Below are 72089 nucleotides of genomic sequence, written 5' to 3' on the forward strand. Positions count from 1 at the left end.
CCCCCCATCCAAAACGGACCAGACATGGCCGAGATACGCCCGGGGACCCCTTCGCGGACCCCTTCGCGGACCCCCGCGGACCCCCACCCGGGCACGAGACCCACGGGGGCGGCCCCGGTCGCAACGAGATTCCCCCCATCCAAAACGGACCAGACATGGCCGAGATACGCCCGGGGACCCCTTCGCGGACCCCTTCGCGGACCCCCGCGGACCCCCACCCGGGCACGAGACCCACGGGGGCGGCCCCGGTCGCAACGAGATTCCCCCCATCCAAAACGGACCAGACATGGCCAAGATACGCCCGGGGACCCCTTCGCGGACCCCCGCGGACCCCCACCCGGGCACGAGACCCACGGGGCCGAGTCCCCGAGGGCGGCCCGGTCGCAACGAGATTCCCCCTGTCTAAAACGGACCAGAGACAGCCGAGATACGCCCGGGGACCCCTTCGCGGACCCGTTCGCGGACCCCCGCGGACCCCCGCGGACCCCCGGACCCACCCACTAAGCAAGCATATGGTACACACATCACTCATAATATTTTACATTTGACATGAAATGCATTCAGATGTATTTTTACAATGGTTTCTAACAGTATTCTTTTTAACATGTGATTGTATAGTGGTCACGCATCACACGCACATCATCAAGACACAGGTATATAGCTACAGAGGCAGTACCATCCGGGGACCACAGGGTGGGGCCGTAGCCTAGCTATAGAGCACCCTGTAACATGCCTTGATCCCGCATCTAGCTGCTGCCAGCTTAGAGTCTGAGAGTTAGTTGGGAGGAGGAGGGGGATCCCCCCCCCCAAAAGGTAAATAGAGGCGAGAAGAGACTGTCTTCTTTGTAAAAGGTAAACAATGGATGATGGAATGGATTTTATTTAGGTTTTGCTGTCTTTTTCAAAAGGTTAATTTATTGTGCTCCTCGCTCCTCGTCCGCAGTCTCGGATCTTGACCTGTGGCCGCGAACACGGGCCATTCAAACTCAAGTCGGCTGCGTTATCCAACAGACCAACGAGGATACGAAATGCCATGGATTTTGGGTACGTTTGGTTTCGTCCCCTCCCAACGTCACATTGGTCCCCCCCAAATGAGTTGGGGGGGGGGTCCCCCATGGCTGGGGGGTCCCTCCCCTTTATCCCCCCTGGCTTCAAAGTTATCTTAGGAGTAATACTTTTGAAATCCTGCGTTCATAAACGCGATATATATATTTTGAAGCATATATTTCCACCCCTGTGAAAATCCCAAAATGGTTTGGCCCGTTCTACAGTTGGAAGTTTGGGAGTTGTTACACCGCCATCAGTGACCCAATGAGCTTTGCACTCTGTAATGATTCAGGAACAGGATTCAATAGGTCGCCACTTTTGGTGTCACGCACCACTTTTGGTAAGACGTGTATCAGTAGATATGAATGGATAAGCTTTATCCTTTTCGTGTCAAGGACCCCCGAATGGACACGTATTAGCCCGCGGACCCCCCCTTCCCATTTGAAGAGAAGAGAAGGACCCCCATAAGAGGAGATTTATACAGCTCTAGCAGTGATTCTCAACTGGTTTAATTTCAAGGACCCGCAGTTTGACATGCTTAATCAGGCTTTCATTTCGTCTGCGCGAAAAATGACAGACGGACCCTATTTTAATGCCATTTTTAGCTGTGGGACTGGGACTCCAATTGATACCTCCTGGAACTCGCTCAAGGACCTCTGGGGGTCCCCGGACCCCACTTTGTGAATTATATTATTATTATATTACTGTTTATTACACCATTTTGGGATTTATGGGGAAAGGAGGAGATCGACACCGCTAATGAAAGCACAACACCAGGTAAGCTGCAGCCAGGTTTTCTTTCCTCTCGAGTTGCATGGGTTTAACACTACAACCTCCTCCTGAAAACGTCCCTGGTGTTGTACATTTTATATACTGTAGGATAGGCTAACTTACAGATCAGATGGTCAGTGAGTTTTGACCTGTTCGAGGCACTGCTGATAATGTGGTTAAACTTTTTCCTAAGGAGGAGGAATCACAGCCAGGTAATTCATAATAATAATAATAACTGTGCCAAAACGCAGTTTTGTATGTACATTGAGTCACTGGAACAACCTCTGTGTCAGTCAGCGCAGTATTTTTATGTAATTTATTTAGGTAGGAACCAAAGTTCGCTAAGGCGGAACCTTTGTTTTTAGATCGCTCGTTTCTTACAAGACTTACATTCGTGTAACATTGGTGTGCGACCCGCATATGGGTCCCTGTTTTGGGAAACTAAGGAATAGGGTTTGGGAAGCTCGCTGACTTTAATGGAACATTCTCCAAAGACCCCACCTATTTGATTTGTGAATTCTCTTTTCTTCTCGTCACCACGTCAGACGTTCACTCATGCTCGGAGAACATTTGTCTGAATGGAGGAACTTGTTTCAAGACGGGCAGCATCCAGTCAAGCGGCTGTGCGCGGAGACCGCTGTGAAACAGGTACAGTACGCACTGAGAGTAGCTCCCACAGAGCACGTTCTCTCCATGATTCACACACGCATCATTCCAGCTCTTATATCTGTCTTGACTATTGCAAATGCCTTGTTCAACTGCAATGCCTCAGCTTTAGTAGTCTGTTCTGCTCTGGCCTGGAATGCTGCATGTGAGCTTTCTAACCTCACATACAGCAGAAACCTAAAAAAACCTTGTATGTCCATGCAATCATCCATCCATCTTCAACCGTTTATCTGGAGTTGTGTCGCGGGGGCAACCTTTCCAGAAGAGAGCTCTAGACATGGGGTCTTGGCAATTTCCCACCAATGCCTAAAATAGGGAGGTCTGGTTGAGAACCGGTCTTTCCAATGAACAAGTCAATATTAACACAAGCTTGTGACAACATTTCCTGAAAAGTAACAATTTTGGACATTACCACTGTCGCAAAATTGCTTGCTCAGGGTCGGATCTATGTCAGTCTCTGCTCTGCATGTAAAGTTTAATAGAATCTACGGTGACCGTGATAGGTATGTCACGCGAGCATGGATTATATATTTATTCATTCAACAAACTTGACCTACATGGAAGCTAAATAGCCTACAAGTTGTTAGTTTACATTAATGAAATCAATAGTGTTGTATATACACAAATATAAATGTAATGTTTATATTTACAGTATACTTTTTGACGCTGTATTCATTTGGTTTGACACAACTTTTACACACAAAAATTCAAGTTCTCTCCTGAGCAGCTCAGGTAAACATTTCAGCACTCATCACAGGAGACCCGGATTCAAAAGTGCAGCTTTAAGAATTCACGCACGCACGCACGCACGCACGCACGCACGCACGCACGCACGCACACACACACACACACACACACACACACACACACACACACACTTTCCACTTTCCTTTCCTTTGTTTAAATAACTTAAGTCCATGCAGGATAACACATCGAAGAAGGTAAACTCATGAGCCACATGTCCTCCTCTCTCCCTCTCACCAGACACGGAGACATGTGACTACGGATGGCACAAGTTCCAGGGTCACTGCTACGCTACTTCCCCACCAGGAAGAGCTGGGACGCGGCCAAGAGGGAGTGTCGTGTCCACGGGGCCCACCTGACTAGCCTGCTGTCCCACGAGGAGCAACACTACGTCAACCGTACGTCCCACAAACGCTAATATGGTATCCGTTTCGCATTCGACTGTAGACTGTTTCGCTAGACTGTATATTCGCTAGACTGTATATAGACGCCGCTAGACTGTATATAGACGGTGCTAGACTGTATATAGACGCCGCTAGACTGTATATAGACGCCGCTAGACTGTATATAGACGCCGCTAGACTATATAGACGCCACTAGACTGTATATAGACGCCGCTAGACTGTATATAGACGCTGCTAGACAGTATATAGACGGTGCTAGACTGTATATAGACGCCGCTAGACTGTATATAGACGCCGCTAGACTGTATATAGACGCCGCTAGACTGTATATAGACGCCGCTAGACTGTATATAGACGGTGCTAGACTGTATATAGACGCCGCTAGACTGTATATAGACGCTGCTAGACAGTATATAGACGGTGCTAGACTGTATATAGACGCCGCTAGACTGTATATAGACGCCGCTAGACTGTATATAGACGCCGCTAGACTGTATATAGACCGTGCTAGACTGTATATAGACGGTGCTAGACTGTATATAGACGGTGCTAGACTGTATATAGACGCCGCTAGACTGTATATAGACGCCGCTAGACTGTATATAGACCCGCTAGACTGTATATAGACGCCGCTAGACTGTATATAGACGCCGCTAGACTGTATATAGACGGTGCTAGACTGTATATAGACGCCGCTAGACTGTATATAGACGCCGCTAGACTGTATATAGACGCCGCTAGACTGTATATAGACGCCGCTAGACTGTATATAGACGCCGCTAGACTGTATATAGACGCCGCTAGACTGTATATAGACGCCGCTAGACTGTATATAGACGCCGCTAGACTGTATATAGACGCCGCTAGACTGTATATAGACGCCGCTAGACTGTATATAGACGCCGCTAGACTGTATATAGACGGTGCTAGACTGTATATAGACGCCGCTAGACTGTATATAGACGGCGCTAGACTGTATATAGACGCTGCTAGACTGTATATAGACGGTGCTAGACTGTATATAGACGCCGCTAGACTGTATATAGACGCCGCTAGACTGTATATAGACGCCGCTAGACTGTATATAGACGCCGCTAGGGTCTATATACCTAACCTGGATGCTTTTAGCAAGTGATCCAGAGGTCAATGCTCTTTGGCCACTCAGAATAGCCAAATGGCATTGATCACGCCTCCAGGTCTTTAGTTTACTCAAGTTAGGGAATAAGACCTGGTACTTAAGACACGCAAAATACAGCCCGAAGTATGATATTAGGATGTCAATAAAAACCGTGCGCGTTGCTCCGTCTAGCAGGCTATAGCGTCCTCCATGCTAGTCCCATGCTAGATCGACCCCGCTGTATAACAACGGCTATTACTTTCCCGGTTCAACAGCCGCGTCTCACGGGGTCCTGAATTTGTTTTTAGCATGGCAAGGTTTACAGAGGTGCCCAAGAACATGCATGCAGGGAATGTGTTTAAACTATATTCGAAAATGTTTTTCAAAATGGTAAAAGAAGTTTAGGGATAAGGGTAAAGCATGGACGAAAACACACTGAACTCCTCAATGAGACTAAAATGAACTAAAATGATCACTGAGGATTTTCACTCCCTTTGTCTCTCTCTCTCTGTGACAGACGGAGGGAGGCCATATTTAAAACACGCACATAAGCGTGAGCGCGCACACACACACACACACACACACACACACACACACACACACACACACACACACACACACACACAAACAGTGCATGTCAAGCTGTCAGTGACAGACAGTGGCTGAGCTTGCTGATTGCAAGCAGTGAAGTATACTATAAGGTGCTGACAAGTGCTGCGTATGCGTGCGTGTGTGTGTGTGTGCGTGCGTGTGTGTGCGTGCGTGCGTGTGTGTGCGTGCGTGTGTGTGTGTGCGTGCGTGTGTGTGTGTGGCGTGGTGAGGACTGGCGTCCCTGTGAGGTTTCAGTGTGTGTGTGTGCGTGCGTGCACCGAGTGACGCGCTATATGAGCTTGTAGATCTGCTATTTTTCTATAGCTAAAGCATAACATAATGCTGACACCAAAAGGGTTTCCCGCCCCCAAAATATGTTATGACTTAAATAGGCAACCCTTGCCGTAAGAAAACAATGAATAAAATATAGGCAATTAACACATGGATCATGACAGTCAGCATCAGACTGTGTCATCACTTACTGTACCTTATAGGCTGATCCTCACCGTTCTCAAATAGACTGTACTAATAATAATAATGCGACGATACCGGCGGTTCATTAACATAATCAAAGCCATGCAATGACAACAAAAAGACAGTGAGTAAACTAAAAGATTGACTTCCTCGTTGTAATGAGCGGCCAACTGAACTGATTGTCTGAGTCACGTTTAACCCATTCTGACCTGAGATCAGATTCATACGAGGTTTCCACTGGACACACACACACTGGTCTGATGAACCCATTCTGACCTGAGATCAGATTCTATAAAAATGTCAGTCGTTCTTCGATTTTTCAAAAATAGCAGACCTACAAGCTCATAGCGCGCCACTCGGTGGCGCGCTATGAGCTTGTAGGTCTGCTATTTTTCAATAGCTAAAAGCATAACATGATGCTAACACCAAAATGGGTTCCCGTTCAGAATGGGTTAACGATCACCTTATCGATCGGGGGCTTATCGAGCCGGGTTCTTCTTATCGAGCCCACTATCGAGCATTTTCTATTGTTTTGTGGAAAGACGGGAGACAATAAATTCTGTACAAAACCCAGTATCTTTTAATAGGGCCGTCAAATACAGTATAGGTTTCTAACAGACGGAAGGCAATTGGCCTTTTTACCTATATATATGTACTGTATATATACACACATATATATACACACGTCGTGATATACACATTCACGACGTGCCAGAATGTAAAAAAGAACAAGCCGACAAAAGCTCGATAACGAAGTTACAGCAGGTGCCACCGTGCCTCCCCGCCATAAATATCTCTTGATGTGTTGAGGAGGCATATATTTATTTGTTAATTATGTGTTGAACATAATTTAAATTGTGCTGGAAGTGAGAGAGAGACAGGGTGGTGGTGCACGGATATAAATTGCACACACACACGCACGCACGCCGTGTAGGATGATGACACTCGTTTGCTCCAGGGTGGGGGAAGGGTGGGGGGGGACCGGACGTTGGGGGGGGAATAACGCCTGTACGCGTGTCCTCTTCTGGAGTCGCTGGGCATGGAGTCCCTCAGACATTCATGCATGTCCTCTGGAGTCCACCAGGGGGACATGCCCATGCCCAGTCGCTCCAGGGCATGTCCCTCAGAGCTTCTTTGCTGATTGTTGTCGTGTATTTGTCAAGATGGCCATGCATGCGTGGCATGCGGTGAGAGCTTCAAAGCTATATGTGTGGGTTTGATTCATCAGGTATTTTGGTGTGTAGTCCTTGTATAGCGTCTGCTGTTAGACACATAGGCACGTACGTACACGCGCATGCACGCACGCACGCACGCGCACAGGCGCACACTTTCACGTTGTGTGTGTGTGACAGACGACATAAAAACAAATGCGCCTGCTAATGCTATGCTCAACTTTAGACGTCTCACAAAGTAGCTGCTTAACATAAATTAGCATATTATAGGCCTATTGCTAAATAAAATGTTTCACACTGTGAGGGGAAAGTGATGCCGGTGCCACATTTAACCAACTGAAGTTGCTGCGTCCGCCCACTTACACCCCCCCCCCCCCCCCCCCCCTTCCCCTCCCTCTCTCTCTCTCTCTCTGTCTCGCTCTCTCTCTCTCGCTCTCTGAATTCAAGGATTCATGGGGGGTGTAATTGATATATATAATATAATATCAGTACGTTTTTGGGTGGACTACTCCCCTAAAGCACCACTTTTCAACCCTTCTTCATATAATTGGTCCTCTCTAATATATATATATATACTGTATATTATATAGGTGGATATTTTCAGAGAGAGAGAGAGTTCCTGAACTGAAGAAAGTGGTGCTATTTTATCATGAACATTGGTGAGGGCCAAGTATATGAAGGTAGGCTGAAAAGTGGTCCTTTAACACCCAGACAACATGGAGAAACATAATTATTCAGCTCTGAGAGAGAGAGAGAGAGAGAGAGAGAGAGAGAGACCCACAACATCGGAAGTGTCCCCTGATTAGAAGAGGAAGTAAATCAAAATAACAGCTGGAGAGAAGGTGATAATTATTCTTAACGGAAAAAGCAGAAGTGGAGATATATCAGGCACGCGCGCACGCACGCACGCACAATGGTGGAACGTAACAAAGTATATGTATTTAAGTATTGTATACTTAAGTTTAAAATTTTCCCGGGGTCTCCTCCCAGTGGGACGTGCGCCGAGGACCTCCCTATAGGGAGACGCCCGAGAGGCGTCCTAACCAGATGCCCCGAACCACCGCAGCTGGCTCCTTTCTATAGGCGAAGGAGCAGCGGTTCTACTCCGAGTCTCTCTCTCTCTCGTGTGACCAATTTGTGCTTTACAAAAAAAAAACAGAGATAGCTTTAATGTGAAGTGTTATTGTGTTTCCAGCGGAGCCGTTGGATGGCGAGGAGTACCTGGACATCACAGGGGTCATGAGGAACCAGGCGGGACGCTACGAGTGCAAGGCCAGCAACGATGTGGCCACGCCCGACGTCAAATATGTCAACGTGGTCGTTAACTGTAAGTCAGCGGTGGAGAGAGAGAGAGAGCCACTACAGTTCCACACTCACTCCAGAGAGCCACTATAGTTCCACACTCACTCCAGAGACCCACTATAGTTCCACACTCACTCCAGAGACCCACTATAGTTCCACACTCACTCCAGAGACCCACTACAGTTCCACACTCACTCCAGAGACCCACTATAGTTCCACACTCACTCCAGAGAGCCACTATAGTTCCACACTCACTCCAGAGAGCCACTATAGTTCCACACTCACTCCAGAGAGCCACTATAGTTCCACACTCACTCCAGAGAGCCACTATAGTTCCACACTCACTCCAGAGACCCACTATAGTTCCACACTCACTCCAGAGACCCACTATAGTTCCACACTCACTCCAGAGACCCACTATAGTTCCACACTCACTCCAGAGACCCACTATAGTTCCACACTCACTCCAGAGACCCACTATAGTTCAACACTCACTCCAGAGAGTTACACACCCATTATAGTTCCACACTCCCACACTCCCCAAAGGGCCACATTGCATACTGTCGTAGCAAACAAAGCCGATCTACACAGCTATTGTTGCTAATATTATGAATTGAAATCCAGATTTTATTTTTTGCTGTTTTTGAATTGGAATCCTGAAAAGTATTTTTTTCATTTATTTAAATAATCGGCCGATTAATCAATTATGAAAATAACCGTTAGTTGCAGTCCTAATAGATAGATATTGATTTTTGATTTAGTGCACCTGTTTCATTCCCATTGCTGCGTCGTGCTCAAAACACAGCTGCTTCTTGATTACAGAACTACTCTGTTTTTAATCTCATTCAAGATGACATCCAGACAGTGTAGGCCTATTACTCGTTTTTAAACTTAAAGACAATGGCAGAATCTTAGTTTCCGAACCAACCAGAGCGTCACATCCCTCCAGGCTTTGGGGCGTATGTCCGTCTCATGCCCGCAGGCCAGTGTTGTTTTGGCAGCATTTTAGTTTTAGTCATAGTCTCTTGAATAGTTTTCACTTAGTTTTAGTCACATTTTAGTCACCTGGAATGTTCTAGTGTTTAGTCTAGTTTTGGTCGACTAAATATCATACGATTTTAGTCGACTGAATCTACAGTTGATTTAGTCGACTAAAATGTGTTTTGACAGGCCTTGATGTCGTTGTAATGACATATTTTACACTTTGGTTGCATGATGAAAATAGCAGATATACAATCTCACAATGCGTCGCATAAAACTGGCATAAAACTGGATCTCTTGTCCACTAGTCCCTTCCTAACATTTTAGTCTAGTTTTTATTTGTCGACGAAATTGTCAGTATATTTAGTCTTATAGTTTTAATCATCATAGATTCGTTTTTATTTAGTTTTAGTCAGTGAAAAAAGGTAGTCGACGAACATTTTCCGTCGTAGTTTTAGTCGACGAAAAAAACACTGCCGCAGGCTAACGAGTGCTAGCGAGTGCTAACGAGCTCGCTAACGAGTGTGTCAGGAGGGAACCGTGCATTGAGCGCATGTCTCTATTGTTCCAGATCCTCCGACCATCCAGAGAACCCAGAGCACGGAGACCCAGGTGGGTCGCATGGGCATTCTGCAATGTGACGCCACCGCTGTGCCCACGCCAGAGTTCGAATGGTACAGAGATGACAAGAGGTACAAACCGCACGCACGCACATACACACACACACACACACACGCACGCACGCACGAACGCACGCACGCACGCACGCACGCATTTTTCTAAACTTACTCCCACAGGAAATGTATACGGTATAGAGCGAGACACACTGACAAGAGTTTGGGACTTTTCTATGTGTTTTTTTTTTTTTTTTTTTACACACAAAATGGCCAGAAAAACACAGTGACTCATAGCTCTGCCCATTTGGGCCCAATTTAACGGGACGTGTCATTTTTGGGCCACTGACACCATCCTGTCTAAGTTTCTCTGGGGATGTTTTTTCTTTGTTTGTTTGTTTGTTTGCGTCACCAAGATGTTTTGGACGTAGTTTATCGTATGGATAAGAACCTGGTCCAATAAGCCCAATAAGTTCATCACCAAAAGGATTGTAACGCTATACTGTAGGATATAGAGCGTCACAGTCCCTCCCCCTTTCAGAAAAACGAGACAGAAAAGCGGACAAAGCCAACTCGGATCGTGACAAATCATGACAATGAACACTATGTTTTGGGCCGATCAAATCATTTATAATACGAAAAACAAAACAAATAGTGTTGTCTCCTGCCTTTATTTTCTTCTGTCTAATGATTTGATCGGCCCAAAACATTGTGTTCATTGTCATGATTTGTCACGATCCGAGTTGGCTTTGTCCGTGGCGTAACCGTCTTTAAATAAATACTTTAGGAAAAGCCTATGAGGAAAATGCATTGAGTTTCATTTCCTGGGCCACTCGTTTTTTCTGAAAGGGGGAGGGACTGCGACGCTCTATAGTCTCTGGGGCCATTTCTAAAGGATTGTACTGTACTCTATACTGTAGGATATAGTCTCTGGGGCCATTTTTGAGTGGAGTAGTGACGAGGAATTTACCATCACCAAAAGCTCATTGGAATACATTTAAATGAGCCTATAGTACCATGGTAATTGAATACACTAAATTAGTCTAGACGGGCCTTGGAACACTGAACCATGCTGTAACCATGCTGTGCCCTCACAACCCCCGTCTCTTCCTGTCCATGTTGGGAGAGCAAGTCCCCCCCCCCTTCCCGTCTCACCTGTTCCGTCCCACCCCCCCCCCCTTCCTCTTCCTTTGTGTGTAAACAAATGGTCCTTTCCTTATTCACCTCCCCATCCTGTCTGCTCTCATTTTGGTCCACCTTGTGGGTGGGGCTAAGACTGTATATAAAGTATAGCTCTGTGATTGAATTGCTTATGCTTCTTGGGAGGACCGGCCTGCGAGCCAGTTGCATCCGTGTATACTGAGTGCACCTTAATAAAGAATGATCTACAAGGGAACTTGATGCCTCACGCGTTTAGTGTCAGATTTCCTGCCACATCAGTTTGGTGTCAGAAGTGGGATCCTGTTGTCGTCTAAAAACTCCGGAAGATCAAAACTGACTGATTTCAACAAACGGACAGATCTACAGAAGAGTCAAATGCTGAATCTACGGAGTTCAAAACGCCAGGATTTAAAAAAACCTGTGGCTACACTGAAACGGTGAGAACTTTCCAGATTAAGTGCTAATTCTCATATTTCAAAAAAAAAAAAAAAAAAAAAAAAAAAAAAAAAGAGAAAAGAGAGACCTTGTTTTGCATTAAGAGAAGTCGCAGCCAAAGAACCGTGCTTGCCAGAGACGCAGCCAAAGAACCGTGCTTGCCAGAGACGCAGCCAAAGAACCGTGCTTGCCAGAGACGTCGCAGCCAAAGAACCGTGCTTGCCAGAGACGCAGCCAAAGAACCGTGCTTGCCAGAGACGTCGCAGCCAAAGAACCGTGCTTGCCAGAGACGCAGCCAAAGAACCGTGCTTGCCAGAGACGCAGCCAAAGAACCGTGCTTGCCAGAGACGTCGCAGCCAAAGAACCGTGCTTGCCAGAGACAGTATTTCAATATGGGAAACAAAAAAAGTGCCCCGGCGGCCACAGAAAAGAAAGAGATGGTTGCAAAATATGAGAAGAAAATTAGTAAGAAAAAGTCAGTAAAGACAAATCTGACCGCCACAAAAAAGTATTTTCAGTGTGGATGGAGGAAGAGACAACTGGGAAATCATATAGAAGAACTTCCAAGGACACAGAGCAGACCACTGGCTCCTCAGAAATCTCCTTTGTCTTCACAGCAGGCACTGACTCTCGACCTGGGCTACATACAAGCCAGTCAATGCCCAGACGGAGAGGAGACGGTGCCTGCAGGAGCCCACGCGGACGGTCCACAGCCTTCAACCAAGAGGAAATCATCTGACATCGAGGTGGGGAGAACGGAACCAAAACCAGCAGGAGCAGAGCAGCCAGCGACAGACGTCAACGACAAGGGGACATCTCCTGTGCACAGCGCAGGAAGGCTCCTGACTACAAAGACGGAGGCTCCTGCTGAGCAGTTCGGGACCGGAGACAAGCCAGCGACAGACGTTGAGAACAAGGGGACATCTCCTTCGGAGGCCCTGGAGCCTACCTACACAACCCTAATCGTCAAAGCAGCGACGGACGTCGAGGGTGTCAAGAATCTGCTCGTTCGACAGGCGGTGGGAGAGGAGTGCACACTCATGCGCCCAGAGGGGGTTCCGGCGGGCCGGCCAGTGAAGGAGGAGATCACCAAAGTACCGGCAGTTGCGTTCCGTAAGTTTTTGCACGCACTGTCAGAGTTGGCAGGAAGGGAGAGGTTCACGCCTCCATTCCTTAAATCTAAGGCCAGAAAGATGCCTTTATTTTCCGATCCCGATGGGAAGAAAAACAAGGTGAAATGGAAATGGAAAGACACTTTTCGGAAGTCTGCTAAAAGTAGCAGCATGTGACTTGCCCACCGCCTCAACAACACACACACACACACACACACACCCCTATCAGAAGATGGCCGCCGATGCCAGGGGAAAAGGTGCCCCATTGCAGCTGTCAAGGAGGCAGTGGGATTGATCTGTGTTGTTAAAACAATTGTATTGTGTAAATTGTGAAAATTGTGTTATATAGAAAATAACATTACCAAGTACAAAATCTCCTAACCAAAATCACGCACACCAAAGATGACCTGACTCATAGGATGAAATGGAAAATAATGTCTATACCATGTTAACTTCTTTCCTTCAGTTAAGGGAGGTAGGTGTAAGGTGTGAAAATCGACACCTGCAGCATGCCAGTTTGTTGCTAAAAAAAGCTAATGCAATACCTGGAAAGAAAATATTGTTTGGAATATATGATGTCTTCTGGTTTATTTGTTATGTTATAGTTTGCCGTGCTAAATCAACAGGGTACTGTATTAGTATCATTTTTAGGGATTTCTTGGATCCTTTGTAAATTAGATAAGTTAATTTGGATTGTTAAACCTACAGGATTTTCTTATTAGTCAAATATATAGTCTCCATGTAAGTGAGTTGACCTTAGGGACGAAACGACTGGCACTGTTGCATAGATGTAAATGAGCTAGTGATTGAGTGCGCATACTGGTGTCAGGTCCCTAAGTCAGTTTAAAAAAAAAAAAAAAAAAAAATAGAGGAGTATGTGTAGTTTGTCTATATCTCATTTCTATTTTTCACTTTTCTGTGTGAATGGGTATGAGAAAGTAATGTAAATCTAATTTACAAGTAAATGTTTTCCTTGAGTGAGTTTGTTGACTCTACTCATTCTGTGGGGATGGTATGCAAATGAAATGCATGTCTGTGACTGTGTGAGGTGTGTCACCCAGAATGAGTGCTGACACTGAAAAGGACAGTTCAATACTCAAGCCCGCATGAAGAGAGACTTACAGCATTTGAGACGACTCTATGAGAAATGTGGGGCCAAAGACACTGCACAGAACTTTATGGAAAGTATTGCTACAATTGCTAGGGAAGAAGCACAAAGTTCAACAAATTGCTACAATTGCTAGGAAAGAAGCACAAAGTTCAACAAAAAAATCGCATTGTGTCATCCCTTTGCTTAAACCATGCTTACAATGTATTTTGTTCAAATGTATTATGATGTATTATTTTGATATTGATGGAAAATTCAAATTATTGTTTAATTAAGCTGTTGTTTTAATTAACAAGAGGAAGGATTTGACGAGGAATTTACCATCACCAAAAGCTCATTGGAATACATTTAAATGAGCCTATAGTACCATGGTAATTGAATACACTAAATTAGTCTAGACGGGCCTTGGAACACTGAACCATGCTGTAACCATGCTGTGCCCTCACAACCCCCGTCTCTTCCTGTCCATGTTGGGAGAGCAAGTCCCCCCCCCCTTCCCGTCTCACCTGTTCCGTCCCACCCCCCCCCCCTTCCTCTTCCTTTGTGTGTAAACAAATGGTCCTTTCCTTATTCACCTCCCCATCCTGTCTGCTCTCATTTTGGTCCACCTTGTGGGTGGGGCTAAGACTGTATATAAAGTATAGCTCTGTGATTGAATTGCTTATGCTTCTTGGGAGGACCGGCCTGCGAGCCAGTTGCATCCGTGTATACTGAGTGCACCTTAATAAAGAATGATCTACAAGGGAACTTGATGCCTCACGCGTTTAGTGTCAGATTTCCTGCCACATCAGTAGCACTTTGAATATTCATGTCCAGAGTGTTTTTTTTTTTTTGCTAAGCTGCAAGTAAAGCTATGCATACTTTGACGATTTTCATTTATATATAAAGACATATCTGAACGACTGTATAAAGGCCAATGTGGCACATGGGTCTGGCTCGCGAGATTATAGATCGTGATTTCGTGAATGGTCCGACTATGGCAGGCTCTGTTAAGCCCAAACCACTGCATGGGACAAAACAGTTTTTAAGGTAGACCACACCAACACAACTCATTGAGTTGCAATGAGTGTTGTGATCTATATACCTTAAAAACCGTTTTGTCCCAGCCTGACCCTTTTGGTGTGGTTTGAGCTTTATAGTTGCTCAAACGATTGATGGTCGGCTCTCCTCTCCAAAAGATGGATTATTTTCAGCTTGAAAGCGCCCAGGGCCCTCCGAGGAAATGTGTGTAGCTCTGCACTGGGAAGAGGAGAGCTAGCTACATGTTTAATCATCTATTTCAAATGTACATGTCGATTTCAGCTCTGACATTTATTGACCTGATTTAATTACTATACGTCTATATATGTAGTTTAATGACTAGGATTAAAATGTCATTGTCTTTTCAAAAAATAATTATGTCCAATGTATTTGTATTTAGTTCATAAAGTTAACTTATGTTACATTTATTTGAAATTAAATTAAAAAAGGTTACTTTTCAGGATTCCAATTCAAAAAAGCAGAAAAAAGAATTCAGGATATCAATTCAAATATAGCAATTCAAATAGCTGATCTACAAGTCCGAGCTTGTAGATCGGCTATTTTTTGCTATGACAGAAATATGCAACGTGGCCCTCTGGAGTGAGTGTGGAAATATAGTGGCCCTCTGGAGTGAGTGTGGAAATATAGTGGCCCTCTAGAGTGAGTGTGGAACTATAGTGGCCCTCTGGAGTGAGTGTGGAACTATAGTGGCCCTCTAGAGTGAGTGTGGAAATATAGTGGCCCTCTGGCGTGAGTGTGGAACTATAGTGGCCCTCTGGAGTGAGTGTGGAACTATAGTGGCCCTCTGGAGTGAGTGTGGAAATATAGTGGCCCTCTGGAGTGAGTGTGGAAATATAGTGGCCCTCTGGAGTGAGTGTGGAACTATAGTGGCCCTCTGGAGTGAGTGTGGAACTATAGTGGCCCTCTGGAGTGAGTGTGGAACTATAGTGGCCCTCTAGAGTGAGTGTGGAAATATAGTGGCCCTCTGGAGTGAGTGTGGAACTATAGTGGCCCTCTGGAGTGAGTGTGGAACTATAGTGGCCCTCTGGAGTGAGTGTGGAACTATAGTGGCCCTCTGGAGTGAGTGTGGAAATATAGTGGCCCTCTGGAGTGAGTGTGGAACTATAGTGGCCCTCTGGAGTGAGTGTGGAACTATAGTGGCCCTCTGGAGTGAGTGTGGAACTATAGTGGCCCTCTGGAGTGAGTGTGGAACTATAGTGGCCCTCTGGAGTGAGTGTGGAACTATAGTGGCCCTCTGGAGTGAGTGTGGAAATATAGTGGCCCTCTGGAGTGAGTGTGGAACTATAGTGGCCCTCTGGAGTGAGTGTGGAACTATACTAGCCCTCTGGAGTGAGTGTGGAAATATAGTGGCCCTCTGGAGTGAGTGTGGAAATATAGTGGCCCTCTGGAGTGAGTGTGGAACTATACTAGCCCTCTGGAGTGAGTGTGGAAATATAGTGGCCCTCTCTGTCATCAAAGTTTCCCACCCCTGCTCTAGTATGTCTTTTTGATTGACTCAGATTTTACAGAGGCCTGTTTCTAATCGCAGCCGTCCGTAGGTGCCCTTTATAGAGCGGTTTTGAAGGAGTCAAGGGATTCACATGTCTTAATGACTGTTGGCAGGGCGTTCCACATTTTGGTGGCATAGGAGCGAAAATAATTTAGTCCCTGGTTTCTTGCCTGTAGTGCTATTAACTCATTTTTGATTAAAAAAAACAATGTCTTGATCATAAGTCTTGAATATGCAGGTCTGTATAAAAAAAGAGTCACATTCGTTCTATATGGACTCTCTTGCTTGCAAAGCACTCAAGAAGTGTTCAATGAATGAATCCCTCCGCAGGTCCAAGGTCTCTCTGTCAGATTCAATTGAACGCCCCCAGATCATACAGCTGTACCTCCCGCTGCGGCGTTCCTCCGCGCTATGTGCCCATGCAGTCTCCTTGTTAAACCAACCCTATATGACACATTATTTTGTCACATCAGCTTTGATCTGATGACTTCTGACCGGCGTAGCGTGATGAAGCATAATCACCCATTTATTTGCTCCCTATACGCTATTATTACAGTGTTAATCGCACATTAGCGTGAAGAGTGACAGTCGGTGACACTCTTTTTGTTTGTTCTTCTGAAAAGTGCACTCCTATCTGGTATGATACAGTATGTAAACAGCATATAGATTATAATCTATACTGTATTAAACACAATAGATAAAGCTCTTTTATTCATTACAAAAAAAAAAATTAGAGTAGCAAATTATTTTGTACGGCTTTTCTCTCCCTGCTATCGTATCTAGCCCCTGTTTAGACTGCAGTCAAATCTGATTCAAATTCAGATTTTAGCCGATCTTTTGGCCCGACTGGCGTTCACACTGCCGTTTACAAGTGACCTGCAGATCCGATCTGTCTGTTCAGACTGGCAGCCAAATCTAGCCTGAATCACATCTGTTGCCACATCCAGATTGGAATCTGATTGTTTTAACCCATCTTGGGTGGGAATCCATTTTGGTGTTAGAATTATGTCATGCTTTAACTATTGAGAAATAGTAGATTTACAAGCTCATACGAGCTTGTAGGTCTGCTATTTTTGAAAAATCGAAGAACGACTGACATAGAAACATAGCTTTTTCAGGAAACTGTCAGGACGTGGAAAACATTTTTAGAATCTGATCTCAGGTCAGAATGGGTTAAATAAGTCTAAACGTGAACAAGTCGCATACAAGTCACACGGAATCTGATTTAGAACAGGTTGTTGCATTCAGACCGAGACGGATCTCCTCGAATCAGATTTGAATCAGGTTTGAAACCACCTCTGAATGTGGCTCAACTTAAAAGTCACATTGGCTGTATGTCACCCGTCTGCATCAGATCAATCAATCTGGATGTGGCACAGATCTGGTTCAGGCTAGATTTGGCTGCCGGTATAAACGTGGCCTATTCTACAACAGGTCGTTTAGACAGAGGAAGCAATCTGATTGGTTGAAACGGCTTCTAGCCGTGGGTTAAACCAGCACCATTCACCACCTAATCAAAACAAAGAATTCAGCTGCTCTGTTCTCCCAGAGCGCTAGCAAACTCGGTGGCTATAGGCTAGCTAGTTTCTTGGGACATTTGTGGTCGTAGTGACTACATCTGTCATTAAAGAAACTGTTGTAGAATTGCAATATTATACACTTGAGGGTGTGGTTTAACGTCTTCGACTTCGTCTCGTTCCTGACCGCATCCCTGTCGTGGCGATAATCACGTTAACCCACACCCTCTCGTGTAATATTGCTTAATTGACTCACCTCGCCAGTGAGGAGCCCCTACCAGGAGGACGTAGAGCCTTCGTCCTATACTCTCCCCGCCCGGGGTCAGGTGCCACTACCCCAGCCAGTAGGAGTATACGTGCAATGCTTCCCTCCTCTGAACACGGGGCCAATTGTGTCCGCGTAGTATAGACGCTCGACAAAGCCCGGTTGCAGCACGGTGGATTCGAACCCACAACCTCCATTTTGTTCATTTTTTTGTCACAGTTATAGTCAGTTATCAGTTATGAAAACGACATAAAAAAATAAAAAAAAAGTTGAAATGGTTTCAAGGATTCTGCCAGATAGCGGCCGATATCACTTGTCATTGAATGGAAAGTGAATGTACTTTTTCTTTCTTTCTTTGACAATTTCCCATAAGGGGGGGGGACCCTTATGGGAAATTGTCAAATATAAATATTATGATCCAGTATACGTCCCCCACCACTGGCATGCTGGTGGGAATGGAGGAATGGAAGCACTTTAAGCGTGGAGAGGCAGGGATAGAAACCGTGATGGCATTCAGAGGTGGAAGCCAATCTGCTCCTCCTTTTTTTCAATACTTGTCATGTAATAACCCTGAAGATTAGCTGCTGCTCTCCTTCCCCAACTCTCTGCCAAAGTCATTTAACCCATTTCTGGCGGGAGCCCCATTTTGGTGTTTCATTTCATTATTACTGTATGTTCTATACTTTAGCTATTGGAAAAATAGCAGATCTATACGTATACAAGCTCGTAGCGCGCCACCGAGTGGCACGCTATACGAGCTTGTGGGTCTGCTATTTTTGAAAAGTCGTGAAAATGTGGCGCAAATCTTTGGATATATAATTATTATTTCAGAGCCAATGATTTTAACTCATATCTCTGCTTCTGGGGGGGGGGGGGGGGGCTGGAACAATATATTTTCAGATGTGTCGGGCAGCATATTACATATAAGAGTCCTTGACATGAAAATGTATACAAGAACCACTGATATAGAAACATAGGTTTGTCCTCAGGACAAAATGGGTTAAATGGAAAGCTTTTGATGCCCAATGCTGCTGCTGATAATAATAATAAAAAAAAAGGTATTCCATTTTGATCCAATGCACAGTAGCGGCTACAAATGTTCTGAGACAGGAAGAAAGCGGAAATAGTAGAGAAGCTGTTATCATGGATATTATGCATAACCCGCAGTAATGCATGTAGGTCTATCATAACACTAGCGCTCCCAAGATTCATATAGTTTTGGGGATAATGTTTAGCATTATCCAGTGTTTCCTATAAGCCAACCGCTCCAGCCTATGCAGGTTGATACTCTGGTTGTTTTGGGCCTGTTTTGAGTGGTCTCTCAGCCTCCTCTATTCCCTTCCACATCAGACCAAGGAGTGTCAATTCTCCTTGAGTGATAATGTTAACCCAACAACAACCGAGAAAGCATCTATGTCATTTTGGATTGTAGTTGTTTATTATAGCAACATGTTGTTTTTTCAGTGGTGCAACCACTCCCAAGGAACAGCAATGTCCGCGTCCGCCTGTGTTGGGGCGCTGTTGTGCCATAAAGAGAGATAGTGCTGTACTGTTGCCTGCTAATGAGAGAGAGAGAGAGGAGGAGGGGGGGGGGGAGAGGTGAGTTGCACCACTCAGTTCACACAGGTGTGATTTTTTTCTTGTGAAAACTACAAGCTTGCATGGAGTGAAAGAATCTACAAGCTCTACAAGATCTACAAGCTCATAGCGCGCCACAGAGTGGCGCGCTACGAGCTTGTAGGTCTGCTATTTATTTTTTTATCGAAGAACCACTGACATAGAAACACATAGCTTTAGATTGTGGGGGCCTAAATAATATAGTAGAAGCGTTTGTATCAAGAATTGATCAATGTCACCATGGTCCTACAAATAACCTTTTATTTATTTTTCCTTTTTAAAAAAAAAAGCCCATTGTCAAAAGGGCAGGGGGTGCTCTAGCACCCCCTAGTGTCTACCTGTGCACGCCACTGGCACTGCTGATAGGCCTATATAGCAACCGACGTGCACACTGCCGATATGTCCGAATGTGCCATTCCAAATAAAAATGACTCCAACCCGAGTTACATTAGTTTACATTATTTATTTATTTTTATATTGAAGAAACAACATTGAATTCATTGTAAGGATAAAGGGGAATTGATGGCACTTTTGCAAATAAGATGATGATGATGATAATGATAATGCGTTATTACCTTAACGTATACCTGCCTGTCAGGATTGATACGCCAGTGAGGTTATGGGATTTACATACATTGACAACATGCTACATGTAAAGTGTTAGGCTAGTCTATTTGTAAAGTGTACAAATGTTCACGGCCCACTCGCTATCAGAGTCAAATTCACAGTAAGTAAGTACATTTTATTTATAGAGCACATTTCACAGACATCAGTCACAAAGTGCTTCACAACAACAAAAGCAAAACATATCAATAGTAACAATAGTAATATTAATAATAAAATATAAGAAAGAAAGAAAGAAAGAAAGAAAGAAAGAAAGCAAAGAAAGAGAAACCAGAACAACGGCACAGGTAAAGAGAAATGATAACAATCAATCCAGCACTATGTTGGAAAGGCCTGTCTAAAAAGGTGGGTTTTTAACCCATTCTGACCTGAGATCAGATTCATACCAGGTTTCCACTGGACACACACTGGTCTGATGAACCCATTCTGACCTGAGATCAGATTCTAAAAATGTCAGTCGTTCTTCGAATTTTTCAAAAATAGCAGACCTACAAGCTCGTAGCGCGCCACTCGGTGGCGCGCTATGAGCTTGTAGATCTGCTATTTTTCAAAAGCTAAAGCATAACATGATGCTAACACCAAAATGGGTGCCCGGTCAGAATGGGTTAAGTGGTGGAACCACTTCTACATCCAGCAATGTCCGTGTACCTGTTTGTGTCGTACGTCAATGAGCACGAGTGGTGTGCGCATGCGTGCGCGTGCACCACTGGTGTGCGCACGCACCCGCACCCGTGTGTGGATGTTGTTGCTACATAAATAGCGTCAATGCTAGCGAGCTAAAATATAGCCATCCTTGCTCTATAGAAAGCACCAATGTTTCCATCTAGACCACCGGATTATCAGCAAAAACCTCCGAAAATCGCGCTAATGGACCAAACCATGGAGAGCTCCGTAGATTAGGAGTTATTCAGCTTTTAGTCTGCCTGTATAATGGGAGGTGGACGGCAGCGCGCATGCGCAATCCATAATAAAGCTAATCTAACGGAGCAGAGAGAGAGAGAGAGAGAGAGATTTTATTTATTTTTTAAGTTCCACTGAGGCCACAGATTTCAGGTGCTCCGGGAGGTCATCCCATAGCCTGGGGGGGGGGGGGCGAAACTATAGCAAAGGCTCGATCACCATGTGTTCCAGCATTTTTATTCTTGGCGCATCTTAATTATTTTTGCGCCATGGACTACTTTATTTATCGTATATAATACGGACCCCAACGTATATATACTGGTTGAGCCCCCCATGGCAGCTTTTAACATTGGTCCGGAGTTGCCATGCCAACGCCCCGTCACCACCAGCTATGGGACGTATAATTAACAGTTTCTCTTTCAATGATTTTTATTTGGTTTTCAAGTGTTTGACATGGATCACATTGACGTACATATAACAAAAACTAAACAAAACAAAAACAACAACAACTTGCCAGCAAATAGTACAGAAAGGTAGTCAGGTATACAGTTGGTATTTCATATATACACATATACATTCACATAAATAAATATAAATATAAATAAACATATTATATATACATAAATATACTTATACAAATATATTCCATATATATACATACATATGTTTGCATACCTATACATACGCATATTCATATATACATTCACATACTCCTATAACTTCTTCTCATACTGTTACCCCCATACATATTACTCTTTTCCATTCCTCTTTTAAAAATCTTGCAATAGGTGACCAGTCTCTGACGAAGTCAGTAAGATTGCCCTTTAATACATATGATAATCTCTCCATTGGCAATATCGACATGAGTTTTTCATACCATAATTGTATGTCAGGGGGATCCTCATCTAACCACTTTTGTAGAATTGTGAGCCGTGCAACATAAAGGGCTATTCGTAATATGTATCTATATCTTAAATCATAATCAAAGTCTAGACCTAGTACCAGGTTCACTGGGTTTAACTGTATCCTGATCTCAAAGATCTTCAATATCTCACTTTGAACGCTTTTCCAGAATGTTTTGATTTTATGGCATGACCACATTAAATGGCTATATGTACCAGCATTATTTTTACATTTAAAGCACTGCCCAGAACATGATGGATCATATTTACTGCGTATAGCTGGAGTTACATGTAACCTGTGAATGATCTTATACTGTGTCTCATGAGTTCTGTTAGAGCATGTAATTTGTTTTGCATTTAGTAAGATTCTTTTCCACTTTTTAGAATCAATTTGGTGCCCAAAATCCTCTGCCCAAAATGTTTTACTACTTATATTTGGGATTTTAGTGAACATTTGAGAGTATATATAGCTTATCACCGTCTTCTTTAAGGAAGAGGCTTTCATTAATATTTGTTCCAGGTTGTTTTCCCTCGTTTCTCTTTTATATAATGGTACAGATTGGATATAACTCCTAACTTGTAGATACCTGAAGAATTGTACTTGAGACAAATTAAATTCATTCCTAATTTGGGCAAAGGATTTTAAGGTTCCACCCAGAAAGAGATCTTGTATTTTTAAAATGCCAGCCTCTTTCCAGGCTCTGAACCCAACATCTGAACATGATTGAGCAAAGTCAGGATTACAAAAAACAGGAGCAAGAACAGAGTATGTATTAGTAATACCAAAGTGTTTACGTATTTGATTCCAAGATTTCAAGGTATTTCTCACGATAAAGTTTTCTCTTAACCCGTGGAGTGAAATAGCTCCGTTTATAAATGGCAACTCAGAAAGAGCAGACAGACATCCAACACCCTCCAAGTCAAGAAAGGATGAATTTGCATCATTTTTTACCCACTCTGCTATATATCTAATTTGTGATGCCCAGTGGTAATACATTATATTTGGGAGTGCTAATCCCCCTTCTATCTCTGGTACCTGTAGTTTCTCTAGTTTAAGCCTGGGGCGTTTGCCTTTCCATACAAATTTGCGAATGATACTGTGTATTAGTTTAAAATACTTATTTGGAAAATAATTAGGCAACATCTGCATTGGATAAAGAAGCCTCGGTAATATATTCATTTTAACAATAGCAACCCGTCCAAGTAGAGATATCTGTAAGGGGCTCCATCTTTGAAGATCAATTTTTATTTTGTTTACCACTGGGTCTACGTTAAGTTTTATCATTTCCTCAAATTTGAGGGTGACATGTATACCTAGATATTTAAAACCACTGGGAGTCAATTGAAACGGGATGTGTCCTAATAATTCTGTGCATGTTGTACTTCCAAGAGGAAGTGCTACGGATTTACCAAAGTTTATTTTATATCCAGAGAATACTGCAAATTCATTAATAATCTCAATAACAGCTGGGACTGAGGATAAAGGGTTATTTAAGAATAATAAGATGTCATCAGCATAAAGAGAAATCTTGTGTGTGTTTTGCTTGGTTTTTATACCAGTAACTGCGGTGCTTGATCGGATCATTTCTGCTAAGGGTTCCATTACTAACGCAAATAATAAAGCGGACAGCGGACAGCCTTGTTTTGTACCTCTGCTAATTGTAAACGGTGAAGACATTGCTCCATTAACTGAAACTGATGCTTGTGGTGCCACGTACAGCAACTTGACCCATTTCATAAATCCCTCACCAAAAGAAAACTCTTCTAAGGTTCTAAACATATATTTCCATTCGACACGGTCAAATGCTTTTTCCGCATCCAGCGTTACCACTAACGAGTTACTTTTCTTAATCCTGACATACTGTATAACACCCATTAATCTTCTAATGTTTGTGTAGGACTGTCTGTTTTGGACAAAGCCTGTCTGGTCGAGTCCTACAATTGTCGGTATTATATTGTTTAGTCTAGATGCAAGAAGCTTTGCTAATATTTTACAGTCTGTATTTTGAATACTTATTGGCCTATATGAGGCTGGGTCTTCTGGGTCTTTATTTTCTTTTAATAGTACATTGATAGTAGCGATCCGCAATGATTGGGGAAGTTTGTTGATTGATAGAGAATGTTTAAACATTCTAGCTAAAAGAGGGGACAGAATACATTTAAAGGTTTTATATATTTCAGGTGGGAGGCCATCGGGCCCACAAGCTTTCCCAGATGTTAGAGTGTTTATTACTTCTTCGATTTCATTGCTAGTAATATCCTGATCAGTCTTATTCCTGTCCTCTTCAGAGACTTTTGGAAGTTTAATGCGTTGAAAAAAATATTCAATCCTGTCCTCTGTTCCGGTTGATTCTGAAGTGTATAACGATGAGTAAAATTCACTAAATACTTTAGCGATTTCTTGAGTTCTGTGGTGTAGGTTACCGCTCTTGTCTCGGATTGTTGAGATTGAATTATTTAAAGTTGTATTACTTATTAGGTTTGACAAGTAGCACCCAGCTCTGTTAGCATGTTCATAAATCTTGTGTTTTTGTTTAAACAAGGACTTTTCTGCATTCTGTGACAAAAGTGTAATAATTAACAGTTTAAAGGTGTAAGTGATAATGTGTAAAAGCTCTACATTGTGACGTAATCATTGCTATCAGGAGGAGACAGAATCCATACAGGATACAGGGTAAACAATTAAGTGACATTTTGAATTGATGAAAATGAGACAGACAATAATTGGAAGCGTGTATACCTTCTCTGCTCAGAGCTTTGTTGCCCGTGGCAACAGAAACATAAAGAAAGTGAGTTGTCACTTGTCAGCTATATAGCATGACAGGCAGCCGTGATGGTTGTTGTTGTCAGATGCCGTGCATGTGTTTGATCACTGTCATATCTGCCCACCATCCGTCTCCCAGGTGTGGAGACTCGGCACGGCTCTGTGTGTGTGACTCCATTCATCATCCTACTAAATACATGACTCATTAGCAGGGTTAACTCAGTCTGCATGTGTCACGCAGCACACGCACACGCAAGTTTAGCAGGCCATACTACAGTTAATATACGGTAATATACAGGTGTGATGGTGCATTACGGGAGTTTACCGGAGTTTGTTGGAAGGTTTAACGGGAGTTTCCTGTAATATACAGAACCGTTTAGTATTCCATGCTTTTTGCACAGTGACTCGTGCTACTATATCTACTTCAGTCTCCAGTCTGATTTGGAGTCCCACCAACGTTCCAGGAGAGACCAGCCTTACCATGTGTCTGAGTGGCTCCCGGGCAGGCATAGTTTTACTGAGGTTTTATAGGGTTAGGTTTAGGCATAGTTTTTACTAAGGTTAGGTTTAGGTATAGTTTTACTGAGGTTAGGGTTAAGGTTAGGTTTAGGTATAGTTTTACTAAGGTTAGGTTTATGTATAGTTTTAGTTAGGTTTAGGTATAGTTGGGTTAGGTTTAGGTATAGTTTTACTGAGGTTAGGGTTAAGGTTAGGTTTAGGTATAGTTTTACTGAGGTTAGGGTTAAGGTTAGGTTTAGGTATAGTTTTACTGAGGTTAGGGTTAAGGTTAGGTTTAGGTATAGTTTTTACTAAGGTTAGGTTTAGGTATAGTTTTACTAAGGTTAGGTTTAGGTATAGTTTTACTGAGGTTAGGGTTAAGGTTAGGTTTAGGTATAGTTTTACTAAGGTTAGGTTTAGGTATAGTTTTATACTAAGGCTAGGTTTAGGTATAGTTGTACTGAGGTTGGGGTTAGATTTAGGCATAGTTGCAAAAACGAGAACTATCGAGTCAATCACAGCAGGGTTTTCCTGGAGCTGCGGTGCAGGGGTCCCAACTTTAACGCGTCTCCCGGCCCTCCAACACCCAGACAATAATAATCACATTTGTCATATTCTCCCTTCCACTTTCCATTTTCTCTTCCTTTGTCGGTCGCAGCGTTTTTGACCCTTCGCTCAGCGCCCCGTTTGGCCTCCACGTAGCAGAGGGATCATCAAATCATTTCAAACCCCTGATAGTTAAATAATGACTGCATTTAGGAGGCAGCTATAGACCATCGAAACCATTCAGTAGGCCAGTGCTGCCCTCTGTCTGTGAACTTTGATCATGACGTGTTTATGTTATTTGTGTTTTTCTATCCTTTATTTTGAGGCAGCATGCATAAAACACACGACCAAGAACCTCAAAACAAAAGCATACAATTGAAATGTATGATCACTCTTTGGCAAACATTGTGTCTAATTTGTGCGTTAGAATGTGCTTCATGTACATGTTCTTGTAGCTTACCCGGTTATTTGTTAGTGTTTTATTAGTATTTAGTGTATTCTACAGGCTTCTGGAGGTATTGTTCATGGATTTATTATTTGGCTGTTGTATAACTTGTACAATGTATAGCGTTTGAAAGTGTAATTATGTATTCTGGCCTCTTGGCCAGTTCCCTGCACTTGAAAAAGAGACACAGTCTCAATGTGTTTTTACTGGTTAAATAAAGGTTAAATACAACTCTAACTAACTGTTTAAATATATTCCAAGAGAATGGTGCAGCATAGCTCAAAGTGTGTTTCTTCTGTTCTGATGTCAGATTTGTATTGAAGAACATTATGCAATACAACATATGCAGCGTGCTGCCTTGCTCAGGGGCAGGGGCTGAAATCCCGTAAGAGGGCACTTTTGGACGAAAATATAGCGAACATAGCAGATCTACAAGCTCTCAACGCGTCGCGCTGCGACGCGTTGAGAGCTTTTAGATCAGCTATTTTCGGGGGGGCAACCCAGCACTCTTTAGCTAGTGGAGATGCGGTGTATGATTTCTAAACAAATGTGTTCAACGCAAAATACTGTGTTCAAGTTCAGGAGACTTTGGGGGAAAAAAAGCTCAGATCAGCTATTTTTGCTATATTTGAATTTAAATCTAGTAATAATGTTTTGCTATTTTTGCATTGGAATCCTGAAAAGTAACCTTTTTTATTTAATTGCAAACGCCTTTAGTTAGAGTTATGTTAACGTACTGATGAACTAAATCAAAATACATTGGAACATAAAAACGACAATGACATTTTACTATTAGTTATTAAGCTACACACATATAGACTGAAGTCGTTAAAGCGGGTCATGTTTGCATGTTTGGAAGAAATCAATAATATATCAGCGTTCTGATATTAACCGCCAGTTGCCCAAGTACAGTATGGTCTGCATCGTGACAATGCATGAAGCACACAATTAACCCATTCTGACCCGAGGTCAGATTCTAAAAATGTCTTCTACATCCTGACAGTTTTTATTCTGACCCGAGATCTGATTCTAAAAAAATGTCTTCTACATGTCAGTCGTTCTTCGATTTTTCAAAAATAGCGGACCTACAAGCTCGTAGCGCGCCACTCTATGAGCTTTTAGATCTGCTATTTTTCAATACTCAACTCAACTCAACTCAACTCAACTTTATTTATAAAGCACATTTAAAACAACCATAGCTGCCACAAAGTGCTGTACAGTACATAGGTAAAACAGTAAGTAAACGCATAGACTAAAAACACAGAATACAAAGACAACACACAAAACAAAACACAAAACAAGGGAAGGAGGGTGGGGGAGGCTAGTTCAGGAACAGAGGTCTCATGCTGTGTTAAAAGCCAAAGAATAAAAGTGCGTTTTAAGCGAGGTTTTAAAAATGGCCAGAGAGGGGGCCTGCCTAATTTGCTAAAGCATAGCATAATGCACCAAAAGGGGGTTCCCGATCAAAATGGGTTAAGTGTGAGTCACACATTGTTTGATACAAATTCTAAAGCAGCGTGACAGTGTTTCTAATGTACGGTCGGAGATGTGATTCTGGGGCATTCATGTATATACGAGAAACTTTGACAGGAAAAGACTCGCTCACCGTATAGAAACTAGTTTAAACTAGTATAAACTCCTTGGATTGAGACTTTCCTTTATTTTTATCATGCTCATAAAGTGCTCTGTGCTCAAAGTGCAATTAAAAAGCAAACGTTTCGGTCCTATAAGACCTTCGTCAGTGCTATATCGATAGTGATATATATACACGATAATCATCATTATCACCGTCGTCGTCATAATCCAAAACGTTATCGGCCTCGATCGAGCTATTGTACTGTACTGTACATGTAGGAGGAACTGAGATTGAAGGAGTGTGGCTGCTTGACCAAGTTCCCTGATGATAAATAAAAATATCTGCGTGCCATAAGAAGTCATACATTTTAAACAAGTATAGTTTCGAGGGAAAGTGACCCCAAAACAAATTGCGTTGAAAGAAAAAAAGCACACATATTCCACGTCGGAGGCGGCGGTGGCGGCACCAGAGATCTAGGTCTAGCATTGGGCTGTGGGGACACACACACACACACACACACACACACACACACACATGCCCTGGGTCTGTTCTTGGCACACATGCAATTCTTCTACAGCTCCAGCCTTCAAAAAGAGAGAGAAAAAAGGGGAGCTACGGTATACATATCTGCTGACCTGTACGGGGGGGCATGCACCACGCTTTGCATTCCTCCAGAGTCTCTCTAGTAAAAGTAGGCCAAAGTGGCGTATGTATGCATATATACCGTATAGGACCCTGTAGGTATCTGGGTCTCCCAGACAAACCTCTATTCAATTCCCATCAACACACACACACACACACACACACACACACACACACACAGGAGAATATTATGGAACTGCTCCAATGGCCTTATCACGCAGGGCAGAGGGATGCTGATAGCAAACCATGCAGTCATGCAGCACCAGTTGTGCTCCCTCACAGGAACTCACACGCATGGCATACGTGCACACACTCCTGTATACGTGTACACACTCCTGTATACGTGTACACACACTCCTGTACGTGTACACACACTCCTGTACGTGTACACACTCCCTCTTCCGCTGCACCAGTGTTGACTGATACTATGGCGAAACATGTTCGTCGACTGTAAGCTGGAAAGAGTAGTATACGAAGCTGGAAAGAGTAGTACGTCGCGCATCAAAAAACATAGGATGCAGCCTCCCTATACACTTTCCTCACTCTATTCCACCAGAATAATTAGGAAGGCAAATAAAATCATTGCAGACAACTCCTCTCCATCCTGCACATCACCTCTTCAATCTCCTCCCATCAGGCAGGAGATATAGAAGTATCCAGAGCTCTACATGGGGATAGCACTTACCCCGTAGCCATTAGACATCTGAACTCGTAGCAATATGCATATAGCACTTTAAAAAACTGGATGTAATTTCCTATGCTGCTGGTTTTTGTATTGTATTATTGTCCTTCTTGTTTGTGTATATCTATGGTTGTCTGTATATGTTGAGTATGAACCAAGACAAATTCCTATCAACTTGTTGACATGACAAATAAATTATTGAATCTTGAATCTTGTACCTTTTTTTTCCACTGACAAAAACTAAATGGAAACTAAATGGAAAACAAAGCTATGGTGACTATAAATAAGACTAAATATGTTGACAATTTCGTCAACGAATAAAAACTAGACTAAAATGTTAGGAAGGGACTATAGTGGACAAGAGATACCGGTACAAATAAAAGTCATGTTACACTTGGTTGCATGCTGAAAATAGCAGATCTACAAGCGCACAATGCGCTGCAGTGCGACGCGTTGTGAGCTTGTAGATCGTCTATTTTCAGCAAGTGTAAAAGAAACAGTCATTGCGACGGCCTCAAGGCCTGCCAAAATTGATTTTAGTCGACTAAATCAACTGTAGATTTAATCGACTAAGATATTTAGTCGACTAAAACTAGACTAACACTAAAACATTCCAGGTGACTAAAATGTGACTAAAACTAAATTAAAACTATTCAAGAGACTATGACTAAAACTAAAACAAGTGGTCATAAGTGTATATCTCTCTCTGTCTCTTCCACTGCACACACATACAGTAAAGATCTCCACACACCGGGCGCGAATTCAGATTTTTAATTTAAGCGGCGTTTCTCCATCGGTTCTCCGAGAAACGCGGCCGGTGTGCAACCACCTTAACTCTCTGTTCCGCTGTCCTCGTCGGAGGGAAGAGGCCCTTGGCACTTTATCTCGCTGCCAACTCCCTGACTGACCTCCTGTTGGCCAAAAAAACATGCCAGGACATTTGCTTTTTATGTTAATTTGTCTCCGTATGAGCCTCATGGTGTGTGTCAGCATAAACTCGGGCTGCCTCGCATGCATGCTTCACGTTCAAATTAGCACTTTAAAGTAAATAGGATTAGGTTGGAAGCACTTTAAATGAAAGATACAATACACGCAGGTGTTATGTTTGTTGTCTCTCTCTCTCTCTCTCTCTCTCTGAGAGGAGAGGTAATTGCAATGATGCACCAATTACAATACAGGTGGTATTATAATTGTCAGAGACAATTACTATTACTACTGTCAGAGCCTTGGATGTGTCATTAACACCACTTTACCCCGATCCAGCTCAAGTGGAGTTTAATGGGGGAGGTTTTGCCAAAACGGCTGACAATGGATCTCTAAACTGCATGTTCTGCCGCAGGGGAGAAGTTAGTTAGCTGGTTTAGCGCACAGTTTGAGGATCAAATGCAGTTAGCTATAGTTTTGTAAAGAAGCACTTTTTAATACTTTTCATTGGTTCAATATGTTTTTTTGGTAAAGGGGGTTCAATGGCATTGATTTATGAGTTAGCTGGTTTCTGCCCGACAGCAACAATTGTTTTATTATCTCTCTCCCCCCTCTCTCTCTCTCTCTCTCTCTCTCTCTATCTCTCTCCCCCCCCCCGACCCTGCACAGAATATCCAACGGTCAGGGCGTCAACATCCAGACTCTCGGCACCACCTCCGTCCTGACCATCGCCAACGCCACCCAGGAGGATTATGGGAACTACACCTGCGTGGCCACCAACAGACTGGGCATCCAGAGTGCCAGTCTCTTCCTCTATAGTAAGTTAGTCCTCTAACAGACTGGGCATCCAGGGTGCCAGTCTCTTCCTATATAGTAAGTTAGTCCTCTAACAGACTGGGCATCCAGGGTGCCAGTCTCTTCCTATATAAGTTAGTCCTCTAACAGACTGGGCATCCAGGGTGCCAGTCTCTTCCTCTATAGTAAGTTAGTCCTCTAACAGACTGGGCATCCAGGGTGCCAGTCTCTTCCTCTATAGTAAGTTAGTCCTCTAACAGACTGGGCATCCAGGGTGCCAGTCTCTTCCTCTATAGTAAGTTAGTCCTCTAACAGACTGGGCATCCAGGGTGCCAGTCTCTTCCTATATAGTAAGTTAGTCCTCTAACAGACTGGGCATCCAGAGTGCCAGTCTCTTCCTCTATAGTAAGTTAGTCCTCTAACAGACTGGGCATCCAGGGTGCCAGTCTCTTCCTATATAGTAAGTTAGTCCTCTAACAGACTGGGCATCCAGGGTGCCAGTCTCTTCCTATATAGTAAGTTAGTCCTCTAACAGACTGGGCATCCAGGGTGCCAGTCTCTTCCTCTATAGTAAGTTACTCCTCTAACAGACTGGGCATCCAGGGTGCCAGTCTCTTCCTCTATAGTAAGTTAGTCCTCTAACAGACTGGGCATCCAGAGTGCCAGTCTCTTCCTTTATAGTAAGTTAGTCCACTAACAGACTGGGCATCCAGAGTGCCAGTCTCTTCCTTTATAGTAAGTTAGACCACTAACAGACTGGGCATCCAGGGTGCCAGTCTCTTCCTCTATAGTAAGTTACTCTACTAACAGTAGAGTAACTTACTCAAATGATAATCTTTCTCAAATGATATGAGAAAGAGGCAAACAATTTGGAATATAGCCGATCTACAAACTCCTGCAATCCAAGTTCTATTTTTTTCGGGAGGTTACGGCCTGAAAAGGTTGAGAACTATTGTACTAACAGACTGGGCGAATGCCAGTCTCTACAAATTATATTGATTGATTTGGGGGGAAATTGAAACTATTTTGTTAACTAGTTTGTTTTTGTTAAAGTCGTTAAATAATTATAGTGGAGTAAAACATATAGTGTGTGTCTCGGCGTGTCGTCGAGTGGGAGATAATGGAGTGTAATGGAAAGTAAAAGTACCCCACAAGTAAAGTACTTGAACGTAGTTGAATAACTCAGAGAAGCCACATTTTACCCTCAGAGTCAATTAGAACAGGCTGAATGTTCCTCGTTTGACCACTGAACATTATGGAATGCATTGAAAATAACTATACAATATATCATTCAACGTGCTAAAATTGCACAAAGAATACTACGAGTCCACCCAAATACTCGTGGTTGTTTAAATTCCAGACAGCCACGGTGTTTGTTTTAAAGAGAGAGCATGATGTCCAAGCTCAACCCTGTCACATGCTATTATAATGTTCCAAGAGAGAGGATTGTGTGCACATCTCAATGCCTACATTCAGGCAATGCCTACATTACCAGCTCAGTGTCCTTGTGGTTAGAGTGTCAGCCCTGAGACTGGGAGGTCGGGGTTCGATCCCCGGCCGGGTCATACCAAATACTCTAAATAATGGGACCCAGTGCCTCCCTGCTTGACACTCAGCATCAAGGGTTGGATTGGGGGTGGGAAGTGAGGACGCTGGCGTCGACTGTTCGCCGCTTCACCTCCCAATGTATGAATGAATGAACCATTGTATAGCGCTTTGAGCACTTGGAAAAGCGCTATAAAAATGCAATTCATTATTATTATCAGGGTGCTGGAGGTCAGGCGTCAAGGCAAACATCAAGGAAGAGGAAGAACATCCAGTTTGTAGAGCTCCGAGACTTACTTTATTTTAGACCATATCCGTGGTCATCATATGGGCATATATACCTAACGATGGGCAAATTCTAATTTGTGTGTATTTTTATATCAAAAGTCCATAAAAATCTAATTTTAATTACTTTCCTGAAAACGAAAACGCGCTGCGTGATGACGTGTCGAGGCCCACATATATACCCAACGATGGGCAAATTCTAATTTGTGTGTATTTTTATATCAAAAGTCCATAAAAATCTAATTTTAATTACTTTCCTGAAAACGAAAACGCGCTGCGTGATGACGTGTCGAGGCCCACATCGACAAAAGCCGATAAAAATGAAGCTCACCCGTTTAATTCCCCATATCGGCGCATCCGTCCGACACTGTCCAACACAGCTGCTACTGATTACAGAAACCCTCCGTTTTTATTCCCATTCAAGATAACACCCCCAGACAGTGTATTACTGGCGTAGCTACCGCCCCTAGCTACCGTCCCATCGCCTGAAGGGATGCAACGCTCTGATTGTTGGTTCAGAAACTTCAGAGCCGTGTTTCAACTTGAAACGGTCTGAAAAGTTTCACTACGCATTTAAGGCAACAATTAAATGCAACGTTTCGACCGACTAGGTCTTCATCAGGCAAATAATTACAATGACAGAAAATAGATCATTGATTAATGATCATGTATAACACCTGGGAGTGGGAAGGAGCACAGCAACCAAAACCAATCGCAGGGCTAGAACCTGTCAGTCCACCAATCAGAGGAGAATTTACCTGCAGCAGAAAAACTTTACACACTTAAAACAAACAATCAATAGAAAAAACATTTTCATGAGAGGAAAAACATTAAAGGTGCAGTAGGGGGTTGCACCACATCACACTAAGTTCAAACTTAGCCTATAGCTAAGTCAAGACTTATGCTACTTACTAAAAGCAATTTCAAGTTATAACTAGGCATTTGAACCCTAGACAGTCCTTGGTTTAGACTATAGTCATTGGTTAGACCAGTCATTAGTCCTACAACTACAACATATCTCAAACCCTCACCCTAAACCTGACCTCCCACGGGGCAGCACATCTAAACCTAACCTTAACCCATGTCTAACCAATGACTAGTCTAAACTAAGTATGCACCCCGGCAGCTCACCAATGGTTGCAGCAAAAGCACAGTCAGTACCTCACATTGGCCACCAGATGGCACTCACTCCTCTATACTGAAGCTTTGCAGGAGCTTGTGGAAGTGTGAGAATTGAAATATTCATAACCAGAATTGACAGTTTGCAGAATTACAGTACATTTCAAGCACAAACTCAATACAAAGACTGTTAACTGTGAGTGGACGACCCAATTAAGCATTACACTTGTTTACAAGAGGGTCCACCATGTTCAATTCATCAAAACATTTAGAGACGTACAAATAGACACTTCTATATAGTCGAAGAACAGAACAGGATTTCATCATAAAGGAGGTAAAAAGGGAAAAGAAACTTATACAGTGAGGTGGGGGGTTCAGATTTTACGGGGGCCAGTTTCGAATTGCAGCCGTCCGTATAGGTGCATGCCCTTTGAGAGCGGTTTTGAAGGAGTCAAGGGATTTGCATGTCTTAATGACATGCGAATCCCTTGACTCCTTCAAAAGAACGGAACAGAATTGATTTAATACTGATGGATACATGAGTTCACCCTCTCTCTCTCTCTCTCTCTCTCTCTCTCTCTCTCTCTCTCTCTCTCTCTCTCTCCCTCTCAGGACCAGGGTCAGGTCGAGACATCAGCGGCTCTGCTTGTGTCTCTCACTCACTGTGGCTTCTGTTCAGCTGCGTCTACTGCCTTTTCTTCAAGTGTTAATACCAAACCACGACGTCCTCCTGCATAGAATAACCACTTTTTTGGTTCCCGGGAAAAGAGCCTTTCAGACCCGAGGTTCTTTTTAAAATAACCATTTATTTGAACGGTTCTGTAAATCTTGTATATACGGGGCATAGCGTATCTTGTGTGGTTCACTCAAGTCTTTGTGTTGCGGTAGAACGACCCCGAAACCGAATAGAAGCCCCCGAATACAAACATCTTTGTCCCCACGATGGTGGCAGAGTGTCGCGTCGAAATGGGTGGTGGAGCTCCTCCGGGGACGATCTTAGTCCAGATCATCGTGGTGGTGTCCAACTTGTGGATGTCGTTAAACCATATTATGGGGCAGTTCCTGGCCACTCCTCCGTGGACATACATGAACTTCCCCAGGACGCAGGCCGAGTGACCTTGCCTCGTCTCTGGAAAGGACCCACCGGAAGCCTTGCGCTTCTTCAACCATCTGTGCACGTTGACGTCGAAAGCATACACCTGGCCGTCTCGCCATCTGTCGTATGCCCAGATGTAGATGATGTTCCCTACCAGCACAGCTGGTGCTGGTATAGGGAACGACATTTGGGAATGTCGCTGCGAGTGCCTTAATTGGGTCTCCACCGGAGACAGCTCACTCCAGCTCGAGGACACCTTGTCGAAGATGTATACACATCGATGTCATCGTCGTAGTTGTCATGGACTCCGAAGCAGTAGATCCGCTGTCCCACGGCCACCGCGGCTTGACCGCGTCCCTTTGGTCCTCCCAGACGCGTCCAGCACATGTAGCATCCCTCACAGCGGATCTTATGTCGAAGCGTAAACTTTTAGGACTGCTATACCGTGATATTCTGACGGCAGAAGATGTGTCCTGTTTGGTACAGGGAAAATATAGACGGATTTGTTGCGTTCCTCAAAACCTGCATGTCTCTTTATTCACAGGATCTTATTTTAATTTCCTTTCTCTTTTTCTCACATCAACCGTTTACAAAATACATCTGCATGTGCTCCAAAACTCACATTGTTAATACTGCTACTTTAATCAGCCTCAGTCTTATCAGTTAATACTATAGTAAACCTGGCTTTGTAGTTAACTTTTAAAATAAAGAACACATAACTGAATTAATCAAAATATCACAACTCAATTCAATAAACATTTGTACAATCACACAAAACCCTGTGCTAAACTGTCGTGTTAAAGGGACAGTTCACATTTTTTTAACTTAATTTGTATGAAATACCATTAATATAGTGGTTGCAACTGTATTAATTGATTGTCCGAGTCCCGTGGTCGGAGTTCTGCTCTGGTTTTGGTGAATATTAAGTAGTTCCGGTCATTTTGTGGGGGGCACCGGGGCCACGCATTAAAAGTAAATGAATCCACAAAACTGTTTGTTGAGTCATTTCTAAGATAATAGTGAAATTTCGTTCAACTTAGTAGTGGTATGGACACAATCACACACACAAAAAACATAGTTCTGTGTGATAGAGGGGTAAAACAATGAACGAAAGTTGCTACTACATGGTAGAAATAGCCAGGTCAACAATAGCTACAATTAAATTACATTAGTTTTGTGAGTGTAGTGTTGTAGATTCACATATGATATCTGATATATGATAAGTATTGAAACACACCGGACACAGGGCTGCCTTGTCGACGAAGATGGGATCCTGAGGCCCAATCCCAATCCACTCCCTTGCTGACTCAATGAGCCCTCACTGACTTAGCTGCGCGTTCATGTGAAGTCTGCGAGGGCTTGAGGGATGTCCCATTTGAAATCGGTAAGTCAGTGAGGGCTCAGCCCCGCCCCTTTATGTGCCCTTTGCCAAAGTCAGCATCGATGCTGACTTTGGGCTGACTTTAGCAAAGAAATTACCCACAGTTCATAGCGTTACCAGGGGAATGAGGGGGATCCTCCAAACGTCAATCATTTAAATATGCAAATTAGTTATGTATCGCGATTAGAATGTCAACAAACACAATAGTGCTTTTTCACTGTTCTTAAAAGGAGACGGAATGGAAGGATATAGGCTATATATTTAATAACAATAATAATAATAAGGGAAACATGATGAGAAATGACTAATGAGCAAAGTAAAAGAATATGGAAATGAAATGTATAATGAATATTATTATATATGAATATTACAACCCATATCACACAGGAAAGTGTATTTATGAAACTAATAATAATAAAACGATCAGCTTAAATACTAAAATAGACATGATAGACATGTATAAATAGGCCAAGCATGTAGGTAGGCACTGGCTGTGAATATGGAGAGTTTTTATAAAGTGTCATGGACTCATGAATGGCGGACTCATCTTCAAAGTGCTGTCCCATTTCTTTCACAACAATGTGGAGCCCTTGCAGCCTCTCACCCTCAAGCCCTTACAGCTGACGTCACTAAAGTCAATGAGGGTCCAGGGCTCAGGGCTTGAGGGAGGCATTTGGGATTGGGCCTTAATCAACTCACAGTCACATTGCATGTAATCACCACATATGACCCACCTCAGGGCACCTGTGTATAACATCCTGGTACCCTATGCAATACAAGTGGCTGGACACTAATTTGAGTTAATTTAGAACAGACACCACGGGACTCGGGCAATCATCAACCACTATATTATTGGCAAGTATTTCATACAGCTGCCTAAGTTCAAAAATTCGGAACTATCTGAACTAGTCTAGTCAAAGAGCTTGCGTTTTCACAGAAAATAAACAAGGCCATTTTTAGAATCAGTCATACATTCAATGCAAACTCCAAGTCTCAAACTAAACCAAAATCCAAAACAACATTTCTGTATTATTCTTAGACCAAACAAAAGAAGAAAGGGAGTCCTTTGAAATAAGTTGTGATGCTTTTGTAGGCTACATATGACTTACTAACCTGTTTTGTAGAGGGAAAATATACAGTACACAGAAGATTTACGTTGCGTTCTTCAAAGCAGGCGCTGCTGCTGCAAGCTGGTATCTGAAGGACTAATCTGAGTTCCCAGAAGTTTTATTAATGCCCACCTAATAGGCGAAACTCCCCCTGGTGGCTTGACTAAGTAACTACTGTTACTACTTTTTTAACACAAAACACATCTGGAATTCTGGATTTGGCCTCTCTCAATGCAAATAAAACTAGAAAGAGGCAATTCTGGGAAATTGCAAAGTGTGATTGCCGACATCGCAGCCGTCGAAAATGGAATCGCTTTTGGCTCCGCGTTGATGAAGCCACCCTCGACAAGCGATTCAGAATTGGGACGGATCGGACATTCCGTGCGTGAGTTGTGGGCGTTTTCCGTGAAATAGGCCCCTCCCACTAACTTCGGAAGACGATTACGGCCGAACGATAGAGAAGATCTAAATTCTGACTGTGCTGTTTTAATCGGATAGGTCCGTAGATCATGTGTACCGATTTGTGTGAGATTTGGACAAAATCTGTAGGAGGAGGAGCAAAAAGTGTGTTTTGAACAAAATTCAAAATGGCGGGAAATCTATCTAGACGCAAATGGGCGTGGCCTATATGGGGAGATCCGTCATGACCCAAGGAATCCAGGGAAAAAAATATTTTCAGACCTACGGTTCAAGAGTTATACCCAAAAACGTAAAGTTGGCTGTTATAGCGCCACCATGAGGCCGACCGGTATACTTCTAAGGTAATTAATTTGAGTAATTATGATGAATCTCTCCTCCAAGTCTTGTAAGTATAGCCCTTACGGTCTCAGAGGAAAAAATACTTGAAAGTGAGTGTTTGCATTTTCCCATTCATGTGGAAAAAAACTGTGGGAGGAGTAGCACGTCAAAATAAAGTTTATCTATAAAGAAAATAAAGGAGAAATAAAAGTGCAGTAAAACAATAGTCTGATTGCCCTCGGGGCAATCACACTAATAAATAACAAAACAACAATTGTGCACATATGTAACAGGTTGATATAGAATAGAGATGCAAGACTACGTCACTCCCAATGATTAAGCGGGAGACTCTTGTTTATATTGTGCAAATTCAGGTGTGTTTCCAAATAATCCCTCGTGTGCCAGTACAATGGGCTATTGTGCCACAGCCTACAAATAAAACATCATGTACAATAAATAGTATTTTAGCATTTTTTTTAGGCTTAGTGTTACTTTCAATAGCTAATTCTGATTTAAGCTTGTCCATTGAACTTTAGGCCCTCTTAGGCAATTTAAATTATGCAGGTTTAGTCTAGTCTTTTTAGTCAACAAAAAATGAACACGGCCATAAAAGACTCAAAACTAAAATATAATTGCCCAGACTCTTCTTCAACAAAGATGGCAAAAGCAAACATTATTTGTTCTGTACTATAGTATGGTACAAAACACTGAAGTCCTTCAACCAGAAACTTAACCTCAGTTAAACTATGTCTAAACCTAACCTTATTCCTAACCTTAACCTCAGTTAAACTATGTCTAAACATGACCTTATTCCTAACCTTAACCTCAGTAAAACGATGTCTAAACCTAACCTTATTCCTAACCTTAACCTCAGTAAAACCTCACTAGTTACTTTGTAGATTTTGATTATTAATACAAAACATACATTAACCAATTCAGCCCTATTGCCCTGTTACAATTAGATCAACAGCTTTACATAAAGGGAGCAGAGACGTGTTTCCAGTACAAAAATGTAATCATTTATTTAGGCTCAAGGCAGAATACTTTAATCACTTAAAACTACAAGGAAGGGTGATCGGGTTAGAAATAGAATTATTTATTTGAACAAGGGCCAGGCCAACCAGGGAAACTCCCCCCCTGTCGGGTGTAAAGGAGCAACCTGGACACTCATGCATGAATTCAGGATATTATAATGAAGGGTCATCAGGTTATAAATATAGAATTATTTATTTGAACAACCTATTTAGAAGGGTACAAAATCCATCCCGGAGGACTCGTCCACCAGTACATGGCTGGCGGCATCTTGGAAGCAGGAGTGGGACTGTGGGAGTCAGTCTGCCGGGCCCTCCCGTATGCACCACTACATCCTTGACCCGGGTGATGGTGTTGAAGTAGTATAGAGGACCTACCACGCCGGCACTGGACCCTATACTGAACCGCCTGCGCTCTGCAGTCGGCTGCTTCAAATCAGCAATGATTAAGAGGTGGGGCTTGGCGGACAGTGCAGCATGCGAGTGCGACGAGCCTCATGAGCAATCTGCCGAGCACATGATTAACACCTGCCCCCTGTAGCCTATACAGACCTCCTTCGGAGGCCGGCCTCTTCCACGTGGGACCAGAGACAAGGCCGTATATATGGCTACTCGATACTGAGTTGGACATTTGAGGATGATACACGAAAGAAGAAGAAGACTACAAAATGTATTCAGAAACCTGCAGGTTAAAATGTCAGTTATGCTAACTATTACCACAATACCAGTAGCCAGGGGGGACCAAAGGTGTCAGGAGGAAGGCAGGGAGTGAGGGAGTGATATGAGGGGGGAGAGCGCACAGTCTCGCACTGCAAGACAAAAGGATATAGTTAGATACACACAACACTGGTTTCACAAGCCAGCATATATTATCGGCATAGATGTTTGTCCGTTATATGTGATTATTAGGATTGGACCAAGTTGCATTGGCAGCCATAGAACATTCTTACCCCGGGCTAAAACCGGATGTGACGTTTTTGGGGGTGTTCCTGCATGTCTTGTCAGTGTTAAAACCCCAAGACAGCCGGCCACGTGACCCACCACTATATGGTACCGTTAGGATTTTTGTGAGTCCGGTACTGATTCCGGCTCTGCTTATCGATTCCGGTTCTTAACGGTTCCCTATTTCGGTTCCAAAATGGTATCAAATAACTTAAAGAGGTCAAATTGAACAAAAAATACTTTATATTCAAAATCTATTATTTTCCATCGATTCAATGGTGAGGAGGTTTGCACAGAACAAAATAAACCTATTACAAAACAAATAAATTATAATAATAATTTATAAATAAATATAATATATAAATATAGGGCCACAGATGTTTTTATGTTTGCAAGATAAGTTGGTGCAATTAGAAAGGAACAGTTTACTTGAACTAGGCTACTTAAACCCACTACACAAATTATTGAATAAATAATAAAAATGAACTACAAGCTCACTACGTGCCGCATTGTGACACGTTGTGAGCTTGTAGATCTGGATGCTGGATTTTATATTAAAAAAAAGGTTCAGTGGGGCACGGTGGGTGGCACGGTCGGTAGTGCTGTCGCCTCACAGCTAGAAGGTCCTGGGTTCGATTCCCGCTGGGGACGCTGTGGGCGCTGGTGGCGTGTCCCCCTCTCTGTGTCATCCTCAGTACCCATACCCGAGGCGTGTGGAGTTTGCATGTTCTCCCCGTGTCCCCTATAGGGTAGGTATACCCTCACAAAAAACATGCAGTAATCCTGGTCTCTAAACTGCCTCCCCCCTGGCCAGCCTGATGGAGGGTAAAGGAACCGGTTGGAAATGTGTTCCTTCCACGCGCTATACGTCCAACCAGGGAAACCCCCCCCCCCCCTGTCGGGTGTAAAGGAGCGACCTGGACACTCATGCATGAAGGAAGCATGAGTTCAAGTCCGTTGTTCTCCCCAGGTTGGTGGAGGGTGCAGAGCCCAGGATCACATTAGATAATTGACCCAGGGGTGAAAAATGGGTTACAAAGTGGTGGGATAAAAATGTAATTTAAAAAAAAGCTTCAGTTAAACATCACACATCAGGGGTGTATAACGATACAGTAGCTGCATTTAAAAGTATATTTTTTAATTTCAACAATGGAAGAATAACGGTATAGCCTATATGTAAATAGCAACATATCGACATTGTACATGTAGTCCTGTCATTAACTTCGGGTTACTTCAGTAACCTCAGTTGTATAAGTGACTCGAAGAAGAGAGTCATATGGGTCCGAGACACTTGGTGGCGCTGGAGCACAGAACAAAACATAAACTCACGAGCTAATTTATTGGTTAGTCACTCAAGGCGGTATAAAACCGGTGGGCGTGAACGCCGAGTCATTCCTATCAACCATTTTTCTGCCGCCTGCCAAAGCAGACGGGCAGTTCAATGACTCTCTTCTTCGAGTCACTTATACAACTGAGGTTACTGAAGTAACCCGAAGTTGTCTAAAGTGCCTCTCTCGAAGAGAGTCATATGGGTCATCATAAAACTCCCGTATGATCACCCCGGCTGACAGGACCGCTCCACGGTCCCCCCTTTTTCCAGAGAGACGTCACGTGAATGTGCGTCCCTCCCGCAAGGGAGACTGAGAAGGTTTTTAAAGGCCAGGGGCCAGAAGGGACCTCTCGACCAAAACAAAAAACAGTCAGACTTCCTGACTCAAATGACAGACAAACCTCTTGTAGAGTGTTCATGTAGACCCTCTGGGGGTTCAGAACCACACGAGGTATAGGCTAACCTTATAGCCTCCATAATCCACTGCGAGAGTCTTACTTTCGAAATGGGTTTACCCTTCCACTGGGAATCCCAGGCTACAAAGAGCTGCTCACCCAGCCTGAAGGGGGCAGTCCTTGACCTGTAGACTTTCAGGGCCCTCATAAGACAGAGACAATGTAGTCTCCTATCCTCCACCGAAGAGAAGGGAGGAGGATGGAAGGCCGTGAGATCCACAGGCGAGCAGCCCGAGGGAAAGGTCTTAGGTAGAAAAGAAAGGTTCGGCCTGAGCGTGACCCTGGTGTCATTACCACTGAATCTCAAGCAGCCGCTGCTCACTGAGAGCGCGTGCATGTCACCAGCCTGCTTTGCTGTCGTCAGGGCGACAAGCAAAACGGCTTTCAGAGAGAGAAACTTCAGGTCCACCGTTTCCAGTGGCTCGAAGGGGTCTCTCATCAAGGAGTCCAAGACTATCGTCAGGTCCCACGAGGGGACCAGAGATCTGGCGACCGGTCTGAGGCGCGCAACTCCTTTCATGAACTGACAGATCAGCAGGTGTTCACTGAATGGTCTGTTGTTCATACCAACCTGCTAAGCCACTATGGCCGCCAGGTTGATCTTGACTGAGGAGTGACCAAGACCCCTGTCCAAGAACTCCTGTAGGAAAATCAGAATGTGTCTCACAGACGCCTGAAAAGGGAAGACCTCTTCCTGTCTGTCCGAGCACCAACGCTCAAACACAAGCCAGGCAGTGTTATAACGTCGTCTGGTGGAGGCAGCCCTGGCACCAAGGATCGTCTCTACGACATTCGGAGGCAGGCCAATCGCTTCTAGCGACGCCCCTTCACGGGCCAAACCCAGAGATCTAGGTCCTGAGGACGTGGGTGAAAGATCTCTCCTCCGGCCTGGGCCAGCAGGTCCCTCCACAGAGGGAGCTGCCATGGTTCATCGAACAGGAGAGGGACTATGTCCTGTCTCCAAGATCCCCAGGCTGGAGCTACTAGTAGCAGCTCTGATCCCTGATCCCGCACCCTGGCTAGGACATGCGGAATCAGTTCCAACGGGGGGAACGCATAAAACAGAGAACACAGGCGAGAGGACCGGAGTCCCCCCTGCCTGTTGATGTAACAAAACCGTCGTGGTGTTTTCGGAAACGAACCAGGACGTGGTGACCTCTGAGGAATTGTTCAAATTCTCGGAGTGCCAGGAACACTGCCAGTAGTTCCAAGTAGTCGATGTGGGAGGAGCGTAATGCGGCATCCCACACGGCCCCGGCCATCCTCCCGTCGTGGGTGGCACCCCAACCGGAGAGGCTAGCATCGGTGGTGACCAACCTCCTGACTGTGGGGAGACCCATCGGGACCCCCTCTGTCAGAACACCTCTGTTCGACCACCATTTCAGAGCTAGAGTGCAGTTCGAGGACACTGTCACTCTGGTCGAAAGTGCGTGTAGATCGCTGACCCTCTTAGCGGGGACCAGGGGTCTGTTGACCCTGTGTACGCCCTTCACAAACCGTTTTGCCAGCGGATGTCTCCATACTGTCTGGCCGTTAACGCCCATTTGGCAGGCCGAGATGGCTGCTAAGTGGATTTTCACTGAGGAGAGGCCTAGACCTCTGTCTAGGAACTCCTGCAAGAATGTCAGGGCGTAAACTACTGGAGCTTGGAATGGGATAACCTGGTTAGGTCGTTCTGAGCACCACTGCTCGAACACGCCCCAGGCTGTTTCGTAGCGGGTCATTGTCGACTGGGCTCTGGCCTTCTGAATCGTTGCGACAACATTCGGAGGGAGACCGGCCTCAGTCAGCATTAGCCTCTCACGGGCCAGACCCATAGGTCTAGGTCCTTGGGGCAAGGGTGGAAGAGGGATTTCAGCCAACGCTGAAAAGGCCTCATATGGAGTCTGTCCAGACCTACCAGAGAGATGGCCGAGGCCATGAGTCCGGCCATCCGTAGACACGTACCCAGTGGAAGTGTGCGGCCTGTCTTGCACATGGCCATGCACTTCAGGAGGTCGTTGACCCTGTCCCGACTCAGTGGAGCCCTGTAGGAGACAGAGTCCAGAGTGATGCCCATGAAATCCGTGGATTGGGTAGGCGTCATCATGCTCTTGGCTAGGTTTATCCTGAAACCCAGTGAGGTCGCATGAGACACGACCCGAGTCGTGTTCCTCGCGGCCTCCTCCGCTGAATCCTGAACATAGGAGACAGTCGTTTATGCAACTGGACACCCGTAGACCCAGAAGTCTCAGGGGTGCCAGAGCGGCCTCCGTACAGCGGACGGAAAACTCTGGGACTGAGGGACATCCCGAATGGAAGGACCGTGTACTCATAAGCCTTTTCTTGGAACCCAAACCGCAGGAAATTCCTGTGAGGTGGGTAAATAGGGATGTGGAAATAGGCGTCTTTTAGATCTATGGATGTGAACCAGTCGTCTGGGCGTATGGAGCGCACCAGAGACTCGGCCGTCAGCATCTTGAACTGAAAAGACTTGAGGTGCCTGTTGAGTATCCGCAGGTCCAGGATGGGACGTAGACCCCCCCCCCTTTTTCTTGACCAGAAAGTAGCGGGAGTAGAACCCGCTGCGACGCTGGGCCAAGGGTACCTCTCTGACGGCATCCTTCTCCAGCAAGGAAGCTATCTCCTGTTGGAGAATCAGACCCTCCGGACCCCTGGTGTTGGTGAAGATGACCTCTGAAAACGCCGGGGGTGGTCTGGCGAACTGGAGTCTGTAGCCCTTCGCTATGGTGTTGAGGATCCACGGGGATGCTCCGCACCACTCCCACTGTGCCAGGTGCTTGGCTAGTGGGTTCTCTCCGGCTATGGGAGGCACGCCCCGCCTGGGGGTAGTGTTCCCTAGCATGTCGGAGAAAATTGGGCATGACCCGTCTCCCCAGTGGCGTTTTTTGGTACGCCACTGACCTTATGCCCTGCCCCACTGCGTCGGGGGGGCCCATAGGGCTCCCGTGGCAGTGGGTTCACGTCCCCCCCCTCCGTGGATATTGTTTTGTTGTCCTTCTGTATTGTGGCATAGCCTATACTACAGAAAAAAATGCTGTACTTGTGCAAACAATATCGAGGGACCTGGCTACAGGGACGTCCAGGACGCCCACCTGTGCCATGGTCCAGAAGCGCATTGCGGGCGGACTGGACGTGCAGTCCGAGACTGCTACGTCCGGTGCTGGGCCCGGCGCATGGGGGGAGGGTAGGGTGTGTGTCACTTCGGCTGCTGGTCAGGGCCTCGCAGCCTGGACGCTGCACCTCCACGTTGAGGGTCATCCTCTCGAGTGCGCCTCTGAAGAGGCCTCCGGGGATGATGGCACCCTCGGAAAACTCTCTCTGGGCAACGGGATCCAGACCAGGTGAGGCTTCCAGTCACCTAGCATGCTCTGAGGTGATGGAAGCGGTGGCCATAAGGCCGGTCAGGTCGGTGAGTCAGTATGTGAAGGTCACAATTTTCTCATGTAGGAGACGAACTCTAGCCAACTGTTCAGGAGTAGGGGCGTGGCCCATCTCCTGAAGAAGGGAGCTCTGGGAGCCCTGGAGTAACATTGAAGCATTGAGATGCCTCCCAGGCGCTACTACGGGGGGAGGGACACGAGAGCGTTGCGGAGTAGCTGGGAGAGTCATGGGCTCCTTCCAGCTAGCCGTGTAATGTGCTCTGAAAAACCTGGGACAGGGGAAGCAGTGGTCCCCCGACAGTGATTTTTGTCGTGTACATACTGTGCAGCTTGGCCACAGACCCACCCATGGTGGGGATCTGTGTCAAGAGCTTTTGCCTTTCTTTGGGGAGCGGTCCCGGTGTGCAGTCCGGGGCTGCTACACCCTGGACGGGGCCCAAGGCATGGGAAAGCGTCTGAGCACGCTCCTCCTGGAGACGGAGTTGCAGGGTCCGATTGGCCCCTCCAGAGACGCTGTGCCGGTCGTAATCCTGGCAGCCGTCACGTTGGCTGTTGGACAGCAACGTGAGGCATTCAGTGACCGTATGAGAGCAGCGTGAAACAATAGCCGAAGTAGCTCCGATGCTATGGCTATGTCATAGACGAGTTGGTGTGGCACCTTGAAAACAGCCTATCTGGAATGCTAAACATGCTAGGGTGGCGTCGGCCATCCAACGAGGTTGCTACTCCCGACCTCGAAAAGGTTAGCTAAACAGCTGAACAAACCTAGCTTCACAATGTACATACCTGTAATGTTGAGGGAAGCAGTCGGTTGTCGAGGGTCGTTGGTGAGCCACGTCGAGTGAGACTCGTGCCTTCGGCCGCTGCGTGGAGTAGTAGCAGTGTCGGTGGAGGCCTAGGACTGCATCCGACACCCCGTTGTCGCAACCACCCGGCTCAGGGGAGCCTCGTTGGTGGGCTGACGAGATCCCGCTGGAGGGAGAGCAGCACCCAGAGCAAGCCGGCGAGGCCTGGCTGATGTCTTGGGTCTGGCTCCACAGGCCTGTTTACCAGTGAGGTGAAGAGCGTGTGGATCTTGTTGTTGGCGGTCCGAGCCGCCTTCCCGGCAGGGGAGGAGCCCAGGGAGGACTCGTCACGGTGTCTCTGAGACGCGTCGAGGTTGAGGGGTCTGAAGAGAGAGGACGAGGTGGTGGGCTGACTAGATCCCGCTGGAGGGAGAGCAGCACCCAGAGCAAGCCGGCGAGGCCTGGCTGATGTCTTGGGTCTGGCTCCACAGGTCTGTTTACCAGTGCGGTGAAGAGCGTGTGGAGCTTGTTGTTGGCGGCCCTTATCACCCCCGCAGGCCATCTTGGGTGTTGGTGTAGCTTGAAGAAGGAACCAGCAGTCCAAGACATTGTAGAAGCACTTCACTTTTAAGTTATAATATAATATCATTATATAATAATAATATATAATATAACAACATTTTTGTGAGGACAAACTGTCTGTAACTCACAAAACAGGATAAAAGAAGAAAAGTGGTGGTGGAGTAGAAGAGTAGGACTCGTGGTGCTCCACTGGGATTTGGGGAGGGCTGTCGCCACCCCCGCAGGCCATCTTGGGTATTGGTTGTAGTCTGAGGAAGAATCAGTAGCCCAAGTGGAAACAAGAGGTTGTTACAAACCCGGTTGAACAGAGCCTTGGAAGGGGTCCATCATCGTGGCCATCTGTAGCCATGGTGGAGATGGCTTGTTCCTTGTCTTATTCTCAAACCCCTTTTTTTATATTTTTTATTTCATTTTAAGATATAAAAAATATTATTATTATTTATTTAGCACCACTACTAAATAAAAATATTTTTCTGACTTAACTCCCCTACTATGGAGGGTAACGTGAAGCGGAACACACACAGTGGTTAGCTTTCAGTCGACGGCTGAAGGCTACCCCACGTGTTGTTGCTGGCCCACCGTGTAATGGAGGGAGCCAGGGAGACCCGTCAATATTATTATTATTTATTTAGCACCACTACTAAATAAAAATATTTTTCTGACTTAACTCCCCTACTATGGAGGGTAACGTGAAGCGGAACACACACAGTGGTTAGCTATCAGTCGACGGCTGAAGGCTACCCCACGTGTTGTTGTTGGCCCACCGTGTAATGGAGGGAGCCAGGGAGACCCGTCTCTTGTCCCCAATGCGGGGAAGGGTTGAGAGAGAGTGGGGAAGGGTTGAGAATGCGGCCCGTCTAGCCTGCGGTAGATGTAGGTGCTCACTGCTTACAGCGCCTGATATTCCCAGGCGGTCTCCCATCCAAGTACTAACCAGGCCCGACCCTGCTTAGCTTCCGAGATCGGGCGTGTTCAGGGTGGTATGGCCGTAACGTACCGGCATGCCCGCCGTTACCGAGAGGTGTAGAAGCGAGGCTGCGGGCTGCGGCTAGTACTCAGGTTAGTCAGCGACTAACGAGAGGCTAGCGGTGGAGAAAAGAAGCGGCAGCAAACGCTGAAGCTAAACCACAGACAGGCTAACGGAGCTAGCTAACAGCTAACAACGCTAGCTAGAGGGTAATGAGAGGGAAGACAGAACAACAAGCCGCCAGGCAGGCTCACTTGTGTTATGAGTCTTATTTTACTTATCTGCTTAGTAGCTCGTAGAGAGAAAAACACCTTCTTGTGGCTGCGAATCCCCGCGGTACAAGTCGGTTTTAGACTCGTCCGTCTTTCGGGAAAATACAACTTCAACAGCCGGTGTGAACTTTGGTGTACTCGTTTTGCTGTGTGCATCCAAGCGCAGAAAAATGTAGGAATGACTCGGCGTTCACGCCCACCGGTTTTATACCTGCGGGTCAGGGCCGGAGGCGCCGCCTTGAGTGACAGCTCCACGAACCAATAAATTAGCTCGTGAGTTTATGTTTTGTTCTGTGCTCCAGCGCCACCAAGTGTCTTGGACCCTCTTCGAGAGAGGCACTTTAGACAACCCATTCTGACCTGAGATCAGATTCATACGAAGTTTCCACTGGACACACACTGGTCTGATTAACCCATTCTGACCTGAGATCAGATTCTAAAAATGTCAGTCGTTCAAAAATAGCAGACCTACAAGCTCGTAGCGCGCCACTCGGTGGCGCGCTATGAGCTTGTAGATCTGCTATTTTTCAATAGCTAAAGCATAACACCAAAATGGGTTCCCGTTCAGAATGGGTTAATAGCCTACATTTCATTTTAAGATATAAGGTAACATTTAGCTGCTAATACATTACATTTCAACACTGCTATTATTATTTTGTCGCTAATACATTTTGTGCGTATAGTGTGTTTGAATTGGGCGGCGGTGGCTCAGGGGTATAGGCCGAATGGTAACCGCAAGGTTGCCAGTTCGAACCCGGGCTCCCCCAGAGTTAGTGTCGAAGTGTCCTTGAGCAAGACACTGAACCCCTAATTGCTCCTGATGTGCTGGTTGGTGCCTTGCATGGTTTCTGCCGCCATCGGTGTATGAATGTGTGTGTGTGTGTGTGTGTGTGTGTGAATGGGTGAATGTAATGCACAATCTATGTAAAACACCTTGGAAACATCTACATATTGACATTGTGCCAATTGTTTAGGAGACACTCAGTTGAGATTGTATGTTTTTTTATATGCTAGAAAATCAGGCTACCACATGGGGGCAGTCATGTACTATCTGTCGTTTCTCCAGTCTCCATCACTTTAGTGGCGCAGTCTCCATCACTTTAGTGTCACAGTACTCTCCATCACTTTTGCTCAGTGGCGTTTTGAAGCACCAAGGTAATTTTAAAGAGTATAGGAAGACCGTTTGGTGGACTCCATGTTGCTCCCTGGAAGGAAAGAAACATGCGCAATTGAGACCAAGGAAGCTGAACGCGGAAGTGTTGGCTGCACATATAGCCCATTGCACATGTTTCTTTCCTTCCAGGGAGCAACATGGAGTCCGTACCGTACGGTCTTCGCTTTCCTGTCCTCTTTTAATAGTCCTTGTGAAGCACCGTTACTGTCGACGACACCATGATTAAGCATTACACTTGTTTACAACAGGGTCCACCATTTTCAATTCATCAGAACATTTAGAGACTATACAAATAAAGACTCTGATAGGAGGACCCTGAAGTAAACAAGTCTTAGTGCTTTAAATCGGTTTCATCCTCGTATAGCAGTTTTAGTATTGACTTAAAATAGGGTGCATTTTGCATCACAAAACGCAGTTTATATAGTTAAGGGACACAATAAACACCTTTGCCTATGCTAGGCAAAAAAAACGACTTTAGAAATGTGGTACCATTAAGTTATGTCAACATGTTGGTGGCAATGTTTAGGCCATAAATATTAACACTTTAGTTAGATTGTGACAGTAGACAGACATGCTAGCTATGACAGATTGCAAACTAGAAAAAGTCCAAAGTCTGCAAAGTCCAAAGCAAACTGTGACTCTCTCCTAAGAGTGCCGAGGTGTCACTTTGTCTCAGACGGCTGAGAATTGGCTGCACTGTGACTCTCTCCCACGGGAGGACTGTGCTTTGCTACTATAGTCATCCTCCTGTCAAAGCTCGCTGGATTCACTTTGACACATGACTGCTGACAGAGAGCTTTGTGTGGGGAGGGACGTGCTTATAAAACAGTGTTTCCCCAAACAACTGATCAACTGATGAAGATTTATATAGTAAATATCTTCCTTAAAAAAGAAAAAGAAAAGAAGGTATTTATTGATTTAAAGTCACACTATGTATAACTTCTCCTTATCTACCCCCGGTTTGAACGTGGTTTCTTGCACATATTATTTTGAGCTAATTGAATTGAATCTTGACCATCAGGTCATTCAGTGTGTGTCTAGATCCTGTGCCTATATAGGTGAGACATGATCTTTGACGCGATCTAAGTGTCTCAATAGAAGCGCAGGGAGAGAAAGTGGGTCACAGTGGTACAGTCGGTAGTCAGAGCTAAGAAAGTCCTAGCCTCGTTTAGCCAGACGAATCCGTCTTTGCAATTACAGTAAGGCTAAGAAAGTCCTAGCCTCGTTTAGCCAGACGAAACCGTCTTTGCAATTACAGTAATAAGGCTAAGAAAGTCCTAGCCTCGTTTAGCCAGACGAATCCGTCTTTGCAATTACAGTAAGGCTGTAAGAAAGTCCCGGGTGAGTGCTGGGGGTGTGTCATCAGCGCCCCTATACCCTAGGCCTAGGTAGTTTGCATATTCTCTCCGTGTCCCCTATAGGGTATAGGTATACCCTCACAAAAAAACATGCAGTAATCCTGGTCTCTATACTGCCTCCCCCTGGTCAGCTGGGGCGCCTGATGGAGGGGAAAGGAACCGGTTGGAATAATGTGTTCCTTCCACATTGTGTGATGATGCAATCATGAACTCAGGTTGATCTGACTCCACAGCACTCCCTCGGGTATAGCCTACTGTCTCTTTAAGACAGACAGACAGACAGACAGACAGACAGACAGACAGACTGACTGACTGACTGACTGACTGACTGACTGACTGACTGACTGACTGACTGACTGACTGACTGACTGACTGACTCACTCAGAGATTCTGTACATGTCCTACTCCTGACCTGCATGTATAGACAGATAGAAGACTATAGGGCTGTGTCCATCAGTGGTTATGCAACACCCATTGTTGTATACCCGTGTCAGGTATCCTTAGGATCCTCTGTACCCTTCATCCCTCCTTTTGACTCCAGATCATTTCTCTTTCTTTATCCCTATTGCTGCGTTATGGGAATGGGATTTTTTTTTTAGTATTCTAAATGCATTGTGTATTTTATGTATGACGTTTCTATTGTTGTATACTGACTGCCAGTGTGCCAAATGAAAGGCATACATTTCCATTTAATGTTACATTTAATGGACAACAAAGCTTCCTTTATCTTTATCCCAAAACCGTATAGCATTTCTAGCTATATTCCTTCCTTCCTTTTTCCGCACTCCCCCCTAGTGATTAATTGTCTTTGCTCATATATATCTTCTGTACCAGTGAAATGAAATACCTTTAATCAAACATGCCCGTGTGTGTGTGTGTGTGTGTGTGTGCGAGCGTGTGTCGTGCGTGTGCGTGAGCCAAGTTCCTATAATGAACAACTATAGTCCAAAATCTCTAATGGTGCTCATGCTGTGACTATACAGTATATGCTGTCTTGGAAGGAAAGTAGGACGCAGTCATTGTCTAAAATGTAGTTTGGTTCTCAGCCACTCTAAAGAATGAGAAGGTGTAAAAGTGCACGTTGGCCTTAACCCATTCTGAACGGGAACCCATGTTGGTGTTATAGCCCATATCGTACGGCATACTATAGCGCGCCGTTTTTCATCATTTTTGAGGATTTAAAAAAAATGACGAAATGACAAAAACGATGGGTTATAGCCCAGGTTTTTTTAAATTTTGAAAAAAAAGGTTAGCCTCGTTTCTCATCATTTTGGACGGTGGGCTATAGCCCATATCGTACGGCATACTATAGCGCGCCGTTTTTCATCATTTTTGAGGAATTGAAAAAAATGACGAAATGACAAAAACGATGGGTTATAGCCCATGTTTTTTGAAATTTTGAAAAAAAAAGTTAGCCTCGTTTCTCATCATTTTGGACCATGGGCTATAGCCCATATCGTACGGCATACTATAGCGCGCCGTTTTTCATCATTTTTGAGGATTTGAAAAAAATGACGAAATGACAAAAACGATGGGTTATAGCCCATGTTTTTTGAAATTTTGAAAAAAAAAGTTAGCCTCGTTTCTCATCATTTTGGACCGTGGGCTATAGCCCATATCGTACGGCATACTATAGCGCGCCGTTTTTCATCATTTTTGAGGATTTGAAAAAAATGACGAAATGACAAAAACGATGGGTTATAGCCCATGTTTTTTGAAATTTTGAAAAAAAAAAGTTAGCCTCGTTTCTCATCATTTTGGACCGTGGGCTATAGCCCATATCGTACGGCATACTATAGCGCGCCGTTTTTCATCATTTTTGAGGATTTGAAAAAAATGACGAAATGACAAAAACGATGGGTTATAGCCCATGTTTTTTGAAATTTTGGAAAAAAAAGTTAGCCTCGTTTCTCATCATTTTGGACCGTGGGCTATAGCCCATATCGTACGGCATACTATAGCGCGCCGTTTTTCATCATTTTTGAGGATTTAAAAAAAATGACGAAATGACAAAAACGATGGGTTATAGCCCATGTTTTTTTAAATTTTGGAAAAAAAAGGTTAGCCTCGTTTCTCATCATTTTGGACCGTGGGCTATAGCCCATATCGTACGGCATACTATAGCGCGCCGTTTTTCATCATTTTTGAGGATTTGAAAAAAATGACGAAATGACAAAAACGATGGGTTATAGCCCATGTTTTTTGAAATTTTGAAAAAAAAAGTTAGCCTCGTTTCTCATCATTTTGGACCGTGGGCTATAGCCCATATCGTACGGCATACTATAGCGCGCCGTTTTTCATCATTTTTGAGGATTTGAAAAAAATGACGAAATGACAAAAACGATGGGTTATAGCCCATGTTTTTTGAAATTTTGAAAAAAAAAAGTTAGCCTCGTTTCTCATCATTTTGGACCGTGGGCTATAGCCCATATCGTACGGCATACTATAGCGCGCCGTTTTTCATCATTTTTGAGGATTTGAAAAAAATGACGAAATGACAAAAACGATGGGTTATAGCCCATGTTTTTTGAAATTTTGAAAAAAAAAGTTAGCCTCGTTTCTCATCATTTTGGACCGTGGGCTATAGCCCAAATCGTACGGCATACTATAGCGCGCCGTTTTTCATCATTTTTGAGGATTTGAAAAAATGACGAAATGACAAAAACGATGGGTTATAGCCCATGTTTTTTGAAATTTTGAAAAAAAAGGTTAGCCTCGTTTCTCATCATTTTGGACCGTGGGCTATAGCCCATATCGTACGGCATACTATAGCGCGCCGTTTTTCATCATTTTTGAGGATTTGAAAAAAATGACGAAATGACAAAAACGATGGGTTATAGCCCATGTTTTTTGAAATTTTGAAAAAAAAAGTTAGCCTCGTTTCTCATCATTTTGGACCATGGGCTATAGCCCATATCGTACGGCATACTATAGCGCGCCGTTTTTCATCATTTTTGAGGATTTGAAAAAAATGACGAAATGACAAAAACGATGGGTTATAGCCCATGTTTTTTGAAATTTTGAAAAAAAAAGTTAGCCTCGTTTCTCATCATTTTGGACCGTGGGCTATAGCCCATATCGTACGGCATACTATAGCGCGCCGTTTTTCATCATTTTTGAGGATTTGAAAAAAATGACGAAATGACAAAAACGATGGGTTATAGCCCATGTTTTTTGAAATTTTGAAAAAAAAAAGTTAGCCTCGTTTCTCATCATTTTGGACCGTGGGCTATAGCCCATATCGTACGGCATACTATAGCGCGCCGTTTTTCATCATTTTTGAGGATTTGAAAAAAATGACGAAATGACAAAAACGATGGGTTATAGCCCATGTTTTTTGAAATTTTGGAAAAAAAAGTTAGCCTCGTTTCTCATCATTTTGGACCGTGGGCTATAGCCCATATCGTACGGCATACTATAGCGCGACGTTTTTCATCATTTTTGAGGATTTAAAAAAAATGACGAAATGACAAAAACGATGGGTTATAGCCCATGTTTTTTTAAATTTTGGAAAAAAAAAGTTAGCCTCGTTTCTCATCATTTTGGACCGTGGGCTATAGCCCATATCGTACGGCATACTATAGCGCGCCGTTTTTCATAATTTTTGAGGATTTGAAAAAAATGACGAAATGACAAAAACGATGGGTTATAGCCCATGTTTTTTGAAATTTTGAAAAAAAAAGTTAGCCTTGTTTCTCATCATTTTGGACCGTGGGCTATAGCCCATATCGTACGGCATACTATAGCGCGCCGTTTTTCATCATTTTTGAGGATTTGAAAAAAATGACGAAATGACAAAAACGATGGGTTATAGCCCATGTTTTTTGAAATTTTGGAAAAAAAAAGTTAGCCTCGTTTCTCATCATTTTGGACCGTGGGCTATAGCCCATATCGTACGGCATACTATAGCGCGCCGTTTTTCATCATTTTTGAGGATTTAAAAAAAATGACGAAATGACAAAAACGATGGGTTATAGCCCATGTTTTTTGAAATTTTGGAAAAAAAAAGTTAGCCTCGTTTCTCATCATTTTGGACTGTGGGCTATAGCCCATATCGTACGGCATACTATAGCGCGCCGTTTTTCATCATTTTTGAGGATTTAAAAAAAATGACGAAATGACAAAAACGATGGGTTATAGCCCATGTTTTTTGAAATTTTGGAAAAAAAAGTTAGCCTCGTTTCTCATCATTTTGGACCGTGGGCTATAGCCCATATCGTACGGCATACTATAGCGCGCCGTTTTTCATCATTTTTGAGGATTTTAAAAAAATGACGAAATGACAAAAACGATGGGTTATAGCCCATGTTTTTTGAAATTTTGAAAAAAAAAGTTATCCTCGTTTCTCATCATTTTGGACCATGGGCTATAGCCCATATCGTACGGCATACTATAGCGCGCCGTTTTTCATCATTTTTGAGGATTTGAAAAAAATGACGAAATGACAAAAACGATGGGTTATAGCCCATGTTTTTTGAAATTTTGAAAAAAAAAGTTAGCCTCGTTTCTCATCATTTTGGACCGTGGGCTATAGCCCATATCGTACGGCATACTATAGCGCGCCGTTTTTCATCATTTTTGAGGATTTGAAAAAAATGACGAAATGACAAAAACGATGGGTTATAGCCCATGTTTTTTTAAATTTTGAAAAAAAAAGTTATCCTCGTTTCTCATCATTTTGGACCATGGGCTATAGCCCATATCGTACGGCATACTATAGCGCGCCGTTTTTCATCATTTTTGAGGATTTGAAAAAAATGACGAAATGACAAAAACGATGGGTTATAGCCCATGTTTTTTGAAATTTTGAAAAAAAAAGTTAGCCTCGTTTCTCATCATTTTGGACCGTGGGCTATAGCCCATATCGTACGGCATACTATAGCGCGCCGTTTTTCATCATTTTTGAGGATTTGAAATAAATGACGAAATGACAAAAACGATGGGTTATAGCCCATGTTTTTTGAAATTTTGAAAAAAAAAGTTAGCCTCGTTTCTCATCATTTTGGACCGTGGGCTATAGCCCATATCGTACGGCATACTATAGCGCACCGTTTTTCATCATTTTTGAGGATTTGAAAAAAATGACGAAATGACAAAAACGATGGGTTATAGCCCATGTTTTTTGAAATTTTGAAAAAAAAAGTTAGCCTCGTTTCTCATCATTTTGGACCGTGGGCTATAGCCCATATCGTACGGCATACTATAGCGCGCCGTTTTTCATCATTTTTGAGGATTTGAAAAAAATGACGAAATGACAAAAACGATGGGTTATAGCCCATGTTTTTTGAAATTTTGGAAAAAAAAGTTAGCCTCGTTTCTCATCATTTTGGACCGTAGGCTATAGCCCATATCGTACGGCATACTATAGCGCGCCGTTTTTCATCATTTTTGAGGATTTGAAAAAAATGACCAAATGACAAAAACGATGGGTTATAGCCCATGTTTTTTGAAATTTTGAAAAAAAAAGTTAGCCTCGTTTCTCATCATTTTGGACCGTGGGCTATAGCCCATATCGTACGGCATACTATAGCGCGCCGTTTTTCATCATTTTTGAGGATTTGAAAAAAATGACGAAATGACAAAAACGATGGGTTATAGCCCATGTTTTTTGAAATTTTGGAAAAAAAAAGTTAGCCTCGTTTCTCATCATTTTGGACCGTGGGCTATAGCCCATATCGTACGGCATACTATAGCGCGCCGTTTTTCATCATTTTTGAGGATTTGAAAAAAATGACGAAATGACAAAAACGATGGGTTATAGCCCATGTTTTTTGAAATTTTGGGAAAAAAAGTTAGCCTCGTTTCTCATCATTTTGGACCGTGGGCTATAGCCCATATCGTACGGCATACTATAGCGCGCCGTTTTTCATCATTTTTGAGGATTTTAAAAAAATGACGAAATGACAAAAACGATGGGTTATAGCCCATGTTTTTTGAAATTTTGGAAAAAAAAGTTAGCCTCGTTTCTCATCATTTTGGACCGTGGGCTATAGCCCATATCGTACGGCATACTATAGCGCGCCGTTTTTCATCATTTTTGAGGATTTGAAAAAAATGACGAAATGACAAAAACGATGGGTTATAGCCCATGTTTTTTGAAATTTTGAAAAAAAAAAAGTTAGCCTCGTTTCTCATCATTTTGGACCGTGGGCTATAGCCCATATCGTACGGCATACTATAGCGCGCCGTTTTTCATAATTTTTGAGGATTTGAAAAAAATGACGAAATGACAAAAACGATGGGTTATAGCCCATGTTTTTTGAAATTTTGGAAAAAAAAGTTAGCCTCGTTTCTCATCATTTTGGACCGTGGGCTATAGCCCATATCGTACGGCATACTATAGCGCGCCGTTTTTCATCATTTTTGAGGATTTGAAAAAAATGACGAAATGACAAAAACGATGGGTTATAGCCCATGTTTTTTGAAATTTTGGAAAAAAAAGTTAGCCTCGTTTCTCATCATTTTGGACCGTGGGCTATAGCCCATATCGTACGGCATACTATAGCGCGCCGTTTTTCATCATTTTTGAGGATTTGAAAAAAATGACGAAATGACAAAAACGATGGGTTATAGCCCATGTTTTTTGAAATTTTGAAAAAAAAAGTTAGCCTCGTTTCTCATCATTTTGGACCGTGGGCTATAGCCCATATCGTACGGCATACTATAGCGCGCCGTTTTTCATCATTTTTGAGGATTTGAAAAAAATGACGAAATGACAAAAACGATGGGTTATAGCCCATGTTTTTTGAAATTTTGGAAAAAAAAGTTAGCCTCGTTTCTCATCATTTTGGACCGTGGGCTATAGCCCATATCGTACGGCATACTATAGCGCGCCGTTTTTCATCATTTTTGAGGATTTTAAAAAAATGACGAAATGACAAAAACGATGGGTTATATATAGCCCATGTTTTTTTTAATTTTGGAAAAAAAAGTTAGCCTCGTTTCTCATCATTTTGGACCGTGGGCTATAGCCCATATCGTACGGCATACTATAGCGCGCCGTTTTTCATCATTTTTGAGGATTTGAAAAAAATGACGAAATGACAAAAACGATGGGTTATAGCCCATGTTTTTTGAAATTTTGAAAAAAAAAAGTTAGCCTCGTTTCTCATCATTTTGGACCGTGGGCTATAGCCCATATCGTACGGCATACTATAGCGTGCCGTTTTTCATCATTTTTGAGGATTTGAAAAAAATGACGAAATGACAAAAACGATGGGTTATAGCCCATGTTTTTTTAAATTTTGGAAAAAAAAGTTAGCCTCGTTTCTCATCATTTTGGACCGTGGGCTATAGCCCATATCGTACGGCATACTATAGCGCGCCGTTTTTCATCATTTTTGAGGATTTTTAAAAAATGACGAAATGACAAAAACGATGGGTTATAGCCCATGTTTTTTGAAATTTTGAAAAAAAAAGTTAGCCTCGTTTCTCATCATTTTGGTCCGTGGGCTATAGCCCATATCGTACGGCATACTATAGCGCGCCGTTTTTCATCATTTTTGAGGATTTGAAAAAAATGACGAAATGACAAAAACGATGGGTTATAGCCCATGTTTTTTTAAATTTTGAAAAAAAAAGTTATCCTCGTTTCTCATCATTTTGGACCATGGGCTATAGCCCATATCGTACGGCATACTATAGCGCGCCGTTTTTCATCATTTTTGAGGATTTGAAAAAAATGACGAAATGACAAAAACGATGGGTTATAGCCCATGTTTTTTGAAATTTTGAAAAAAAAAGTTAGCCTCGTTTCTCATCATTTTGGAATGTGGGCTATAGCCCATATCGTACGGCATACTATAGCGCGCCGTTTTTCATCATTTTTGAGGATTTGAAAAAAATGACGAAATGACAAAAACGATGGGTTATAGCCCATGTTTTTTGAAATTTTGAAAAAAAAAGTTAGACTCGTTTCTCATCATTTTGGACCGTGGGCTATAGCCCATATCGTACGGCATACTATAGCGCGCCGTTTTTCATCATTTTTGAGGATTTGAAAAAAATGACGAAATGACAAAAACGATGGATTATAGCCCATGTTTTTTGAAATTTTGAAAAAAAAAGTTAGCCTCGTTTCTCATCATTTTGGACCGTGGGCTATAGCCCATATCGTACGGCATACTATAGCGCGCCGTTTTTCATCATTTTTGAGGATTTGAAAAAAATGACGAAATGACAAAAACGATGGGTTATAGCCCATGTTTTTTGAAATTTTGAAAAAAAAAGTTATCCTCGTTTCTCATCATTTTGGACCATGGGCTATAGCCCATATCGTACGGCATACTATAGCGCGCCGTTTTTCATCATTTTTGAGGATTTGAAAAAAATGACGAAATGACAAAAACGATGGGTTATAGCCCATGTTTTTTGAAATTTTGAAAAAAAAAGTTAGCCTCGTTTCTCATCATTTTGGACCATGGGCTATAGCCCATATCGTACGGCATACTATAGCGCGCCGTTTTTCATCATTTTTGAGGATTTGAAAAAAATGACGAAATGACAAAAACGATGGGTTATAGCCCATGTTTTTTGAAATTTTGAAAAAAAAAGTTAGCCTCGTTTCTCATCATTTTGGAATGTGGGCTATAGCCCATATCGTACGGCATACTATAGCGCGCCGTTTTTCATCATTTTTGAGGATTTGAAAAAAATTACGAAATGACAAAAACTATAGGTGATAGCCCATGTTTTTTGAAATTTTGAAAAAAAAAGTTAGCCTCGTTTCTCATCATTTTGGACCGTGGGCTATAGCCCATATCGTACGGCATACTATAGCGCGCCGTTTTTCATCATTTTTGAGGATTTGAAAAAAATGACGAAATGACAAAAACGATGGGTTATAGCCCATGTTTTTTGAAATTTTGAAAAAAAAAGTTAGCCTCGTTTCTCAACATTTTGGACCATGGGCTATAGCCCATATCGTACGGCATACTATAGCGCGTCGTTTTTCATCATTTTTGAGGATTTGAAAAAAATGACGAAATGACAAAAACGATGGGTTATAGCCCATGTTTTTTGAAATTTTGAAAAAAAAAGTTAGCCTCGTTTCTCATCATTTTGGACCGTGGGCTATAGCCCATATCGTACGGCATACTATAGCGCGCCGTTTTTCATCATTTTTGAGGATTTGAAAAAAATGACGAAATGACAAAAACGATGGGTTATAGCCCATGTTTTTTGAAATTTTGAAAAAAAAAGTTAGCCTCGTTTCTCATCATTTTGGACCATGGGCTATAGCCCATATCGTACGGCATACTATAGCGCGCCGTTTTTCATCATTTTTGAGGATTTGAAAAAAATGACGAAATGACAAAAACGATGGGTTATAGCCCATGTTTTTTGAAATTTTGAAAAAAAAAGTTAGCCTCGTTTCTCATCATTTTGGAATGTGGGCTATAGCCCATATCGTACGGCATACTATAGCGCGCCGTTTTTCATCATTTTTGAGGATTTGAAAAAAATTACGAAATGACAAAAACTATAGGTGATAGCCCATGTTTTTTGAAATTTTGAAAAAAAAAGTTAGCCTCGTTTCTCATCATTTTGGACCGTGGGCTATAGCCCATATCGTACGGCATACTATAGCGCGCCGTTTTTCATCATTTTTGAGGATTTGGAAAAAATGACGAAATGACAAAAACGATGGGTTATAGCCCATGTTTTTTGAAATTTTGAAAAAAAAAGTTAGCCTCGTTTCTCAACATTTTGGACCATGGGCTATAGCCCATATCGTACGGCATACTATAGCGCGTCGTTTTTCATCATTTTTGAGGATTTGAAAAAAATGACGAAATGACAAAAACGATGGGTTATAGCCCATGTTTTTTGAAATTTTGAAAAAAAAAGTTAGCCTCGTTTCTCATCATTTTGGACCGTGGGCTATAGCCCATATCGTACGGCATACTATAGCGCGCCGTTTTTCATCATTTTTGAGGATTTTTAAAAAATGACGAAATGACAAAAACGATGGGTTATAGCCCATGTTTTTTGAAATTTTGAAAAAAAAAGTTATCCTCGTTTCTCATCATTTTGGACCATGGGCTATAGCCCATATCGTACGGCATACTATAGTGCGCCGTTTTTCATCATTTTTGAGGATTTGAAAAAAATGACGAAATGACAAAAACGATGGGTTATAGCCCATGTTTTTTGAAATTTTGGAAAAAAAAGTTAGCCTCGTTTCTCATCATTTTGGACCGTGGGCTATAGCCCATATCGTACGGCATACTATAGCGCGCCGTTTTTCATCATTTTTGAGGATTTGAAAAAAATGACGAAATGACAAAAACGATGGGTTATAGCCCATGTTTTTTGAAATTTTGGAAAAAAAAGTTAGCCTCGTTTCTCATCATTTTGGACCGTGGGCTATAGCCCATATCGTACGGCATACTATAGCGCGCCGTTTTTCATCATTTTTGAGGATTTGAAAAAAATGACGAAATGACAAAAACGATGGGTTATAGCCCATGTTTTTTGAAATTTTGGAAAAAAAAGTTAGCCTCGTTTCTCATCATTTTGGACCGTGGGCTATAGCCCATATCGTACGGCATACTATAGCGCGCCGTTTTTCATCATTTTTGAGGATTTGAAAAAAATGACGAAATGACAAAAACGATGGGTTATAGCCCATGTTTTTTGAAATTTTGAAAAAAAAAGTTAGCCTCGTTTCTCATCATTTTGGACCATGGGCTATAGCCCATATCGTACGGCATACTATAGCGCGCCGTTTTTCATCATTTTTGAGGATTTGAAAAAAATGACGAAATGACAAAAACGATGGGTTATAGCCCATGTTTTTTGAAATTTTGAAAAAAAAAGTTAGCCTCGTTTCTCATCATTTTGGAATGTGGGCTATAGCCCATATCGTACGGCATACTATAGCGCGCCGTTTTTCATCATTTTTGAGGATTTGAAAAAAATTACGAAATGACAAAAACTATAGGTGATAGCCCATGTTTTTTGAAATTTTGAAAAAAAAAGTTAGCCTCGTTTCTCATCATTTTGGACCGTGGGCTATAGCCCATATCGTACGGCATACTATAGCGCGCCGTTTTTCATCATTTTTGAGGATTTGAAAAAAATGACGAAATGACAAAAACGATGGGTTATAGCCCATGTTTTTTGAAATTTTGAAAAAAAAAGTTAGCCTCGTTTCTCAACATTTTGGACCATGGGCTATAGCCCATATCGTACGGCATACTATAGCGCGCCGTTTTTCATCATTTTTGAGGATTTGAAAAAAATGACGAAATGACAAAAACGATGGGTTATAGCCCATGTTTTTTGAAATTTTGAAAAAAAAAGTTAGCCTCGTTTCTCATCATTTTGGACCGTGGGCTATAGCCCATATCGTACGGCATACTATAGCGCGCCGTTTTTCATCATTTTTGAGGATTTGAAAAAAATGACGAAATGACAAAAACGATGGGTTATAGCCCATGTTTTTTGAAATTTTGGAAAAAAAAGTTAGCCTCGTTTCTCATCATTTTGGACCGTGGGCTATAGCCCATATCGTACGGCATACTATAGCGCGCCGTTTTTCATCATTTTTGAGGATTTGAAAAAAATGACGAAATGACAAAAACGATGGGTTATAGCCCATGTTTTTTGAAATTTTGGAAAAAAAAGTTAGCCTCGTTTCTCATCATTTTGGACCGTGGGCTATAGCCCATATCGTACGGCATACTATAGCGCGCCGTTTTTCATCATTTTTGAGGATTTGAAAAAAATGACGAAATGACAAAAACGATGGGTTATAGCCCATGTTTTTTGAAATTTTGAAAAAAAAAGTTAGCCTCGTTTCTCATCATTTTGGACCGTGGGCTATAGCCCATATCGTACGGCATACTATAGCGCGCCGTTTTTCATCATTTTTGAGGATTTGAAAAAAATGACGAAATGACAAAAACGATGGGTTATAGCCCATGTTTTTTGAAATTTTGGAAAAAAAAGTTAGCCTCGTTTCTCATCATTTTGGACCGTGGGCTATAGCCCATATCGTACGGCATACTATAGCGCGCCGTTTTTCATCATTTTTGAGGATTTTAAAAAAATGACGAAATGACAAAAACGATGGGTTATATATAGCCCATGTTTTTTTTAATTTTGGAAAAAAAAGTTAGCCTCGTTTCTCATCATTTTGGACCGTGGGCTATAGCCCATATCGTACGGCATACTATAGCGCGCCGTTTTTCATCATTTTTGAGGATTTGAAAAAAATGACGAAATGACAAAAACGATGGGTTATAGCCCATGTTTTTTGAAATTTTGAAAAAAAAAAGTTAGCCTCGTTTCTCATCATTTTGGACCGTGGGCTATAGCCCATATCGTACGGCATACTATAGCGTGCCGTTTTTCATCATTTTTGAGGATTTGAAAAAAATGACGAAATGACAAAAACGATGGGTTATAGCCCATGTTTTTTTAAATTTTGGAAAAAAAAGTTAGCCTCGTTTCTCATCATTTTGGACCGTGGGCTATAGCCCATATCGTACGGCATACTATAGCGCGCCGTTTTTCATCATTTTTGAGGATTTTTAAAAAATGACGAAATGACAAAAACGATGGGTTATAGCCCATGTTTTTTGAAATTTTGAAAAAAAAAGTTAGCCTCGTTTCTCATCATTTTGGTCCGTGGGCTATAGCCCATATCGTACGGCATACTATAGCGCGCCGTTTTTCATCATTTTTGAGGATTTGAAAAAAATGACGAAATGACAAAAACGATGGGTTATAGCCCATGTTTTTTTAAATTTTGAAAAAAAAAGTTATCCTCGTTTCTCATCATTTTGGACCATGGGCTATAGCCCATATCGTACGGCATACTATAGCGCGCCGTTTTTCATCATTTTTGAGGATTTGAAAAAAATGACGAAATGACAAAAACGATGGGTTATAGCCCATGTTTTTTGAAATTTTGAAAAAAAAAGTTAGCCTCGTTTCTCATCATTTTGGAATGTGGGCTATAGCCCATATCGTACGGCATACTATAGCGCGCCGTTTTTCATCATTTTTGAGGATTTGAAAAAAATGACGAAATGACAAAAACGATGGGTTATAGCCCATGTTTTTTGAAATTTTGAAAAAAAAAGTTAGACTCGTTTCTCATCATTTTGGACCGTGGGCTATAGCCCATATCGTACGGCATACTATAGCGCGCCGTTTTTCATCATTTTTGAGGATTTGAAAAAAATGACGAAATGACAAAAACGATGGATTATAGCCCATGTTTTTTGAAATTTTGAAAAAAAAAGTTAGCCTCGTTTCTCATCATTTTGGACCGTGGGCTATAGCCCATATCGTACGGCATACTATAGCGCGCCGTTTTTCATCATTTTTGAGGATTTGAAAAAAATGACGAAATGACAAAAACGATGGGTTATAGCCCATGTTTTTTGAAATTTTGAAAAAAAAAGTTATCCTCGTTTCTCATCATTTTGGACCATGGGCTATAGCCCATATCGTACGGCATACTATAGCGCGCCGTTTTTCATCATTTTTGAGGATTTGAAAAAAATGACGAAATGACAAAAACGATGGGTTATAGCCCATGTTTTTTGAAATTTTGAAAAAAAAAGTTAGCCTCGTTTCTCATCATTTTGGACCATGGGCTATAGCCCATATCGTACGGCATACTATAGCGCGCCGTTTTTCATCATTTTTGAGGATTTGAAAAAAATGACGAAATGACAAAAACGATGGGTTATAGCCCATGTTTTTTGAAATTTTGAAAAAAAAAGTTAGCCTCGTTTCTCATCATTTTGGAATGTGGGCTATAGCCCATATCGTACGGCATACTATAGCGCGCCGTTTTTCATCATTTTTGAGGATTTGAAAAAAATTACGAAATGACAAAAACTATAGGTGATAGCCCATGTTTTTTGAAATTTTGAAAAAAAAAGTTAGCCTCGTTTCTCATCATTTTGGACCGTGGGCTATAGCCCATATCGTACGGCATACTATAGCGCGCCGTTTTTCATCATTTTTGAGGATTTGAAAAAAATGACGAAATGACAAAAACGATGGGTTATAGCCCATGTTTTTTGAAATTTTGAAAAAAAAAGTTAGCCTCGTTTCTCAACATTTTGGACCATGGGCTATAGCCCATATCGTACGGCATACTATAGCGCGTCGTTTTTCATCATTTTTGAGGATTTGAAAAAAATGACGAAATGACAAAAACGATGGGTTATAGCCCATGTTTTTTGAAATTTTGAAAAAAAAAGTTAGCCTCGTTTCTCATCATTTTGGACCGTGGGCTATAGCCCATATCGTACGGCATACTATAGCGCGCCGTTTTTCATCATTTTTGAGGATTTGAAAAAAATGACGAAATGACAAAAACGATGGGTTATAGCCCATGTTTTTTGAAATTTTGAAAAAAAAAGTTAGCCTCGTTTCTCATCATTTTGGACCATGGGCTATAGCCCATATCGTACGGCATACTATAGCGCGCCGTTTTTCATCATTTTTGAGGATTTGAAAAAAATGACGAAATGACAAAAACGATGGGTTATAGCCCATGTTTTTTGAAATTTTGAAAAAAAAAGTTAGCCTCGTTTCTCATCATTTTGGAATGTGGGCTATAGCCCATATCGTACGGCATACTATAGCGCGCCGTTTTTCATCATTTTTGAGGATTTGAAAAAAATTACGAAATGACAAAAACTATAGGTGATAGCCCATGTTTTTTGAAATTTTGAAAAAAAAAGTTAGCCTCGTTTCTCATCATTTTGGACCGTGGGCTATAGCCCATATCGTACGGCATACTATAGCGCGCCGTTTTTCATCATTTTTGAGGATTTGGAAAAAATGACGAAATGACAAAAACGATGGGTTATAGCCCATGTTTTTTGAAATTTTGAAAAAAAAAGTTAGCCTCGTTTCTCAACATTTTGGACCATGGGCTATAGCCCATATCGTACGGCATACTATAGCGCGTCGTTTTTCATCATTTTTGAGGATTTGAAAAAAATGACGAAATGACAAAAACGATGGGTTATAGCCCATGTTTTTTGAAATTTTGAAAAAAAAAGTTAGCCTCGTTTCTCATCATTTTGGACCGTGGGCTATAGCCCATATCGTACGGCATACTATAGCGCGCCGTTTTTCATCATTTTTGAGGATTTTTAAAAAATGACGAAATGACAAAAACGATGGGTTATAGCCCATGTTTTTTGAAATTTTGAAAAAAAAAGTTATCCTCGTTTCTCATCATTTTGGACCATGGGCTATAGCCCATATCGTACGGCATACTATAGCGCGCCGTTTTTCATCATTTTTGAGGATTTGAAAAAAATGACGAAATGACAAAAACGATGGGTTATAGCCCATGTTTTTTGAAATTTTGGAAAAAAAAGTTAGCCTCGTTTCTCATCATTTTGGACCGTGGGCTATAGCCCATATCGTACGGCATACTATAGCGCGCCGTTTTTCATCATTTTTGAGGATTTGAAAAAAATGACGAAATGACAAAAACGATGGGTTATAGCCCATGTTTTTTGAAATTTTGGAAAAAAAAGTTAGCCTCGTTTCTCATCATTTTGGACCGTGGGCTATAGCCCATATCGTACGGCATACTATAGCGCGCCGTTTTTCATCATTTTTGAGGATTTGAAAAAAATGACGAAATGACAAAAACGATGGGTTATAGCCCATGTTTTTTGAAATTTTGAAAAAAAAAGTTAGCCTCGTTTCTCATCATTTTGGACCATGGGCTATAGCCCATATCGTACGGCATACTATAGCGCGCCGTTTTTCATCATTTTTGAGGATTTGAAAAAAATGACGAAATGACAAAAACGATGGGTTATAGCCCATGTTTTTTGAAATTTTGAAAAAAAAAGTTAGCCTCGTTTCTCATCATTTTGGAATGTGGGCTATAGCCCATATCGTACGGCATACTATAGCGCGCCGTTTTTCATCATTTTTGAGGATTTGAAAAAAATTACGAAATGACAAAAACTATAGGTGATAGCCCATGTTTTTTGAAATTTTGAAAAAAAAAGTTAGCCTCGTTTCTCATCATTTTGGACCGTGGGCTATAGCCCATATCGTACGGCATACTATAGCGCGCCGTTTTTCATCATTTTTGAGGATTTGAAAAAAATGACGAAATGACAAAAACGATGGGTTATAGCCCATGTTTTTTGAAATTTTGAAAAAAAAAGTTAGCCTCGTTTCTCAACATTTTGGACCATGGGCTATAGCCCATATCGTACGGCATACTATAGCGCGCCGTTTTTCATCATTTTTGAGGATTTGAAAAAAATGACGAAATGACAAAAACGATGGGTTATAGCCCATGTTTTTTGAAATTTTGAAAAAAAAAGTTAGCCTCGTTTCTCATCATTTTGGACCGTGGGCTATAGCCCATATCGTACGGCATACTATAGCGCGCCGTTTTTCATCATTTTTGAGGATTTGAAAAAAATGACGAAATGACAAAAACGATGGGTTATAGCCCATGTTTTTTGAAATTTTGAAAAAAAAAGTTAGCCTCGTTTCTCATCATTTTGGACCATGGGCTATAGCCCATATCGTACGGCATACTATAGCGCGCCGTTTTTCATCATTTTTGAGGATTTGAAAAAAATGACGAAATGACAAAAACGATGGGTTATAGCCCATGTTTTTTGAAATTTTGAAAAAAAAAGTTAGCCTCGTTTCTCATCATTTTGGAATGTGGGCTATAGCCCATATCGTACGGCATACTATAGCGCGCCGTTTTTCATCATTTTTGAGGATTTGAAAAAAATTACGAAATGACAAAAACTATAGGTGATAGCCCATGTTTTTTGAAATTTTGAAAAAAAAAGTTAGCCTCGTTTCTCATCATTTTGGACCGTGGGCTATAGCCCATATCGTACGGCATACTATAGCGCGCCGTTTTTCATCATTTTGGAAAAAATGACGAAATGACAAAAACGATGGGTTATAGCCCATGTTTTTTGAAATTTTGAAAAAAAAAGTTAGCCTCGTTTCTCAACATTTTGGACCATGGGCTATAGCCCATATCGTACGGCATACTATAGCGCGTCGTTTTTCATCATTTTTGAGGATTTGAAAAAAATGACGAAATGACAAAAACGATGGGTTATAGCCCATGTTTTTTGAAATTTTGAAAAAAAAAGTTAGCCTCGTTTCTCATCATTTTGGACCGTGGGCTATAGCCCATATCGTACGGCATACTATAGCGCGCCGTTTTTCATCATTTTTGAGGATTTTTAAAAAATGACGAAATGACAAAAACGATGGGTTATAGCCCATGTTTTTTGAAATTTTGAAAAAAAAAGTTATCCTCGTTTCTCATCATTTTGGACCATGGGCTATAGCCCATATCGTACGGCATACTATAGCGCGCCGTTTTTCATCATTTTTGAGGATTTGAAAAAAATGACGAAATGACAAAAACGATGGGTTATAGCCCATGTTTTTTGAAATTTTGGAAAAAAAAGTTAGCCTCGTTTCTCATCATTTTGGACCGTGGGCTATAGCCCATATCGTACGGCATACTATAGCGCGCCGTTTTTCATCATTTTTGAGGATTTGAAAAAAATGACGAAATGACAAAAACGATGGGTTATAGCCCATGTTTTTTGAAATTTTGGAAAAAAAAGTTAGCCTCGTTTCTCATCATTTTGGACCGTGGGCTATAGCCCATATCGTACGGCATACTATAGCGCGCCGTTTTTCATCATTTTTGAGGATTTGAAAAAAATGACGAAATGACAAAAACGATGGGTTATAGCCCATGTTTTTTGAAATTTTGGAAAAAAAAGTTAGCCTCGTTTCTCATCATTTTGGACCGTGGGCTATAGCCCATATCGTACGGCATACTATAGCGCGCCGTTTTTCATCATTTTTGAGGATTTGAAAAAAATGACGAAATGACAAAAACGATGGGTTATAGCCCATGTTTTTTGAAATTTTGAAAAAAAAAGTTATCCTCGTTTCTCATCATTTTGGACCGTGGGCTATAGCCCATATCGTACGGCATACTATAGCGCGCCGTTTTTCATCATTTTTGAGGATTTGAAAAAAATGACGAAATGACAAAAACGATGGGTTATAGCCCATGTTTTTTGAAATTTTGGAAAAAAAAGTTAGCCTCGTTTCTCATCATTTTGGACCGTGGGCTATAGCCCATATCGTACGGCATACTATAGCGCGCCGTTTTTCATCATTTTTGAGGATTTAAAAAAAATGACGAAATGACAAAAACGATGGGTTATAGCCCATGTTTTTTTAAATTTTGGAAAAAAAAGTTAGCCTCGTTTCTCATCATTTTGGACCGTGGGCTATAGCCCATATCGTACGGCATACTATAGCGCGCCGTTTTTCATCATTTTTGAGGATTTGAAAAAAATGACGAAATGACAAAAACGATGGGTTATAGCCCATGTTTTTTGAAATTTTGAAAAAAAAAAGTTAGCCTCGTTTCTCATCATTTTGGACCGTGGGCTATAGCCCATATCGTACGGCATACTATAGCGCGCCGTTTTTCATCATTTTTGAGGATTTGAAAAAAATGACGAAATGACAAAAACGATGGGTTATAGCCCATGTTTTTTGAAATTTTGGAAAAAAAAGTTAGCCTCGTTTCTCATCATTTTGGACCGTGGGCTATAGCCCATATCGTACGGCATACTATAGCGCGCCGTTTTTCATCATTTTTGAGGATTTGAAAAAAATGACGAAATGACAAAAACGATGGGTTATAGCCCATGTTTTTTGAAATTTTGGAAAAAAAAGTTAGCCTCGTTTCTCATCATTTTGGACCATGGGCTATAGCCCATATCGTACGGCATACTATAGCGCGCCGTTTTTCATCATTTTTGAGGATTTGAAAAAAATGACGAAATGACAAAAACGATGGGTTATAGCCCATGTTTTTTGAAATTTTGGAAAAAAAAGTTAGCCTCGTTTCTCATCATTTTGGACCGTGGGCTATAGCCCATATCGTACGGCATACTATAGCGCGCCGTTTTTCATCATTTTTGAGGATTTGAAAAAAATGACGAAATGACAAAAACGATGGGTTATAGCCCATGTTTTTTGAAATTTTGAAAAAAAAAGTTAGCCTCGTTTCTCATCATTTTGGACCGTGGGCTATAGCCCATATCGTACGGCATACTATAGCGCGCCGTTTTTCATCATTTTTGAGGATTTGAAAAAAATGACGAAATGACAAAAACGATGGGTTATAGCCCATGTTTTTTGAAATTTTGGAAAAAAAAGTTAGCCTCGTTTCTCATCATTTTGGACCGTGGGCTATAGCCCATATCGTACGGCATACTATAGCGCGCCGTTTTTCATCATTTTTGAGGATTTTAAAAAAATGACGAAATGACAAAAACGATGGGTTATAGCCCATGTTTTTTTAAATTTTGGAAAAAAAAGTTAGCCTCGTTTCTCATCATTTTGGACCGTGGGCTATAGCCCATATCGTACGGCATACTATAGCGCGCCGTTTTTCATCATTTTTGAGGATTTGAAAAAAATGACGAAATGACAAAAACGATGGGTTATAGCCCATGTTTTTTGAAATTTTGAAAAAAAAAAGTTAGCCTCGTTTCTCATCATTTTGGACCGTGGGCTATAGCCCATATCGTACGGCATACTATAGCGCGCCGTTTTTCATCATTTTTGAGGATTTGAAAAAAATGACGAAATGACAAAAACGATGGGTTATAGCCCATGTTTTTTGAAATTTTGGAAAAAAAAGTTAGCCTCGTTTCTCATCATTTTGGACCGTGGGCTATAGCCCATATCGTACGGCATACTATAGCGCGCCGTTTTTCATCATTTTTGAGGATTTGAAAAAAATGACGAAATGACAAAAACGATGGGTTATAGCCCATGTTTTTTGAAATTTTGAAAAAAAAAGTTAGCCTCGTTTCTCATCATTTTGGACCGTGGGCTATAGCCCATATCGTACGGCATACTATAGCGCGCCGTTTTTCATCATTTTTGAGGATTTGAAAAAAATGACGAAATGACAAAAACGATGGGTTATAGCCCATGTTTTTTGAAATTTTGGAAAAAAAAGTTAGCCTCGTTTCTCATCATTTTGGACCGTGGGCTATAGCCCATATCGTACGGCATACTATAGCGCGCCGTTTTTCATCATTTTTGAGGATTTTAAAAAAATGACGAAATGACAAAAACGATGGGTTATAGCCCATGTTTTTTTAAATTTTGGAAAAAAAAGTTAGCCTCGTTTCTCATCATTTTGGACCGTGGGCTATAGCCCATATCGTACGGCATACTATAGCGCGCCGTTTTTCATCATTTTTGAGGATTTGAAAAAAATGACGAAATGACAAAAACGATGGGTTATAGCCCATGTTTTTTGAAATTTTGAAAAAAAAAAGTTAGCCTCGTTTCTCATCATTTTGGACCGTGGGCTATAGCCCATATCGTACGGCATACTATAGCGCGCCGTTTTTCATCATTTTTGAGGATTTGAAAAAAATGACGAAATGACAAAAACGATGGGTTATAGCCCATGTTTTTTGAAATTTTGGAAAAAAAAGTTAGCCTCGTTTCTCATCATTTTGGACCGTGGGCTATAGCCCATATCGTACGGCATACTATAGCGCGCCGTTTTTCATCATTTTTGAGGATTTTTTAAAAATGACGAAATGACAAAAACGATGGGTTATAGCCCATGTTTTTTGAAATTTTGAAAAAAAAAGTTAGCCTCGTTTCTCATCATTTTGGACCGTGGGCTATAGCCCATATCGTACGGCATACTATAGCGCGCCGTTTTTCATCATTTTTGAGGATTTGAAAAAAATGACGAAATGACAAAAACGATGGGTTATAGCCCATGTTTTTTTAAATTTTGAAAAAAAAAGTTATCCTCGTTTCTCATCATTTTGGACCATGGGCTATAGCCCATATCGTACGGCATACTATAGCGCGCCGTTTTTCATCATTTTTGAGGATTTGAAAAAAATGACGAAATGACAAAAACGATGGGTTATAGCCCATGTTTTTTGAAATTTTGAAAAAAAAAGTTAGCCTCGTTTCTCATCATTTTGGAATGTGGGCTATAGCCCATATCGTACGGCATACTATAGCGCGCCGTTTTTCATCATTTTTGAGGATTTGAAAAAAATGACGAAATGACAAAAACGATGGGTTATAGCCCATGTTTTTTGAAATTTTGAAAAAAAAAGTTAGACTCGTTTCTCATCATTTTGGACCGTGGGCTATAGCCCATATCGTACGGCATACTATAGCGCGCCGTTTTTCATCATTTTTGAGGATTTGAAAAAAATGACGAAATGACAAAAACGATGGGTTATAGCCCATGTTTTTTGAAATTTTGAAAAAAAAAGTTATCCTCGTTTCTCATCATTTTGGACCATGGGCTATAACCCATATCATACGGCATACTATAGCGCGCCGTTTTTCATCATTTTTGAGGATTTGAAAAAAATGACGAAATGACAAAAACGATGGGTTATAGCCCATGTTTTTTGAAATTTTGAAAAAAAAAGTTAGCCTCGTTTCTCATCATTTTGGACCGTGGGCTATAGCCCATATCGTACGGCATACTATAGCGCGCCGTTTTTCATCATTTTTGAGGATTTGAAAAA

At 42.4% G+C, this 72089-nt stretch overlaps 1 protein-coding gene across 2 annotated transcripts; it reads left to right on the plus strand.

The window, feature by feature from the left end:
• The first annotated feature begins 1731 nt into the window (after positions 1-1731).
• Positions 1732-34749, plus strand: LOC308311930 (limbic system-associated membrane protein-like). Of its 2 annotated transcripts, XM_080758736.1 has the most exons (7): positions 1732-1824; positions 2364-2466; positions 3469-3626; positions 8182-8313; positions 9841-9961; positions 30801-30949; positions 34488-34749. In XM_080758736.1, exons 3-7 carry the CDS (start codon positions 3491-3493, stop codon positions 34583-34585), a joined length of 636 nt encoding a protein of 211 aa, XP_080614862.1. In that variant the 5' UTR covers positions 1732-1824; positions 2364-2466; positions 3469-3490; the 3' UTR covers positions 34586-34749. The 2 variants fall into 2 exon arrangements, with proteins under 2 accessions (XP_080614862.1, XP_080614861.1); XM_080758735.1 differs by lacking the exon at positions 1732-1824 and having other exon boundaries at positions 2329-2466.
• The last annotated feature ends 37340 nt before the right edge of the window (positions 34750-72089 follow it).

Source organism: Protomyctophum bolini, assembly GCF_963924005.1.
Source record: "Protomyctophum bolini genome assembly, chromosome: 24".
Lineage (NCBI taxonomy): Eukaryota > Metazoa > Chordata > Actinopteri > Myctophiformes > Myctophidae > Protomyctophum > Protomyctophum bolini.

Bases quoted from the DNA above. Each gene is read 5' to 3' on its own strand.
- LOC308311930 (XM_080758736.1), top strand. From the start codon at position 3,491: ATGGCACAAGTTCCAGGGTCACTGCTACGCTACTTCCCCACCAGGAAG. The intron at 8,314-9,840 runs GTAAGTCAGCGG...CTATTGTTCCAG, and splicing joins TGTCAACGTGGTCGTTAACT to ATCCTCCGACCATCCAGAGA. The intron at 9,962-30,800 runs GTACAAACCGCA...GACCCTGCACAG, and splicing joins TGGTACAGAGATGACAAGAG to AATATCCAACGGTCAGGGCG.